The sequence below is a fragment of the Channa argus genome, chromosome 20, assembly GCF_033026475.1.
Source record: "Channa argus isolate prfri chromosome 20, Channa argus male v1.0, whole genome shotgun sequence".
NCBI lineage: Eukaryota > Metazoa > Chordata > Actinopteri > Anabantiformes > Channidae > Channa > Channa argus.
Genome location: NC_090216.1, coordinates 4,620,629 through 4,686,312, shown reverse-complemented (window position 1 = coordinate 4,686,312; position 65,684 = coordinate 4,620,629). Strand labels below are relative to the sequence as shown.

The 65,684-nt window shown below is 41.9% G+C and overlaps 5 protein-coding genes and 1 non-coding gene across 9 annotated transcripts; 2 read left to right on the top strand and 4 right to left on the bottom strand.

Annotated features, from left to right (window-relative positions):
* Positions 1–5,426: 5,426 nt before the first annotated feature.
* On the bottom strand, positions 5,427–11,057 carry fbxw10 (F-box and WD repeat domain containing 10). Its single transcript, XM_067489089.1, has 12 exons — positions 9,719–11,057; positions 9,306–9,467; positions 8,118–8,248; positions 7,910–8,017; positions 7,712–7,818; positions 7,378–7,581; positions 7,166–7,287; positions 6,932–7,086; positions 6,690–6,832; positions 6,443–6,601; positions 6,009–6,307; positions 5,427–5,932 (listed from the first exon to the last, which is right to left on the bottom strand). The coding sequence occupies exons 1-12, from the start codon at positions 10,230–10,232 to the stop codon at positions 5,427–5,429; spliced, it is 2,610 nt and encodes an 869-aa protein (XP_067345190.1). The 5' UTR covers positions 10,233–11,057.
* On the bottom strand, positions 10,833–10,903 carry trnag-ccc (transfer RNA glycine (anticodon CCC)). The gene has a single exon. It is a non-coding gene; the product is annotated as a tRNA-Gly (tRNA).
* Positions 11,058–11,083: 26 nt separating the features above from the next.
* Positions 11,084–16,272, top strand: prdm9 (PR domain containing 9). 3 transcript variants are annotated; one of them, XM_067487156.1, is made up of 7 exons: positions 11,084–11,235; positions 11,543–11,673; positions 11,781–11,873; positions 12,431–12,708; positions 12,818–12,885; positions 13,167–13,357; positions 13,483–16,272. In XM_067487156.1, exons 2-7 carry the CDS (start codon positions 11,574–11,576, stop codon positions 15,573–15,575), a joined length of 2,823 nt encoding a protein of 940 aa, XP_067343257.1. In that variant the 5' UTR covers positions 11,084–11,235; positions 11,543–11,573; the 3' UTR covers positions 15,576–16,272. The 3 variants fall into 3 exon arrangements, with proteins under 3 accessions (XP_067343257.1, XP_067343258.1, XP_067343256.1); XM_067487157.1 differs by having other exon boundaries at positions 11,084–11,678; XM_067487155.1 differs by having other exon boundaries at positions 11,085–11,673.
* On the bottom strand, positions 16,271–35,988 carry LOC137105251 (neurabin-2-like). Its single transcript, XM_067487158.1, has 11 exons — positions 35,838–35,988; positions 34,159–35,624; positions 24,567–24,699; positions 22,889–23,009; positions 22,447–22,551; positions 20,657–20,789; positions 19,791–19,943; positions 19,623–19,676; positions 19,262–19,491; positions 19,066–19,162; positions 16,271–17,717 (listed from the first exon to the last, which is right to left on the bottom strand). The coding sequence occupies exons 2-11, from the start codon at positions 35,509–35,511 to the stop codon at positions 17,667–17,669; spliced, it is 2,430 nt and encodes an 809-aa protein (XP_067343259.1). The 5' UTR covers positions 35,512–35,624; positions 35,838–35,988; the 3' UTR covers positions 16,271–17,666.
* Positions 35,989–36,074: 86 nt separating this feature from the next.
* sgca (sarcoglycan, alpha) lies at positions 36,075–43,297 on the top strand. 2 transcript variants are annotated; one of them, XM_067487159.1, is made up of 12 exons: positions 36,075–36,330; positions 37,969–38,162; positions 38,394–38,522; positions 38,640–38,791; positions 39,908–39,974; positions 40,066–40,264; positions 40,342–40,510; positions 41,551–41,759; positions 41,949–41,975; positions 42,653–42,832; positions 43,004–43,030; positions 43,127–43,297. In XM_067487159.1, exons 2-12 carry the CDS (start codon positions 38,126–38,128, stop codon positions 43,131–43,133), a joined length of 1,203 nt encoding a protein of 400 aa, XP_067343260.1. In that variant the 5' UTR covers positions 36,075–36,330; positions 37,969–38,125; the 3' UTR covers positions 43,134–43,297. The 2 variants fall into 2 exon arrangements, with proteins under 2 accessions (XP_067343260.1, XP_067343261.1); XM_067487160.1 differs by lacking the exon at positions 37,969–38,162.
* Positions 43,298–44,041: 744 nt separating this feature from the next.
* Positions 44,042–61,111, bottom strand: col1a1b (collagen, type I, alpha 1b). Its single transcript, XM_067487153.1, has 51 exons — positions 60,890–61,111; positions 59,328–59,522; positions 58,827–58,849; positions 58,684–58,710; positions 57,868–57,960; positions 57,403–57,471; positions 57,162–57,206; positions 56,940–56,993; positions 56,579–56,632; positions 56,353–56,406; positions 56,161–56,214; positions 56,019–56,072; positions 55,860–55,904; positions 55,623–55,676; positions 55,329–55,373; positions 55,087–55,140; positions 54,293–54,391; positions 54,122–54,166; positions 53,936–54,034; positions 53,770–53,823; positions 53,544–53,651; positions 53,268–53,321; positions 53,007–53,105; positions 52,870–52,923; positions 52,646–52,744; positions 52,434–52,487; positions 52,268–52,321; positions 52,038–52,091; positions 51,860–51,913; positions 51,592–51,636; positions 51,383–51,481; positions 50,219–50,326; positions 49,782–49,889; positions 49,410–49,463; positions 49,231–49,284; positions 48,963–49,070; positions 48,732–48,785; positions 48,587–48,640; positions 48,313–48,474; positions 48,115–48,222; positions 47,825–47,932; positions 47,560–47,613; positions 47,278–47,385; positions 47,114–47,167; positions 46,904–47,011; positions 46,768–46,821; positions 46,396–46,503; positions 46,016–46,298; positions 45,741–45,931; positions 45,383–45,625; positions 44,042–45,284 (listed from the first exon to the last, which is right to left on the bottom strand). Exons 1-51 carry the CDS (start codon positions 60,969–60,971, stop codon positions 45,138–45,140), a joined length of 4,341 nt encoding a protein of 1,446 aa, XP_067343254.1. The 5' UTR covers positions 60,972–61,111; the 3' UTR covers positions 44,042–45,137.
* Positions 61,112–65,684: the final 4,573 nt, after the last annotated feature.

Genomic DNA, 65,684 nt, shown 5'->3' with positions numbered 1-65,684 from the left:
AATAGTTTTCAATTCCTGACTCAACCAGCTTGGCACATTAAAATAACAGCCCACACACTGGAACAATTATGGGAATAATATGGGGTGTTTTAACAGCTGTAGGCCGGGGGAGGGACGCGTGAGAGACTACAGGACTCTGAATGAATGAATCTTGGAATGACAAGAGACACCTACCACAGCATCTCTCTCAGCATTGACATTAAAAGGTGCATTTCCAATATTGAACAAGTTGAAATGAAAGTGTGTGTGTGTGGCAGCGCTGGTTCACATATCTGGCACAGTGGCGTTAGAGTGGTTTTATTTATGATTTGTATTTTACTTATTCAAGATCTGTCTGTTTTTTCCTTCAGATTGAACTAAGTGTAGATGAGGACAGACAAGGTCCCACCTGCTACACTCTGCTTAGCTCTGCATAGCCCTTCAGGTATTAGTCACTATCAACTTACAATACATAAAAATGCTGCTAAACTTACTAATCAAGCAGAAATTATTAAAAGGGGAGCATTTTCCAAAAACTAGAACTATGGCTAACTTCATGGAGGCATCAACAGCACATTGTGGGGAATATTATCACTATAAACATTTTGATAAAAATTACAAACTGTAGTGACGCGATAAGTGACACGTTTATTTGATTTAATGCGAAGACTTGGTTGGTATTTCTGTCAAATATAAATAAAGCCTCACAGCACCTGTGGACACAGCCAGAAGCATTGAGAAAGCTGTGTGTTGGTAGCTCTGCTGGCTTATTCACAGGCACAGCAAACAAGCACTGTTCTTAAAATTGCAAAAGCTCACTAAAACAAACAGTAAAGCCGTCAATCAACATTCCACTTTTTTTTTCCACGTGCTGACAAATTAGTTCACTAGCAATAATGATTTCTAATTCACTGCTCACTTTATCCTGCTAGAAGGTTGCAGGTTCACGTCCGTGTTGCATTTTCTCCCTGTGCCTCCCTGTGTGGCTCTCCTCCGGGTACTGTGGTACCAAACCTGTCACCCATTGACAGCTAGAATAGGTTCCAGCCTCCTGTGACCATAAACAGGACAAGCGGTTACAGATATGGATGAGTCCAGGGACTTAAATTGCCTTCTTTAGTATCAAACTCACCTGCTTGTGCGACTCATGCTGCACCCCTCTGGTGGCCATAACTGATGCTGCGCTAACAACACAGGCTCCTGGGAAAAGCACATAAGACTCTCCACTCCATGACCCAAAACATCTGCTGTTAATATGGGTCAGTTTTATCCCCACGTCTTGTAATCCCTGCACTTGTATCAACATGCTAGGGAACCAGCTGAGTTGTGAAATATGTAAGCTGGGACACCCGTGGGTTCGCCTCAACTCTGAAAAAGCCTCTTCCTGGTCCAGGGTCAAGCAAGGAGAGAGTCGGAGTCCCACCGAGTATTTACTGTGCAAACAGCAGTCGAGTTATCGTGTCTGGAAAGTGATAGTTGTTGTGACTGTTATTTGGTGGGTTGTAAAAACAGTGAATCCAGTGGTATGAGAAAGGCAGTGCACAATGTGGGCCACATCCGTCAGAATGTCCATTCAATGTTATGCAGTGTCACACATTTAGAAATCAAAATCCAGCTCTAAAATGGGGGATTTCGTATGTTGTGTGTTTTCACCACAAGCCGCGAGGGCTCTTTATTTTTTTATTTTTTTTATCGGACACCCTGACCTCTCTAAGCTGCGAGGGCCCGGCTGGTATCAGCAATCAGACGAGAGCAAACATCTGTCCTTGACGTGAGCGACTGGCTAATTGTTTGTCAGACTGTGATTAAGTGCACGACTCCAACTAAAGCACTGATAAAGACGTCCATTAGCTGTCCCAAACCCTGTCTCTCTCACTGTGCCTGTGCTTTGCTGCATTTCTGAGCTTTAAATAGAAACACTTGTTATTGTACTCAGACACCATTTACTATATGTGACAGGAGTTATTGTTGATAGAAAAATGGCAATGGCACTAGTTTTAAAATAACGCCTCTTCAGTGAGCTATCCAGAGTACAATCCACCACGAGACCGCTATTCCTGCACTGCAGTGTGAGCAGAAAGCGTTTTTGTTTTTTATCTGTGCTGCACGAGGACCTTTGTGGTTCCGTGTTACAATTAATTTTCTGTTCACTTTTGTGGCAGGAAGTAGAGTCAGAGGCCGTTTGCAGTAACTTTTCCTCAGTGAATTGCCTTTTTGTTCCAGAAGTGCCACTCTCCCCGCTCAGACGATGTGCGTCTCCTGACCTCTAAATAGGGAAGTTTTATGCCGTTCACCTTTGACTTTTATGTCTCCGTATTTATGCCTGAGAAAACAGTGAAATTATGACACTTAACACTGTCGCCTACATGTGTCTGGAGCTGATCTGTGAAGAACGGGGGCCATTGAGACCACAGGTCATTCCCTGACACCCTTCTCTCTGGTTTAATAGCGACGCAGTGAAACACATTTGCACTGACATGCCATGAAAAGCTGAAAAATACCACATTCGCACTTGATTTTTAGAACGGAGACAGCAGAAGCATTAATATTTGTTGAGACATTTACATCTGAACCGGTCTATAAGTAGTGATAGTGGGCCCCCCAGAGGACAACTAGGAAAAATCTGTACTTTTATTCGAAGACCAACCCAGTGGCATCTAACTTTAAATGGAATGGAAGCTGTAGCCTCTGGTGTTAAAGCACTGGTGTGTTTAATTTTTGTTTTTGTTTGTTCTTGTGTAGCACGTGCAGATTAAGTCGTGCAGATAGAAAATAATCCCTTTGCAATTATCAAAATACGTTCCAGATGCTACGCTGTGGCATGATCTCACGGTACAATCAGTCAATTCATATAAAAGTTAAAACTTAATGAAATAAACACAAACAAAATTAAGAGTCAAGTTACACAGCAACCCTTTATATGGATTGAAGCATTTTCTTCAGGTGTCAGCTCATCAGCTCATTGGTGCTTTTTGACATGTGTTTGTGTCTGCGAGGAAAACTTCACTCAATCATCTGCTGGGTGTTTGTCATGTACAGGAGAAGCCAAAAGCCAGCAGTAGCTTCTTTGATCATCTACTTGATGTGTGGTCACAGTGGTTTTACTCCACTCTCTCTCTCTCTTTGTTTTTTTTTTTTCTGGGTTAATCAAGGCCCCTGGAACACAGCAAGGTCCAACTCCAGAAAACGAGAGCCTACCCGCTGAGTCCCAATCAATGAGCAATCAGATTCCTCCTTATCTATTTGGCTTGGCTGGACGTGGATGTTAATCAGTCCCATATCTCAGTAATGGTGTTCCTGTTAATTGCCTCTCTTCGTTGTGGCTGTATCCCCTTTCACTTATGATCTCTATCTGCAAATGAGGTCAAAAAGGCATGTGGATCTCGTTTCCAGTCTGGCTCTACTGAATCCTAACAGGGGACTGCTGGAAAGAGTGCTGGCCGTGTGGCCTGGCATTTAAATCTTGTCCTGTGACCGAGGAACTTGTCCTCGCTCCCATGCGTTGATGTCAGCGGTCCGTCAGGCCTTGAAGGTTCTCGGTAGTATCCTTCTTTCAGCCTATAGCTTCGGTTCTCTAACAGTTTCTAGGACATGGTTCTGGACGTGGCTGTCTTTCAGGACAATCTCCAGAGTGTGTGTTTTCCACAATGGCGACATACAGGCACCGTTCTTATCACGACTCAGTTCCCCATGAGGATGATTTGATTTGCATAATCATTGAGTCTTCACATCTGATGCCCATCTTGTTAGACCTGGTGACTGTGTGATATCTGAACAGCTCCGGGGCAAGTCAGCCACACGTCTGAGTGACATGCAAATACAAAAATAATGCAGATCAAAATTCGGTTAATCGCATTCCACTCCACACGTGGCCTGGACTGACCTGACTTCAAAAGATGGCACTAGTCAAGAGTGAGTTAAGAGTTCGAGCCTGATGCTGACACAGCATGACAAAATTGAAAAATGAATTTGACAAATGAACTATGATGCAAATATGCGCCTTTGGACATGGAGATCGATGTAGATTGCAGGTTCAGGGAGGTCATGCCGAATCTGCTTTTGTCGCCTTCTTCTTCCCAACCTCCAAGCCTTAAACCCCCGTTTTCACAGTGAGGGGTGTGGTTAACTGTCACTTCTTTCAAGTCTCTCTTCGTGCATAAATAAGCCTTCACCCTCCTCTTCCCAGCCAACCCTTGGGCCTGCTCCAGGGAGCAGAAGGTCTAAGAGCATCACTCTGTGAAGACTTTCCCTTTTCTAAGTTTGCTTTGATTTCACGCTCGTTATCCCCCCTGCAGCTCTGCCGGTCCTGGACAAGAGACTCCATACCTGATGAAACAATGGGGGGGGAACGGAATGGGGACTGTGCAGCTCAATGAAGCTAAGCCAAGCTTGAGGTGGCAGGAGGGGATTGCATTGTCTTGCTACGTCACACCACTGCAGGTGGAAAAAGGGGGAGACAACACTATTCAAAGTTTTTTGCAAACCAAATCAAATTAACAGCAGAGTGTTCCCGAAAGGAGATATTCTCCTAAGTGAGACGCCTTACCCGCTTAGTTGTCCTCATAACGCTTTGTTATTCAGCGGTGCACAGCTGTTTAGCTGCTGGTGTCAAAGAAGAGGGCCTTCCCCCGCCCGGAGCTTCCCTCTTAATGATGCCCTCAAGGCACCGGGTCTAGAGGGTGAGTACAGGGTGAAAGGTCTCTCTGGATGAGACAAACCCTGCTCACTCTGATGACTTCCCTCATCTGGTTTGAAGTAAGTTAAAAGTTCAAATCCACAATGATTAGTAGTTCCTTCATTGGTGATTCAATTTCATCTGAGTGCTCAAAATATCATGCGTTTAAATTTTTTGATACAATCAAAATAATTTACTGTGCTTATATTTATTGTGCAGTATTAACATGCACATTTACACTTAGTCATTTAGCCAAAGTCAACTACAAGCAGGCAAAACAATCTGAGAAGATACTGGAGCAAAGTGCTGTGAAAAGAAATGCTTCAGATAAGACAGATGGTTATAGTTTAAGTCCGAGCACAAAAGAAGCAAAAAAACACAAGCTTACCTTTAATCTTTGTGTGTAATGTTTAATCAGATTCTGAAAAATAGACTATAACATAAAAGAAATACTATATTACTGTGTAATAACCCTCGGTCCTGCTCCAGCCACCTTCAGATGATACAATATTGACCCCTAGTGGACTATTAATGAAACATCACATTTAAAAATGAAGTGTCTAGCATAAACAAACATGTCCAATACATGCATTTTGCACTGCTGTAAAAGTTCAGTTGACTCATTTTATTATCAAAAACAAAAAACTATCAGTTAATATGCCCGTGTCATTCTTTACAGCATCGTCTTTTCGCTCTTTCACACTTTTGTCTACAGCTTGGACACTTTCTTCCAGCTAAATTATCGTAAGCAGCTCTAAATCCTCTCTGCTCTCTACAGCCCCTCTTTGGCACTTGGGGGGAAGGTACCAGTGGTCCCCATTGTCCTGTGTGTGGCAACACTCTGGGACTGTGCTTTGATGGAACATAAACAAGCCGGGTGTCGCCTCATGGTGTGTGGAGCAGTGGTGACGTCTCGCTTTTTTGGTGCGTTCCGCATATTGTGAGTGGTGTCTGTCTTTAAAATTGGGATACATGTCTTGGCCCTGCTGGGTTGATTGTTGTGTGTGTGCCACTGTTGCCATGTCTGCAGAGTCTGTTTCAGGGAACGGAGGTCCGACAGCAGAGGGTCGTGAGGTGTTTGCGGACCCCAGGAATCTCGCAGCCTTGCGTTAAACTCCATGTTGATGCTGACTTCATCCATGCGTCGCGCCCTCTGGATGGCACTGACCCTGAGGAGGATGGAGTCACGTGTCAGAGGATGGTGAGGACCCCTCTTTTTAATCCGTTGACATGTTGCCTTCTTACTCTGCGTCAGTGACTTTTTATCAATCTCTGTGGCTGTAAAAGAACGTTATGTTTACAACAGATAAATCTTTAATCGTTTGAACTGTGGCATACACTCGTGCATGTTTACCTTGCGTTTGACATTTAGTAGGAGAAGACAGGAAGCTGGTGCGGTAAAGCAGCTCACTTCTCTCTGGCTTCTTGCCGTCGTAGTCGTGCATTTTTTGACTGGGTAAAGCCGACTGTGCTATGTGATCTGCCCCGACAGAGGTACAAGGAGGCTTTCTGTGTGAAGCTGCAGATTTCTCAGGAACCAAGTCGTCCTGAGCCAACCCATCAGCCTGGCCGTGCGTGGCTGAGTCTGTGTAATCCCAGAACACTTTGGCAAACTGGTACAGCTTCACAGTGGACGTCGTGTTCACTAATATACTTAAATGGGGTTAGAGAGACGAAATAGTGGTTACAACCTCACATTGATTCTAGAACGGCACCTGAACACCACACTAATACAACTAACCAAATAAAACTGCTAAAATTAAACATGCTTTCTTTAATCTGACTCACCTGTTTTCATTGAAATGCAACGACAGTAGACGGCTTGTTTCAGTCTCTGCCGTGATGTCTCTCAAACAGTCTCCTGTGAGGAAGTTAAATATGCGAATCTTCCCGTCCACACAGCCAGTCACAAGACGGAGGTAGATAAGGGTCAGAGATTTGACCTCCCTGCAGAAAAGTAGGTGTTTGAGAGACGTTTCTATTTGTTTGTACAATACAGTCAAAAAGAGGTAACAAGTGAAGAATATTTGCTGACTTTGGGTGGTCGAAGGTTTTAAGACACTCTTTAGCGTGAAGGCTGACGCTCCACGCCATGACCTGACCGTTTGAGTCTGCAGATAGAAGATGCCATTCGTCCAAGAACAGGCACTTCACCGAGCTTCTGTGGGCATTGATCACCTTTAAGAAAAGTTAGAAAAATGGATGAACAAATGCAGATAACATTCAATTTAGCCTACGACAATTTAGTAAAAGATAAATATCTAGAAATATTCTCACCCTGACAAGTGACGCGTTCTCCGTGTCCCATATTTTGATAAGGCCACGATCGCAGCTGCTGTAGACCTTTGTTGCGCTGATCTTCACACAGCGGATCGAGCGGTGGTGCTTAAAATGAAAACCCTCAAAATGCTTCCCTGTGTGTAGATTCCACACTGGTGGTGGGGTTGTTACACTTAGTTTGCTTTCATTTGGCAGTATATATACATATATAATTGTTTAAAAACTGCTTACCTTTTACTGAACAGTCTTTAGCCCCTGATACAAGTCTATCAGCGTGGACATCCAGGCAGTTGACATAGTGAGTGTGACCATACAGCACCATCTCACACATGTCTGTCTTCAAATTCCAACACCTAGCAGTATGATGAAACACCCATCATATACAGTCTTCAGTATAAATCTGAAGTATGGTGATGTGCACTAACTTCCTGTCACCTCCCCACCTGATACTCGCATCGCTGCTCGCAGTTATCACCAGGTTTCTGTCCTCGCACAGCAGCACTGCCCGGATGCTGGCTACATGGCCCTTCAACACTGACACAACTTTTGTTTCGGATGCCACGTGAAACAGCTGCAAGGCGCGGTCCCTGGAGCCCAGGGCCATCAGTAGTCTGCCCCTGTAGTCTACCACCCTGTGAGAGTCTTCTCTGTCAAATTCAAACACACAACCACATCTAACCTCAACATCAGTCGTGTAGCTTAATATATGCTTATTTCATTCATTTGGCACAAATAGGCCTCCTGCTTGTTTCAAACAAGAAAATGAAAAGCACTAACTTGTTCAGTAGCACTTTGGTAAAATATGCACCGCAATAAACATTTCGCTCTTCCATTTGAACCGTTTTGGTTCTGATTTTGGCATATGCAGTTTCAAATGGCATGATCTGTGAAACAAACAAAAGAGAAGTTGATCAACCTACTGATAATGGATTTTTGGGCTCAAAGTTTATGTAGGTAGGGCACTAATCTCTCAACTTTTTGAACAGTAGGATGAACGTCCATTTTCTCTTCATCCTTTGTAGGCACAAGGACTTCAACAATGTTGGCATAAGTAGGACTGACAATATTCAGTCCTTTAAAACTCTAGAAAAAAAACACATTACAGCATTTTAATGATAAAAATTGGATTTCATCCAAAATGCATAATGTTTGTAGTGCTAGCTCTTATAAACCAGGGCCCTACCATCTTCATTTCCTTGATTTGAACCTGGATATTTCTTCGGAACTTAATTTCTTCCATGGTTTCCTTTGCGAGGCGATGCCAGTATCGACAAACCCTCTGGCAGCATCTTAGAGTGTGCATCTCTAAGAATCCTGACAGAAGACAGGCACGTGCAGTATAATTTCTATAGGTACAGTTGTATCAAATGAATTGTCTCTGACAAATTGACACTTTCTTTAAAGGGCAACTTCACCACTTGCTCTCCATAGCTTAGTTTGGGGTGTATATGCACATTAATGTATTTAAACATACCTCTGACTTATATCACTATATCAAAATATTTCTCTGCTTCTAGCTGAAAAACTCCTTCAGATGACATCACCCGTAGAAGTTTTTTCATCAGTAAGAGTTTGGATGATGTCAGCTGAGGGGGGGGGGGGGGGGGGGACTGAAAAATCAGACTGTTGATGATTACAAACTCCATATGGTGAGCAGCAAGATGACATATTCTGAACTAAAACTTCATGATGTCATCGTGATGTCATCTGGAGGCATTTTTTCAGCTAGACGTAGAGAGATATTTTGATATGGGGACGTCAATGGGAAATTTAAGGACATTCATGCACATGTAGCACCCAAACTAAACCCAAAAGAAGCAAGTTCAAAATCAGTGAAGCCGTCCTTTAATACCAAATTTAAATCCAAAAACAAGCTGGGGCCATTTTCGTCACGTTGTTGTAACATATACGATTGCCTGGAAACCTTTTGTTTCTCATATCCTCCCTTCAAGTGATCCTTCCCCTTTCAAGCAGCAGACAGCCAGTCTGTTGCTTGGCAGATATGTGTTGCTCTTAGATCCAAGGCCTACCCACTTAAATGGGACGGATTTAACAACAGCATTCTTGAGTATTTCAGCGACATCCCCATGGTACCATTAGCTCTGCGTAGTGGCTTTAGGCTTTATACTTAGTTGCTTGGTTTAACCACTGATTGATTGGCTGCATTTGTGTCTGGATACAGCAGCTTGAAGCTGAAGAGGAGCACATCATCACATTAATCTGCTGTGTATAAGCTATGTTATGTTGCAGTGAAAGAATGACAAGACATCACCACTCCTGACTATATGATGAGCACAGCTAGAGTAGATGTCTTTCAGCCAAATGTAATAATTATTATATTAGGCAGTAGTTACTGTATGTGTCCATTTACCTAGTATCCTCTTTGACAGGTCAACAGGTAGGTAGCCTATGAAGTCTCGGTATCGGCTGACGCCAGAAACAGACTTTGAGGATCCAGGGACTACCATGAGAGCAGGATTCTCCGAGTCTTCATCGTTGTCCTGATCGTGTTGATTGGCGTTCCAGTTGCTTGCTGAAATGTACATGTGATGACCTTCTTAAATTATCATCATGCAATAAAGTTGACAATAACTTTAACGGCAACTAATGGTACTATACAGCTCAAAGTTGAAATTCAACAATTTGAAATTCACAGGACTAAGTAAACATTATAAAAAAGGGTCTGCAGCAAAGTAATTAGCAACATTTAGAAGAAGAACAAGAAGAAACCCTCTGATCATCCACTTTATTATGTTATTATATATTATTCCTCTGTGGTCTTACAATTAAATTGCAAAAATCGTCGTCTCTGTCTGACCAGCAGCACACTGATTAGGTTGGAGACCATGCGTAAAAGTTCGGGTTCACAACGGGACAATACGCGGCGCAGATAGCGCGATTGAATCCAGTCAGGACTGCTGTTGTACCACTTCCAGATGTTATTCATACTTATGCCAAGTGGTTTCACATCCAGCGGTGCATCTTTGCCGTGGCAGGGGCGGTCATGGGTCGATGTTGGCCCCTTTGACCTGGCGTAAGCGAACAGTGTCCACGATGTAACACCGAGCGCGCTCTGGATGCTTTCGAGCACTTGAGCGTTTCCACAACGTAATAGCAACTCCAACACGAATCTCCTCTTGAATTCGTCCGACACCTTCCACAAAGTCTGAGTGAAACCCAGTGGTTTGGTGGCAAAGACGCAGGATGGACACATCCCGCACATGGTGGGACATCCGTCCACCGAATTAGAGTTGAGCTCGCAGGCAGACAAGATTCTACTAAATTCAGCCGACATCATTTCGATGCTTCAAGTTATGGCGTTCTGTGTTGGCTCCGTCGTTGCCAAGCAACGGCTGTTTTTCTTTTTACAATAACAACAAAAATACACAATCAGCGAGTTGCCAAACAGGAAATGAATTGTAGTTAGGCTACCTCCACGCGAGAATGTGCGCTATAAAATCCGCCCATAATCCTTCGAAAGGTAACATGCAGGTTCACCATCAGCAGAGGAAAAAAAAGATGCGGCTTATAAGATAGCGCTAAAATAAAGTAAAATATAAAAGTGTTAGGAAGAAAAATAATTGTTCTTAGAAATATGTAAGATAAAAACACAAGTAACAATTACCTTGAAGTTATTTCTAGTTATCTTTTTTTTTTTCAAATGCTGCCCAAAGTGCTGTATTTGGTTCAACGTGTTCCAGTGTCTTAAATCTCGACTTTTGTTGTCTCAAGCTGGCCAACCTGTCTGCAAATAATAATTATATTATTTTTGTTTGCTCTGATGGCGATTGTGAGGTACAGCTTATTGTCCTGGGTATTCATGCAAACTATGTCATCTTTAAGAAGTATGGCATTATTATCGTTTAAGCGCTATGTAATTAAAAAAAATAAAAGCTCGTGCGCCGCCCGGGAATCGAACCCGGGTCGCAAGAATGGGAATCTTGCATGATACCACTACACCAGCGGCGCCGTTGTAAGTCCTGTCCGATCGTAGTCGTCAAATAGAATCGTCCAGAACTGTGTTTTACCTTTTTTCTCGGCTTCAGCATGCACAGCGCCATGTGCTTTGAGTCTCGGCGTTTTTGGTTGCACCCACTGGGCAATACGGTAAACGAGTGCGACAGAAACTCATCAAGATTTGCACTTTTATTTTGAAAAGAGCACCATGCTGTTCTGCTGAAAGAGACATTTATTCACTTCCGGGGGCGCGCCTTAGTCCATATATTTTACGACTAAAACAAACACTTTTTTAACACCGGTTAGCAAAATAGGCTGAGGGAAAATTAACCGCTGCGAATAGAGTAAGCGCAAACGTTTCTTCATGTTAATGTAGATGTTGTGAACGGGAACGGGAGTTTCATGGCTGACACCCACATAACGTTACTAATTGTAGGGAAGCTACAATGAAGCTATGCTATTAGCCACAACACAAACTGACGACAGCGGCTTTTAAGCGTATCCCCAACAGTGTTACACGTAGTTAGCCATCGTTCGCTAGCTACATTGGTGTTTAGCAAAAGTAAATATGCTAACGTTGCCCGCCTGTATGTTGTTTTAGTGTGTGTGCGCTGTCACAGATATTAGCTAACTAATAACGTTGGGTAATAGTTTCCAGCAACTCTCCACAGAGTCTGCACTCATGTCGGACAGGAGCAACGACATTGAGTGGGTCGAGACAACCGAGGAGGTTGTTATAACGGAGGAGTGTCTAGTAGCCACCGAAACCCACTCCCCTGCAGGTTCAGTATGATAAGCATCTGTGTTACGTTGTACTCTACTTTGATTGTTAATCCACTAAATGTGATTTCATAAATGTTACGGCTGTTAATTAATGTCTTTGTTCTAGTGGTTTCGGTTTTAGAACCAGCCCAAACACCCATCCAGAAGTTACTGGACACTGTGGCACAGGAAGAAAACCCTGAGGGAGAGGATGGCTTTTGTAAGCAAGACACAACGAACTAAAGGCTGAAAATTGAAAACGTATTATTGAATGTGACTTAATATGTGGCCCAGCAGCCTTGTCTTTTCTTTTTCTGAAGATTGAATCATGTCAGCTGGACTGGCAGCTTCTTCAGTCTGAATAAAGTGGCTGGGGAAGTCAGTTGTGTCCTAAGATGATGTTTGTTAGGTGTGGTCCTCTGTGGATGTGTGAAGTGGTCTTAATCTTCCTGGGATGGATGAAAGGGCAGCATGTGTTGAGAGAAGGGTTCTCCATGTGATCATACATGTGAATCTCATACCATCTATCTTCTCAGCTCCAAATGTGTACAGTCCAGTTAACATGATTCAGTCTTCAGATAACCAAATCTGGATGACTGAGAACCTTCACCGACATATTGGGTTTTCTTTATTTGACATAATAAATAGAAACAGTCTAAATTTTAAGACATGAAAAATAAGCTACAAGTTGGAACCCTGAAGTGTGATTACTTTACTTATGTAATGTTGCATAACTGGAGCACTGTATTCTTCTGTTTTTCTCTTTGTATTCACCAGATTGTGAGGAGTGTCTGACTCTCTTCCAAGATCAGAGTGATCCCACAATCATAAATGGCCCATCTTTTATTCTTGATTTTCCGACAAGCATGGGCGTCCCCCAGAGGGCTCTTCTCACTCTTCCGTATGGCCTGATGATAGGCAGATCTAGCATTCCCCATGCCGGGGTCGGGGTCATAAATCATGGAACAGTAGTGTCCCCAGGAATGCACTTTGGGCCATATGAGGGTGAAGTGACGACAAGCGAAACTGCCATGGCAAGTGGCTTCTCGTGGGAGGTGAGCTCCGATAGTTCCAATAGAAATCAATAAAGTGAGACGTGCAGCTCAGATGTTTTTTTTTTAGTTTAGTTGCATATTGTCTTGAAGATGTACTCATTTTCTGCAGATTTGCAAAGGGGAAGATCAGTACGAGTACATTGATGCTGCCACAGAATCACATTCAAATTGGATGAGGTAATGCACTGAATTCTGATATTGCAACTGTGTCTAAATCTTGTTTAATCACTGAATTCTTTAAATGTACCAAGTATAGCAAAACTGAACGCAACCTTCATTGTTTTTTCTCCTCAGCAAGGCAAAAACAATATACACAGTATACAGTTTCCATTTGTAGTCTAGAAGTGTCAATGTCAATCATTTGGACATGTTTCGTTTGTGTGTGTGGCAACTAACAGTATTTCTAAAAACTTCTTCAGTTCCATTTATTTATTTCAATCTTCTTTCTTCACACAAAGGTACATTAATCGTGCTCGGAGTAGGGACGAGGCCAATTTGCTGGCAGTACAGTACAAAGGTAGCATCCTTTTCCACTGCTGTCGCACAATACACCCTGGAGATGAGCTCATGGTGTGGCCCAGCAGCAAACTTCTTGCCAGTTGTAGTGAAGCTTGGACCCAGACGTGGTTTGTGAAGTTGAATGCAGCAGGTAATCTTACTACCCAGTAGCAGAGCTTCCTTAAAACAGCACAATATTTAGGAATATTCTTATGGACAATTTGAAATTCGTAAAATTAAACGTGGTAATATTTTCTCTCCTCTCCTTCATCACAGAGATCAGTTCAGCTGCAGCCTCTCAGATCTTCCTGTGCACCCACTGTCAGCTGTCTTTCACTACAGAGGCTTTCCTCCACCGGCATACACAGTACTTCCACACACAGCCTGCAGGGAACTATATAACATCTGCAACTGAGGAGGCTGAACCTGGACATCACACTTCCACTGAAGACTCAGGGCACTCTGTCGCAGCACCCCTAGTGGTATTATCTGTTGATCCCGTTGAGTCTAAAACTTGTGACGATTGCGGGAAGACTTTCAAGCAGATACCTCACCTCAGGAGGCACAAACTGTGTGTCCACTCAAATAAGCGCCCTTACTGCTGCTCACAGTGCAAGCGAACTTTTAGCCAGGCATCCGGCTTAATCAGGCACCAGCTAGTTCACAGAAAGCAGGCTTTGATTAAACTTCAGAATCAGGATAACGTCCTCAGTGAGAAGAAGGAGAACTTGAGACACAGATCAGAAACCGATGACACCGAATATCCAGCTGCTACTGATGAAACAAAGGAAAATAATGGAAGTGAGATGCTAGAAGAAGCTATGGATGTAACTGAAACTGGGAGTTCGTATGCAGGAGAAGCAGAAACATGCCAATGCAATTGTTTGGACTGTGGCAAGTCTTTCACAAATGAAGTGTCCCTCAAAAAACACAAGCTGACTGTCCATGAGAGGTTACGTCCATATGTCTGCACTGTGTGTCAGAAGTGCTTTGGCCAGTACAATGACCTCACCAGGCACCTGCGTTGTCACCAAAAAGAAAATAAAAGTAAAGAAAAAACGAATCCTCCAGAGGAACCAAGCACTATGCCATTTAGCTGTGCTGAGTGCTCGCTGGCTTTTTCTTCAGTGGACACACTTGAGCAGCACATCAGGGAGCATCACTCACAGGATACCACGGTGGAAAATCAAGATGAAGATCCAGTGCCTGCCGACGATCAAAGCCGTGATCCTGATTTCATTCCAGAACCCTCAGAGGCTGAAACAGTTCAGTCTGTTCAAAATCCTCCCTCTCAGAGACCTCGGCGAATTGGAGCTAGGTCTAAAATTTCTGCCATAACAAAGCTCATAGCACCAAGACGAAGGGCTGACACCTGCAAGAAGCCATTAACCACTGAGCAGAGCTGCACTGAATCGGGCACACCTGCCGTCAGAAATGCTAAGGTAATGAAGCGCAAATGGTTCAGCTGTAATCGCTGTAAACGCACATATGGAAACCCAGATGATCTCAAAGCACATAAGTGCGTTTTAAAGCAGCACAAATGTGGGCAGTGTGGGGCAACCTTTAATAAGTCTGGTTTCCTGAAAAGGCATGAGCAGACGGTGCACCAGAAGTCTAAATCTTACAGCTGCGACCGGTGTGACAAAGTCTTCTCCACATCTGGTAACCTTAAACAGCATCAGAAAAGCAACACTTGTATGAAGTATCACTGCACATCTGAGCTTTTCTCATGCTCATACTGTCAGTTCTCCTTCACTATGAAGAGCTACCTTATTAAACACATTAAGAGGCATCACCCCGTGGAGTATCTCTCACACTGCCATTCAGACAGCCTAATGGTTCCACTGGAAGAAGAAGAGGCGCCAAACGAGTATAAATGTCCCCATTGTGGGAAGAGCTGTGGGAGCGCCAAGGCTTTCAAATCTCACACGTGCTTCCAGCAGGTGAAGGTTCTGTATTTGTGCACTGATTGTGGGAAAGGCTTCACGAATCACTATGGTCTCAAGCAGCATCAGCGCATTCACACGGGCGAAAAACCATACAGCTGTCCCCATTGCACCAAAAGCTTCTCGTACACCGGCCAGCTCAACGTGCATCTCAGGACACACACCGGGGAGAAGCCATACCTGTGCACCCACTGCGGAGAGAGCTTTCGGCAGTCAGGGGACCTGAAGAGACATGAGAGGAAGCACACGGGGGTGAGGCCCTACAGCTGCCCTGAATGCTGTAAAAGCTTCAGCCGCCCCCAGAGTCTCAAGGCTCATCAAATGCTTCACCTGGGACAGAGAATGTTTAAATGCACCCAGTGTGGAAAGAGCTTTTCAAGAAATTATCACCTCAGGAGACACCATCAGAAGATGCACTTGTAATCAGAAGAAGGAGACACTGTAAAAGCGCTTAGTCTAAACTGAATTGCACTAAATGGTCATGACTGCAGTATTCTAGTTTTGGAAGAAATGTGAATGTCTTCTACAATAATATCCAGTTTCCTTCTAAAGTAAAACTTCTCGGTTTTAAAGGATAACTTTTGTTTGTTTTATTTTAAGTTGTTTTTACCAGGTCCCCACAGTTCCCCTAAAACCAACAATGAATTGCCTCCACTTACAGTTGATTTGTCTCGGTCCTACCTTATTAGACTAGCTTACTTTTGTGTGCTGCAAACCTCCGTTGTTGTCCCAAAGCAATTTGTTTCATTTGTAACATTTGTTTAAAAGTTCTTAGTGGATTTTTGGAATGAAGAAACATCTCAAGTAGTGCAGTTTCTCTGTTTTAATCGTTTTTGGAAAATGGTCTACAGTACAGATGAATAAACCGACCCACGCTGCACGCGGACGTTATGAAAGTAAAGACAATTAATTGTTGGTTTTAGTGTCTGTATGGGAAGTGTTACTTTCACAACTAATATAGAAAATGACAGAAGTTATCCTTTAACTATTTGCAATAGCTCCAAATGTTTCAGAAAGGTTTATTCAGTGGATTTTCTGCAAATCACAAAAGTAAAAGAGGACACACACAGAAATCCTTGTTTTCATGTCAACTTTTGAAATAAAAACCAATTTGACCATCGCTGTTGACCATTTATTCCACAAAAACATACAATGCAAAGCATGTGCACTGTACAAGCCTTAATATTATGAAAATATTCATAACCATGCCTGTTTTTTTTAATTACTCTTATCTTTGTTTTTGTAGTCACCCAGATCAATTTTCTTTACGACACAGTACTTGTAATATTGTTTGTCTATTGAACATTGGTTTTTGCATTGCTTTTGTCAGTTTTTGTCCTTGTTAGCTCATTTCCGACTTGACTATATTATAAATATTAAGTAAAATTAAAATATTTCAGTCTTACCTCAACTATACAAACATACTGGTATGACACAAGTTGACACAAGTAGACTCAATTGAAACTGTGCTTAGGTTGAAACAGGTGGAAACCTGGCAGTGTTTTTCCATGTGCTACACACAGCGGTGTCAAGTGCAGCTGCTGGTTAGAGACACAAGCTTCTTAAATCTAGGACCTTGCTGCTGGTTTCTTCTGATCACAGTCCAGTAATGTTTCTTATATCAGTAGTCCTAACTAATATCAGTAATAACACAAGTCTCTGACAACATCCATTTTGAGGGGAAGAAAAGATCCATTTTGTGGCACAGCAGATGTGGAGGCTTGTTTTTGTGGTCCGTTGTTTTGAAAGGAGCGAGAGGTTTGAACTTGAGGATTAATGGCTCATTAGTGAGTCCCGGTGTGTAAAAAATACACAAACACTTCTCAAAGGTAGGCAGCAGGTGGTTCTCAAGGTTAAGTGACACGACCCACAGAAGTTGGGTTACTGTTTGTACAATTTCAAAGACACCTCAAACTTAGTTCCCATTTATTCTCCCATTCCAGTGAAGCACCTTGTCAATGTCCTCAGTGCAATTGCCTTCCCATTTACACGTGTTCCTCAGATAAAATATACATCAACCTCCAATGTCATTAGTTTATATAATGTTAAATGTTATACACATTAAAAATTTTTACAAACCAAACTGATTGTTAAACCACACAGTATCACATCTGTACAAACTCAGAAAAAGGGGTCACAAAACTAGGCAAAGGAAAGAAAGGAACTTGTTTTTTGGCAAATAAAAGCAATGAACTCGTCATTCACAAAACACAAATGAAAAGATTAAAATACTGAATTCTGAAAATGAAAAAAGGAACAGTAGAACAAGAGCTCATTTGAGTCCATTTCTAATAATAAAGATGTTCCTCACATTCCCATTAAAGGTTAACAGAAAAACATGATAAAAGGGTTAAGTAGCTGAAATACAAAGCCTGAGGACACATAATACAATATGCGACCAGAAACAGGTTGGAGACGAGAAATACCCTGCAGTTCATTGCAAGTACAATAACACTATCTTCTACTTCTTCTGACGAAGTTCTGCTTTCTGAGCTACACAATGGAAAAAGGCTCTTATAAAGGTTCCGATTTCAGCTCCTCGACCCTGCACTCCAAGTCAGCCACCTAGAGAAGACAGAGGTAAATGCAAATATAACCACGTTAAATTATGCTGCAGTATGTGAACCATTCATTAGGATACAGACAGGTCCAAAAGCCGAAACATTATGTAGAACTGACACAAACAAATCTTTAAGATATACAGTTTCTGATTTTAAACTATATATTTAAGTTACTCGCATTGTAGAAACACTGTTCATTTAGATATTGTCACTGCTGCATTGTGCTGCATTTTCACATTAAGGTTAAGACGTATTAAAAGAACTTTTGTGGGAATTTATTTTCAAAAGTGCTGAAACAAAACTGCCACGGCCTGAATTTGCAGCAAAAAAAAATTGAGTTTATTTGCAACTTGTGCTAGAAGAAATTTTAAGAAGTTAATTTTATCCAAAGCAAAATCAGAAAAACACTTAAGGGACCACAACTAAATATTTAAAGATAATACATACACGGACCAATATTACTATTTCATTTTTGGATGTCTTGTTTACTTTATATATTGAGGCACAGTCTATACAAGCAAAGTGCTGCATGAAGCACAGGACAAACTAAACCAAGGACAAGTTCAGCACAGCATGGATCCTCTGGATTAAGAATGATTTTCCAGCAGATTATTGGCCCCCTAACATGCATCAAAAGAATACCAGGCCTTTTACTCCAAGTAGATGTCTTAACTGCTTTATTGATTGTCTTTGGAAATTTTTGGAGAAGACAAAAATAAGGCTGTAGCATTGCTGGCGTCTCTCTGGGACTTTTTCGAATTGCCACTGAACGAGCACAGAAAACGTGAAAAGTCAAAATCAATTCCAAACAAAAAGCAGATTGTATTTAAAACAAACTGCCAGTACTGTTTTTAAATCATCAATAAATACATCTAAAATCTAATACAGAAAATCTAATTTGATTAAAACCATTCACAATGGCTGAAATATGAGTTTTTTTAGTGGCTGCCCAAATACAGCTGTAAACTACAAAAAACGTGATTGATAATATGCAATTTCAGCTGATCATCTGATGCCAGTTTGCACGCTGCTTGAATAAATATCAGATTTACAGAAAAGGCCTTGACCATATAACAAAAAACGAGACCCAATCAGCTATGAGATGCCAAACAAAAAGCCCTTCATTTATATTTTTAACCGAAATTTACTTGAGATTTTGAAAAATGTTTTGCAAATCTACTTTCATATTGAGTGCATAAACATATACAGTGGCTCTCAAGGACCCCTGCACTGCTTCCCTACCCTCTGCTGATAGGCTGGATCGGGTTTATTCAGCCAATCAGAAGCTAGAAAATACCAGATTACTTTGTCTTGCCCCACTCAACCCATATCTAGGATGTCATCTCTGTTACCTGTTCTTGGAGTTGTCCTGACTCCTCTTTCAGAAGCGAGGCTTCAGCCCCAACTTGTGCACAGCGCTGCGTCTCCTTCTTAAGGTATTCAATCTCCCTGTTAATTGTAGCAGATCACAGCATTAACCTATTTACATCAAACGTAATCCACCAAACAACTCATTTTGCTCTCATCCGTGCAGTGAAGTCGTCTTACTTCTGCTGATATTCCTTGATCAGGCGTTTGGCTTTGCTGTACTTGCGCTCCAAAGCCTGATACTGGGCCTGTGTCTCCTTCAGGTGCTCGTCCACTGCCTGGCAAAGGCTCTGAGCCTCCATCCAGTAGCCCTCCAGCTTCTCCATACGCTCCTTGTTCTCCTGCAGGGTCTGTTCCAGCTGGGCTTTATCCATACGCCAGCGCTGCTTCTCCTGCTCTGCGTGGTGCAGCTGGAGAAGACGAGTGAAAAATTCAGTGAGGACAAAGAACACGGATCACTAAAATAATCGAGGCTTCTTTGCTTTGTCTTCCTCTAGGACTAGTATTTACTACAAGATATGAACTTGGCTGAACATCTTACCTTTCTTTTCAGCTGCTGAATCTCAGCCTGGGTCACAGCATGCTTTATCTGGAGCTTTATAGCAAAGAAAGTAGACAATTTTTCAAATGCATGTTAATATTAGCTACATCAGAGGAACTAGGCTGTGATTACACAGGAAAGGCTTCAATTAAGGAGATGACTGTAAACCTCTTTGTATTTATGGGCCAGTTTCTCAGGGTCTGTCTCCAGAGGTGACATGTCCTCATTCTCTGCCAAGTCAAACACCTCGATGGCGCTGGGATACGGTGGACTGACCTCCTCTTCGTCATCCTCTTCCTCATCTGTGCCATATTCACCCCCCTGCAGGGACGAGGTCAAAGTGAGGGGAACTTTCACATTACCATTCAAGTTGACGCTATCAAATTCAAAAGGGAAACATTCATTCCTCAATGCTGAAATAAAGATAGTATTGTGACACCAAATGGCCACTAGATGGTGCAAAACTCCAAAAGAATAGACCACACTTTCCCCTTTACAAGCAACTACTTTTCAAAAACCACCCACCATCATCACCTTTGCATGAATGGAGCAACTTCCTCTCTGTTATTATAATGAAACTACAGACAGTGTTTGACTCATGCTCTGTTTATGTAAACTTGAAAGACAAAGACCATCTGACACACAAAGATTAATCCTGGACCACAAAATTTGAGTGATCCTGTATTGTCCTCATTTTGTAGCCAAGCTTATCATTTGATCAGACTGATGCTGGATATGACAGTGAGGCTTTTTGGGCAAAACCTACAACACAACCATGGCAAAGAGAGTCACTTCTCTTCACAAGCGCTACTGGGATAAATGTCATAATCCTGAAGGAACTAGGGCCAACAAAGGATTGCAACAAAAAGCTTAATTTATTTTATTTAAAAGCAGTATATTGTTCCTAAAAACTTTAAATAAACTTAAAAGCCAATTTTGATGCCTTTATTCTCCTGTGGCAAAAAGCTCACCTTCACTTCTGCACAGTGCATTTGCAAACATTACGCCACCACTGAAGACTCATGACGACTAACCTCTTGTTCATCCATGTACTGGTTGTAGCGCTGCTCCATCATCTCCCTCTGCCATCGCTCCTGCTCCAGGGTCTGCTGGATGAGCTGAGCCACTTCGCTCTGTTCACCCGGCTTCTCTCGCCCAATCACGAATCTGTATTTTGACAAGTCAGTTCATGTTCAAAACATGTGATAGCATGTATGCATGCTTAATAACACATTGCTTTTTTCCCCTGACCACAGAGTATGAACAGTGTTTCATGACAAAAGACATGACAAATGTTTTTCATACATAATATCCAGCTTACAGTGGTGTGTTGTCATGTGTGTCCTACAGAAAGCGGCTTCCTGTTTAGAGCTGAACAAGGGCAGCCTCTATGGAATTGGCCTCATGATGAATCAAACCCTCAACCATCTCTTTTAGCTCATTTTAGAGTTCATTATAGAGGTTATAAGTTTCCTCATTGAGGTTCACAACAGTCTGTCCAATTAAAGCCACCGTGTAAACTGAACACCGAGGAAAAGCTACAGTGAATCGTGATGAAGCTCCAGATGGTTATTAAGCCACTGCAGCGTTTCAATTTCTGCTGCACTAACGGGTAATTAAATGTTCACAAACACCAATCCTGCCCTCATCTATTCATCTGCCTGACATTTTTTATGAATTGGTCTGAGCTCTAGCGCCCTTTGCCATTACTGCAATGGATCCATAATGTATGAACTATATCTGGAGGTCTCTGATCTTCACAAGTCACACAAAACTAACAATTACCACAACAGCAAAGACCACTAAACCCTGAATTATGAATGAGCTTAGATGGTGAAAGGAGCACATAGGGAACAGTCTGCTAGAACGAAATGCCAGTGGGCCAGGCTACAAATAGCCCTCTGGCATTTCAAAATGTTGCTTTTGATGCCAACTGTATTTGTTCCCGATAACTGTTTTCCGTAGCTTTACTATGGAATATTTGGATTTTATTCAAAATGTCTCCAAAAGGAACTTTTCAATACTGAAGTGTATAATAAGGACCCTATGAGAGTTAAGATATAAATCTACAGTCTGTAGCGCTGAATGGGCAGGATGTGGTAGAAGTCTTGCTTGTGAGACTGCGTGTATATATATCAAGAGGAAACCCTTTCTACCAAGCATGAATGCATAGCAAGCTGCGGGCACAGATAGCGAAACAAAGTGTCCTCGTCCTGGTCCCAGATAAGGCCAAGCTCACTAGAAAATGTTATTCAATATGTAATTGATTTTTATGTAAAACATAAATATGAATTAAAAACGTCAATAAGCATGTTCTGGAAATGAATGCAGCACTAGCATGGACTCAGAAGCACAGCTGGGCACTTTCTAACTGTGTAAGACATGATACTAGATTGAATCCTCAGTGCCAAAGAAGCACAATTATAAACTCCCAACCCCTGACATACTTGTCCTCTGATTAGAGGGGAGAGGCTTGCTAAAATCTGCAGCCAGGCAGTGAAAGTTTATATTTACTCATTATAGACACAAATCTCATGGCAGTTTGTGGCTTTTCTTAATCACTTAAGACAGTTTGTTTTTGAACAAAGGGAGAATGTCTATACATCATACATCTTTAATTAAATACCATAAAAATGCCATGAATTTGGTGCTCAATTTATTTAGGTTTTCTGACATCAACACAGGTTTGGAATTATACATAAAGTGAAGGAAAGTGAAGGATCAATAAATATGGGCCATGTCACTGTTGTGTCTCATAAATACTACACTGTTGGTTGGATGTTTTGTGTTTCCTAATTTTAAATTGGGACTGATTGTCTCTTACTTGACAGTTCCTGAGGTGTTCCTGAGTACAGAGGCGGCAAAGCTCTGGGTGACTCCCACCAAACTGGTCCCATCCACCTCCACAATCAGATCGTTCACCTGGATCCTGGAGGAGAGAAGTGAGAGGGAGGAGGTTTAGGATGTGCACTAATAGCTCAGCTGTGGACTCTGTTCATCATCTATATGCTTGAGCCCACACAAGTCAGGCTTCAGTCCTCATTCTTGGCAGCCAGACCCATCAGCAGTTGCCAGGGATCAGAATAAGCAATACGGACAATGAAGCATCCACTCAAGGAAATACAACTACAACTACTAAGCTGACCTCACGCTGACATAAAGCTTACTAAGGAAATGTCTCATCTGCTACACAGAGCATTTAAACGGGAATGTTTCGTGCTTTCACCAGATAAGGAATCAGGACAATTCAAAACGAATTAACTTGCCTGCCATCCCTGTGTGCAGCTCCTCCTTCTGTGACTGTCTTGACAAAGATGCCCAGCTTCTCCAGGCCCATGTCAGCCCCTGCACCCATCCCAATGATACTAATGCCCAGGCCATCGCCATCTGAAGGATAGAGAGAGGGAAACAGGAAAAATGACTATGAATGTCAATAGACTTGGGATTTACATATTTAGTGATCATTTTCAGCTTCGGACTATTATTTGTTTATTTGATAGTGAGCAGCAGAGGCACCGAGGAAATGTGGTTAGAAAGAGAGAGAGAAATCATAGGACATGCAACAAAGGTCCCCAGCCAAACTCAACTTAGGGACATTTAGTGGCTTACACCGCTACCAAAAAAGGACAGAACATTGAACTTGCTCACTTTTTCTGTAAACGCTGAACTAAATGTAGCATTCTGCAACTAGCATAACTTGGCTTTACTCCACCCAGTGTGCATCCCTACAGTCTGGGCCTCATCCTACCTCTCTGCCATTGTAAACTCAATGTGCCTGTTCAGGGGCCATACAGAGCAAAAGTCAGCTGCATTTTAGAAGCGCTAAAAGCCAAATGGTCTCTATCAATCACAGTTCAATCAGGAAAGTCACCACATTAATGCACAATTTAATCAACAAAATGCCCCTGGAGCCTTAATGGGGCCTTAACACTGATGGTGGTGTGGTGGTGGAGGGGTGAAGCTGTGATGCGGCATGGATGGCAATGACAGGGTAAACAGACATTAAGGTAAGGTGGTTTGAATGTTCTCGGGCTAGGATGATTGGATTAATGCTCTCTGGCTAGAGTGATGACTGGCTCAGCGATGTTCTGGTCAAAAACTCCACACAGTGCCCTTAAGACATTCTCCATTGTAACAACATACAATTTATTGAAGCAATTTCAGTTAGGTAGTAAAATATATGCTGCATTATTATGTAATGCAGGATGTCGAGATAAAATAAACTTAGTAGCTCAAAGGGCAGAGCAGGGTTTAAAGAGTTAAAGTTCTAAGCACAGAAAAAAAAAAGTCGCAAAGAAATAAAGTTAAATATTAAAAGTAGTCTGTGTATCTCTACGGGTTAAGCAGGGCCGCGTTTTTTTGTATCTTAAGGGTCTTTATATAAAGTAATCATCAAATAATAAAGTGCTTTTTAAGTTACACTATTTATATGTGACCTGATAGTTAGATGAGTGATAACGCCCAGGTTTCCTGTGTGAGCTGTTATGTGATGAGACAGGTGCAAACACTGAGCAGTTTCTCTTTTTCCTCTTTTGACGGTACATATAGCAACTCATCGTTTATCAAGAACATGGTCACAGATGGTATCATGTGGAACCTGCCCTGTACACAAATCTAAATGTAATCCTCTATAAATATATTAATGCACCATAATTTTGAAGGAATGTTGAAAGTGCAGCTTGAAATGGATGAAAGATGGAAGATAAAATTTGGATGATTAGAAGAAATCCTATTCACCTGGGATTTGGCTTCAACTACATAAAGTCAAACTGTTCAGTGGGGGGTTAATCGATATAGTAAAAAAACACCTGCATTCTGTTTCCTAATATAATGCTAATCAACCACTGAGAACCCCAAACATAAATGAATAACGTTTGTTACATTATTCATTTATGACAAATTCCAGGTCTTTTCTTTGGTGCTTTGTGCAGGCAGAATTTCCACCTTTCTCCAGCTCCACGGGGAATAGGTCCAGCCTCTCCACCCTCTTCTCCAGCTCGTACTCAGCAGATGCAGCCATGGGATCCACGTCTTCATTGCGCCTGTCATAGTCCTCATTGGGGTAAGTGGCAAACACCTGCAGGAGGAAACAGACAGTGTCTGACTGAGACTCAAACAATGATAATCTCTTTTATCCTGTAGAGGAAAAAAGTGATTTTCTTTAGTACAATGAACAACAGAAGGAAAAGTTTTACATTCTTGTGTTCTTGATGAGTAGTATTAACTAATACTCTGCACTGCCCTGAGATCAGTAAGTGTTTTCTCTGTGGCAACATGTCTTTTTGGATCTTCTGCTACAGGCAATTTGAGTTCTTTAATGTGCTCATTTCTCTTTTTTGCAACCATTGTGGGTGGTTACAGTTTAGTCCCAGTTACCCAGTCTGTTTTTTCATTTCTCTAAATATAGTAACTGCTACTGAAAACATAAAACACATCACTTCATGTGCACTCTGGTTGTGGTTATGTCAACTGGTGAAATAATTCGAGATTTACCCAAAGTTTCAAGTACATTCCTGAAATAATTCTCTTCTTAAGCTAATACAAATTAAAAAAAAAAACAAACTGGAAGTTTCTAACCTCAATCCAGCTTTCAATTTCTGTCATTGTACTTTGGCAGCAGTTCAAGGACCACCAACCACAGAAGCACAGATGTTTATTGAGTATTTATACATACTCCAAATTTTTTAGATTACAAAAAAGATTGCAGCTTCAGCTCGGCATAAACACAGCGGTTGTGGACAGCTGTGAAAGACAAGATGGATACGTGGTTTAATAATAACTGACCGCTACCGTTAACGTAGACATAAAGCAATTCAAATGTATCGACTATTCCAACTGAGACAGCCTCAGAGTTTCCTCAAGGCCCCAGAGCTGTATCGTTTCACAGTGGTAATGTGTATCAAACACACTTAGAAGGGGGGGGGGGGGGGGGGAATCAATTACAACCGCTGAAGTTGCTCCCATGAAGACAGAGGCCTCTGTTTCCAGGGCCCGACTTCCCGCATTCACTCTGGTCTAACAGCATGACAGTTTACATAACCACCTCCAGCATGCTAATGGAGGCCCTGTGCAGCTGCTCTTCACAGGCCTCTCTCACTCACACTCACACACACGCACACACACACAGGCAGAGTAAGCTGAATCTCTAAAAGCTTCACTTTCAGACTTCCAAAGTGATTATGCATGCACCACCTTGCATGGTTTACTAGCCGCTCTAATTAAGTGCTGGTCCTGAATTAAGCAAATTCTTTTCTGTATTTTATTTCATTTCTAGCCTTTTCATCCCCCAGTCTTTTGTTCCCTCTGCTGCCAAATTTAACACTTTTTTTTTTTAACTTTATTTCATGTTTCTCTCACTTCTCTCTTGGCCATTTAGTTTGTCCATCTGTGTTACAAAGTAGCATCTCATAGCTTTAGCTTCACCCTTCAGTTATCTGGGCCCCGTCTCCCTGGAAACTCCAGAGTAAAGAGCCTGTCAGTTTTGACACCATCTTTGAAATGTAACCAGCTCTTCCATACTCAGAGTTATTATCATTGTATTTTCACAAGTGACTGAACACTGCACATCTATTTTTAAGCCTTTCTTACCCAGAGAAATAGTGTAAAATGTTAAGTTAAATCCCCACAATCACTATCTCTACACTCAAGTAATGACAAGGCCCAAATTTGTATTGTACACACTGGTGTACTACGTAACAGACGCCAAATGGGTAAACCAAGGAAAACAACAACCGTTGATGACAGAAACATTGAGAGAGCTGTGAATAAAGACCCTAAAACAACTGTGACATCGGCAACAACCTTCAGAAGGCAGGACTGACAAAAGTACAGAGGCAACACCAGAAGATGCAAACCACTCATTAGCAAGAAGAATAGGGAGGCCAGGCTGGAATTTACCACAAACATACAGAGATGAATCTCATAAATTCTGGGACAAAGTTTTAAGGACTGATGAGACAAAGATGAACTTTTACTTGGGGACGAAAAGAAAGGATCTGCTCATGATCCCAAACATCCAAGCTCATCTGTGAAACATCGTGGAGGTAATGTCATGCCTCGGGCTGCATGGCCTCCTCTGGGACGTGCTCATTAATCTTCATCGATGATGTAACACGTGATGGCAGCAGCAACATGAAGTTAGAAATCTACAGAAACATTTTGTCTGCCAATTTAAAGAAAGATGCATCCAAACTGATCCCTCATCTTGCAGCAAGACAATGACTCAAAAAACACAAAAAAGTTGATCAGGGGTAAGAAGTGGAAGGTTTTAGACCAGCCAAGTCAATCTCCAGACTTCCACCCTATAGAGCATTTTACCTGCTAAAGAGGAGACTGAAGGGAGTAACCCCCCCCCCCCAAACCAAGCAACTGAAAGAGGCTGTGGTGAAAGCCTGGAAAAGCTTTACAAAAGAAGAATACAAAAGTTTTGTCAGTGGGCAGTTTGGTCAGTGGGTCGATGCAGTTTTTGCAATTACGTCTTATTCACTTTAATCTATTTTAAGTCTTTCTGTTCCAATACTTTTGCTCACATGTAAAATACGTGGGTTCAAACAATAGGTGCTAGTTGTATATCAGATCCAGATGTAAACACCTGGAAATAAAAGCTGAAATGTTGATATCTTGTCTCATAGTACCACCACACTAGAAATAGTCAGGGGAGCAAATCATTTCTCCAGTCAGCAGCTGTCCTGTATATTAGGCTCTATTGCTGAGTGTCCAAGGGAACAACATTGTTCTTGAAAATCATGAAAACAATAAAAAATAAAACCAAATGCAGCACATGGTACGCAGGTTCCTTGAAAACACTGTAATACATTAGCATATATTATGACAGATATTACACAACTAGCCATTTAACTGACAAACACTGTGATCTATGAATAGTGGCAGTATGATGACAACGCGAACATGTTACAGCTTCTCCACCATGAGTGTTTTTTGTGCGGTTTCATGTTTTCAGGCTTTCAGCTGTGGGTCTGGCAAAACAAGCAGTTTTTTTAGACTTCAACATGGATTTTGGCTTCTGTTTCATTAATCAAAAACACAACTGACAGATTCATCCATAATTATTACTTGCAGCCCTGCTGATATTATTTAAATTTTACATTAAATGTACACTATGTATTAAGTGAATCAAACTGGACCTGACCCTACTGCAGACAGATAGCACTGGACCTGCATTGAGGTCTAATGGATTTTGATTTAGGTTACCTTTGTATTTAGGGGGATTAGCAGAATGTGGATCATAGACACACACATTACACTGTTCCCATTTTAAGTAACATAGCAGAAAACAACAACAGTGCACTCAAACCCTGCGTGGCTACTATGAGGTTTTCATTGGCACCACTTCACCACTTCAGTTTAAAGATCAAAAGGCCACAGCTGGTGGGTTGTGGTGCCGTCATTTTACACCCACAATGCTGCAGAAGATCAAATAAGGACGTGGCACTGGGAAAAATCTGCTGTGTTCAAATGAGTGCCGTGACCTGCGGCATTGGCCAAGTTCAGAACCGGTGCCATGATGCAAGCGAAGCTGTGATCCTTCCTTCACTAACACAGACTTCACACGTTTGATTCTGGAAGGAATCTCTGTGTCAATAATCCCAGTCGAGGCCGACAGACTAATTGGACCCCGCATGAGGCAAACTCTCACCAGAACCTCACCTTACATGCAGAGTGGTAGGTGAACTCCTCGAACAGCGAGGCGGCTTTCTTTGGAAGACAAACATTAGGATTATAGGCAGGGTAGTGTGGAGGGGCGGGGGCTGAAGAACGCTGTTCCAGTTGTGGCAGATAGTAGGTCAGAGGAGCTAACAGATGGTCAGGGAACTCCCTTCCTCCCTCCCTCTGCTACCAGCCGCCTGGGATGGGCTACAAAAGCTCTGTGGGCAGCTAGCTACAGCCACTTACCAGCTACCACTGTGTATAATAAAGAGCCACTTGGGACTGTCAGAGCCATTAAAAACAGCCAGTAAGTGACAAATGCCATTTTACAAGGAACTTGATGGGACAAAGAGATGGCCAAATGACAGAGTAGCTCCGGAGCCCCTGTCTCTCCTACAGCATGGTTCCAATTGAATGGCCCTATAGCTACAATGTGATTGGGGAACACTGAGTTGGTTTAACTTGCTTGTCAGAACCCCCGTCATTGCCCCCAGGCTGGACCAATCTCAAATGTTGTGCTTCTTTCCTTCTTCTGTTTCCAAAAACATATCTAATTTTGGGTTAAGCCAATAGAATGTGTGTAGGTGGTGCCATAACAGAAATAGTGTTTCCACTCTGTCTCTCCACATTCTGTAACACCCAGCTTTCCATCATTTTTATGACTTATACTCACTTGTTATTATTTCTATTGATTCAGTTATGGGAGCTTCACCTCGATGCTCCATCTGACTTTAAAAGCCAAAGCTAATAAAGGTGATCATCATGCATACCTTGAAATCTGTGAAGTGGTTGCTCCTACTGTATGTGCTGCAATTACTTCACTCTTGTAATGGTCAGAACACCTGTGCGATGTCTATTCAAGATGTCAAAATGTCAAAAAAATATGTTATATATATATATATATATATATATATATATATATATATATATATATAAGCAAAAGAAAACAGTTCAATCACACCAACATGAATTGCTTTCAGAACAACCTCAGGTTGATCTAGTCCAGAAGTGGCAGGTAATTGCTTCTAAATCCTCCCGAAATTGGGGGTTAATCCAAATCCCAGATGTGCAACATGCAGACAGAAAAGAAGGATGTGGCCCTAGCTGCCCTCACATTAGACGGCTCTCTCTCCCAGCCAATAAAATGGATGGGTTTGTCATGGTAACAGTTGCATAGCACCAGAGCCCGTCTATTTTGGCAGGTCAGACTTTGGTCAGCAGTCATGTATACTGTAAGCTTAGCGATGACCGTCAGGAGACACACGACATCATGAGAATAAGGTCAGCTGCAAAATGTGGATAGATACAGCAGCTTAATAATCATATGATGTGAAGTTTGGTACATTGCACAAATTACTCTATGTGTTATTTTGATATTAAGATCTTTCACAATATAATTGTAATCTGGGGCAGCATATGCTCAGTCGGTAGAGTGGCTGTCTATCAAGCGTAGGTTCTGCAGTTCCCAGGTCAACTCCTCCTGGCCATAATATGAGGCGTCCTTTGGGAAGACAATGACTGCATTTACATGCACTTAAGTAACCGGGATACTCAGAGAAATCAGCTGTTTCTGGTACTTGGCGTTTACATGCTCTTCTGAATCCTGGTTACTGGAACTCTGCGTATACATGCAGCAAAACAGTACCTGATTTCTCCTCCACCAGACTTATTTTGGAAGCCTGGGCGCTTAATTATTAACAGATATTATTACTGTAAGAGAAAGTGCTACTTTTTAACTTTTGAGCGACAGTGCGGGGGCGGGAGAAAGGAAAAAAAGGGGAGACACACAGCTGATCCACAACAGGAACTGTCTGAAGTTTAAAAAAATCATTGGGGCAGAGTGACTTATTTAGACTTCTGTGAGGCACTTTGATCTAGTTAAATTTACAGCTAGATTTTTGGCAGACTATCTTTTACAAATGAGGGGCCATCGCCCCGTTAATGATCTCTCCCTTCATTCAGCCTTTCACACAGCTGATCAGTGGTCCATCAAAAGCAGACTGTAACCTGGATACTTAAGTCCATGTAAATGCACTGACTGAACCCCCAAACTGCTCAACCCCGATCCGAGCGCTGGACCAGAGGCTGGTAAAAATTCAGGAGGATTGTGTTAGGAAGGGCTCCTGCTGTAAAAGCCTGTGCAGACCGCAGCATCCATTGTGGTTACCCCGTGCTTACTGTCAACAAATTGAAAACGAGCAATTAACAGACAGTCAAAACATTACTTAGGTTATTCAGCTGTAGCATATAGCTCCACTGTTGTCCTAAATCTATTACCAACACAAACAAGCAGGAGCGCTCAAAAAGTCTTTAGTCGAACCGACATGTTCTTAACATATTAATGATCTCTATGTAATATTTACAATAGAAAAACATAATGAATAACTTTCATCTCTAATTAGAGAGGCGACAAAAAAACTAAACAAACAAAAAACACACCAGTAAGACAAACTATACACATCTTTGCTCCACACAGTCCATGTGCACCCTCAAAGATCACAGATCACTGTAACCAACGTCTGTTTTTTTTTTTTTTTAGCTTGACGAGATGATGGCAGGTGATTGCATAACATGTCGCAGCAACCTGAGGGAGTGGGCACATCATGTACTGTAAATGCTTGCAACCCACCACCACTGCAGGACTGAGAAGTGGGACAGTGTGACCTTGCTGATAATCTGTCTGGTCTCCCACCCCTTCTGGCTGTGAGTAATGCATGGTATGAAAAACTGCAGCCCCACTGAGTAAGTAATAGACAGTTCGAGGATACCTTGACATATGGTGATGTATTACCTCTGCTTGGGCAATCTGCTACTGGCTGATCTGAGCAGTGGCCAAGCAAATGTTGCATTTTGGACAGTTTTTGGTAGCAACCTTAAAATATGCAAATCTCCTTCGCTTTCAAAATTCAACACCCTCAGTTTATTAGAATATAAGAACAGTCTTTGTTTATGTTAATGATACAGTGCGAAAGAAAATCATAGGTGTTCTTCAAGAAGGCTGCCACGGCTGCTGTTCAGAGTTACGTAGGCAGCAGAAACCCATGAGAAAGTGTGTGCATGTGTGTTGTAATGCTGGTAGGGGGGATCAAAAGTGTAAGAGTAGGCTAGGTGAGGAGTAAGCAAAGGGATACTGCATGGAAAATAAATCTGATTATCTCTAGTTTGGAGGGAACACTGTGCAAATCTGGTGGAGATAATCTTATTTTATGCTTTTTTTTGTTTTGTTTTTTTAGATCTACTTAAGCAATCAAATAAATAATTCAAAATCATTGCATGCCACGAGACAACATCGGGTACTACAGTATACTGATCCTGAGTGGTACAGTATGAATCCAAACCAAACATGCTAAAGCAATAAATAAGACACGAGAGGCCGCTTCCTGTGTTCAACAAGGAGGCGGCCCTGAAAAGCAAGGCAAGTCTGTGACGATAACAATGCTGCTATTTTTACTAACAGTAGCAGACTGGTGACAGAGAGCAAAAGGGAGAAAAGAAAGAGCGAGAGAAAGAGAGAGAGAGAGTGTCAGGAGGAGCAAACAAAGGGGTTTAGTGTGAACTCCACCCCAAGCAGAAACGCTATTTTTGCCAGTTTGAGAGGACAGACAGTCAGACAGACAGAAAGGAGTGTTCAGTGAAAAACGGAGACAAAGAAAGACATGCGCCGAGATGTCCAACCACCCTCAATGCCACAAGACTTAATTGTGGTCAAAAGCTCAAGTGCTGCACAGAGGGGAAATATGCACTAAAAACGGGCACTTCCTGTTTGGAAGCGACCGGGCAGTTTTACAGTCGCATGACATTTGGGCTTCATATCAACGCTCCACCCACCCCCCATTTACTCTCATCCACCCCGGCATCAATCTCCATAACAAAGGCCACTCTGAACCAGTGTGAAGGGGCTCAGTAGGAGGTTATTCTCTGATGATGACTAGAGGGTCACAACCAAATTCAGCCTTCTATCAAAGCCTATGAATTATGGCTTCTTTATCAGACCGTACATGATGCTTCCTCCTGCTACCCATCTTTGATCTCATGAGGATTTATACTGACAGAAGTCTGTATTTTCCTTTGGCTTCTCTATTACACTTCACGCATGGGATTAGTGAGATATGCAACAAGATACAGACAGACTGCTTCCATGTAGCAAGTCTCAAAAATCCGTACTTATGCACCGACACTCACAGAATGTGCTGTACCTGAATGTTTCACTGGCTGGAACAAAAGTCAAAATGTATGTTTTTGTTTTTATTTGTAGGCATTATGTTGTGTGATTTTCCTTAAACTCTGTATTTCCCACCCAGTCCCTTTGTGTGTAAACTTAAGGCCTGACAAACAAATGCTAACTGCATTGTTTTCCTTTTAAAAAAAAATATCCGAAAAGCAATTTTTTACCATTTTGAAACCTGCATTGTGTACACCTGCTCTAATCTTCTCCTGAAACCTGTTAACTAGCAAACGTGCTTTTAGACCCAGAAATACAAACACAACAGGGTCTGCTCCACTTTGCCTCTAGTGGCCAAAAACTTCACAAGGGGTCTTTCATTTTTTGTGACTTTAACTTCCAATTCCATAAAAGTTAGTGATCACTAATTAAATTAACATTTCAGACATTTTTAAGGAGCTTTAAATAGATTTGCAATTACCAGCATCTTAGTAAAGATAATCAAGTTAGAGCTTTAGACGTGCTAGTTGTTTTTTGGGATTTTCTCTGTATATTTGCCATAAGGACACAAGTTTGGTATCAACCTTGTCATCTAATTCCTGGCAAGAAAAGTACTTTCTACATTATCTTGCCCAATTTCATATGTTTATCACAACTCCTTTACAGCCCAACAAGAATGAATGTTTCTAGAATTATTTTTTATTTTTATTGAATGTACAGTAAAATCCAACATTTTGAAATATCAGACTTTAACGGCTAAGGCGCTGCCAGCCGATGTGCAGCCATGAGAGGAGAGTAAGAGCTACTTTCGACTTCACTGGTCATGATATGGGACAGGAGCCCTTAGTCACTGAAATGGCTTTCTGTGTGAGGGAATGTGTGTGTGATGTACAGCATCAGTGCCCACTTTAGCTTGCAGAATCTCTGTACGCCTCAGACCTCAAGGCAGAACAGAGCAGCGAGACTGAGCTGCAGAGGATCTGATGCTCTTCTCCAGATCATTACACCACCCCCAGACACAGAAAGGCACTTTAAATCAACTCTACCTCCTCCTCCTCGTCTCTCCTCCACTCTCGTCTCACTGGTCCAATATCACCAGTGTCCTTTCTCACTTCTTTCTCACATACAAAAAAGAACAAAACACTCCATTCCTCATCTAGTTCCACACACACCATCCACACCATAACTGACAGTGTCCACTTAGCTAAAGACAGGCCTAATTATCCAGGCCTTTTTGGTCCTCTTTCCAATAGCAATTATTTACAGAAGCCGTTTCCACTACATTTCAGTTAAGTATCAACACCACAGCTCTTCAGGGGCCCATGTCAGCTGCACAGTAGGAATGTAGGTCCATCCATTAGCAGCTGGCTACTGTGGAGGGAGGGTGTTAGTAGTGTGCAAAGCCCTGTGTTGAAACAGGCTAAAATCAAAATGTCAGCATCATTGTGACACCAGCAGAAGCTGCATGGGTTCATTAAAAAAAAGCTGACAGTGGCACTGGCTATGACTGTACCACAGCTGATAAGGTTTAATGTCAACTTCAACAAAAACAAATTACTCGAATATAGACCTAACTACAAATCAGCAATCAGCCCCTCAAGGCCTCTTGGACAAGGCTCTGTGGGCGTAATCTGTAAAATATCTTCATGTTCTACCTACAGCTAATTAATATTCATTCTGTGTTTCTTGGCCTGCATATTTCCTCACCTTGATGGGCTCCATGCTGAAGCGAATCTTCCTCGAAGGGGGCGGGTCCTCCTCCACAGGCAACCCAGAAATCTCCACGCAGCTGGACTCAGGCTCATAGCGGTCATCGCTATCATCTTCGTCCTCATCCACCTGGCTGCCTCCAAAGTCTTCTCCCACTGTGCTGTAAGCACTGATATCCACAGACTCTCTGCCTGACTGGTCGTCTCTGAGAGTCCTGTCTTCGTCAGCCATCTCCCCCTGTTGCATGATTGTCTCACCTCCCGTTGGAAAGCTTTGATTCTCAACAACAGCTTCTCCATTCTCCACAGAGATGTAGATGTCACCTTGCAGTATTGTGTTGCTGGGATCCTCAGGTGTGACCTCTGCCTTGGCTTCAACGCCTGCATCTGAAACAGTCTTTTCTCTCTGGTCATTTGCCTCTCTGACAGTACTGGAAAGTTCACCTGCTGGGGCACTTTGGGCAACAGTTTGTCCCCCATTAATGCTTTCAGATGGGGGAGTTACCTTCCCCCTGGGGCCCCTTGGAGGGCCTTCTTGGCCCTTTTGTTTGCCTATGTCTTCTTCTTGGTTGCCTACTGCAAAGGAACTAACCCTCTTTGTGATTATTTTGGAGTTCAACACACCCACCTTGGTGCTGACCCCTCGGGAAGGGAGCGGTGGGGTAGAGGAAAGGCGGTGGAGGTTGTTCCGGAGCTCAGCCGCCCGTTCAAACACAGCACTAAGCTGGCTGACAGTAGGGGACACTGCCTCGCTGGTGTCCAGGCTGTCCAAGGACTCTGTGCTGCCATTGAAACGAGCCACCACGTCCAACCTTCCATCCTGGAAGCTCGAGGCCTTGTCTGTCTTCAACAGGACTCTGGTGGTGGCCAACTTCTCCTGCTGCTGTTTCTCCTGCTGCTGCTCGAAGATGCGACGGGTCTCCTGCAGCCTGGAGTAGCTGGGCGACGAGGCCCGCAGCTGTCCGTTCTCCGACTTGGTGTCGAATTTGCTGACACGCTGGGACACGGTGGATCCGAGCTTCAGCAGCGCGCTGTGGTCCACGTTTTCGTTCAGGCTCCCGGCTCTGGGGAGGGAGAGGCGCACCGTTTTCTCAGCGTTCCTAGCGCAGTCCTCTCCCTCTGCATCTGCTGGGGATGTGATCTGCATCTGCTGAAACATATTTTTGATACGGTTCACGTTGGAGCCGTACCTGCGTCCCCTTGGGCCCTCCTGCACGTCCCCATTCGCAGCATTGTCTTTGACGGGCTTCAGGGCCTGCATCCCCGCCTCGTACGCGTTCCTGTGCGGGGATGGGCTTCTGAGCGTAGAGCCAGAGCCGGTGCTCTTGGATGTGGATTCGGTCTTCATCATGGTCAGTCAAGCGACGCAGCGGATGCTCAGCGACGGCATGTCTCCTTTCTCAAGCCCCGGTGCCAAATCTGTATTACCCACCAGCAGCCGAACCAAGCGAGGAGGAGCCCAAACTAGACCGGCAGATGGGGAGAAACAAAAACAACAGATCGTATTAAAGGCCTGCTTGCATCCGCTGCATTTCTTCTCCAATGCAACAGAGAAAGTGAGCACGATGCATCTGTCATTAGCTCGACTGCAGTTACAACAATGCAACTCTAACCCTCGCACACATTTTCACTAATCTTTGCACAGAAGACAAAAACAGGAAAAAGCAGTTGACTCACCGCAGCTGACGACAGATTGCTTGCGTTTAATCCCTTTTTGCGCGCAGCATCATTTTGAGCTCTTCATTCTGTGAGCTGCAGATTTCTGGTCCTCCTCTCGCAGCGACGGAGAGCTGCTGCATGGAGGATGGAGCGACTGGGTCATAGCGCCCCTCGGGTTCCCCATAGGACCCTGTTCCGTTCCGCACCCACCCCTAACATCAGTTCTTATCCTTAATGATGCGCATTTTACCTCTGATACAAAACAACAAGCTAGTAAGAGAAAGAAAGTCGGCTAACGTTACTTAATAGTTGCAGCTGTAATTTGAAAGTATTGGAAAGGCTAACAAGTATTTAGTTATCAGTTATTTATTGTAGCCGTTGATATGTTTTTGAAACAGCTAACAAGTCAAGTTGGAGCGATTAAGTTAGCTTACATTAATAGGAAAGGCTAAGTAGCATATGAGTAGTTGAAACAGACTATTTGATGAAAACAACAATGAACCAGCTTAAAGTAAGTTTCTTTTTATTTTTATTTCTTTGTTTAGCTAAAGGATAAATGGTTCGAACTGTTTAATACTGTTTAATAGGAGTTAAATAGTGCAAATAGTTAGTTATCTTAAAATTAACAGGAAAACCCTAAAAGTAGCACATAAGTGTTTGAAGAACTGGCGAAATGTTTAGCTAAAAATGCAAAACGGTGGGTGAGCAATAAATACTTAATACACTATGTGTAACTGGGTAAAAGTGTTTAAAATTAAATAAAAATTAAATCTAAATCTGCTGCATATTTTCTTTCAAACGCCTCATCAGACAAAAAAAGTAGTGCTGCTCTGCTCTTTACTTCCTGGATACTCCACTCGCACTAGGACCCAGAGAAGGTTTGCTCATGTCAAAGCTCCTTGGCCAATAACACATCCGTTTTCTCGCAGGCCACATTGTCGCTTCCTGCATTATGCATTATCTGTGCTTATACATAGGCTACTTAAAATATTACAAGTGAAGGTAGACAAGCATTTCCCTTTTTTTTTTAGTGTGAGCTGGGTTCTTATGCTAAATGTACACATGGGGGGGGGGGGGGGGGCGGCTGTTTTGTTCACAGAGCCAGCGCAGTCAGGCAGCTGTCTCGCACGTGGGAAGGAACCATAAGAGTTTCCATTTTATTATAGCAGCCACTTTAGCACACAGCAGTTTAAGGTCTAGTCTGAACTACTGAGTGAAAAGACAAAAAAGACTAACAGGCTGACAAACAGGATGTGCATCACTTTCCAGTAAGGCAGTAGTGCCATCTAGCTTTCCTATGAAAGTGCATTATGGCTGAAAACTGTAGCACAGTCAGTGGCTGAGCTTGATTAAAATATTTGTTCTACATTCTATATATTAGGCTAACATGTGTTTACACGTTAGCCCAATATGAAATAAAAGTAAATATAATAAAGGCCAATGTGTACCCACCATTTTTCTTAGGTTTTTCTATAAAGTAGTTGTTTATTTATGATTTCTACCTGAATACACATTGTAGTTCCTATTTAAAATATATGTTATAAAAGTTTTTAGTTCATTTAAATGACAGAACACTTCAGGACACTTCTATCCCATAATATTGCATATTAAAGCTTTTTGTCAAATTAAGCCAACAAAATACTTTCTCATGAATTAAACTACCAACACTATATAGATAGATAGATATTTATATGTATAGTATATTATACCTCAAACTATTAGTGGATTAATTGATTATTTAGCCATACTGACATAACTGAATGACAATGCTTTCTGTGAAGGTTTGGGTCATTTTTTGCGTAAAGTTGCTTGAAAGTATAATATTACATGTACTGTACCTCTGATTCTTACTAAATTAAATTACTGCAGTGACTATACCTAATTACTTAGGCTGCCACCACTGGAAGAAATGTCATGTAAAGTTAATAAGTGTGATAAGGTGAAAAGTAACAGCAGATGAAAATAATGTAATATTGAATAAAAACATAAGTTTAGAGTTAGTTTTGAATCTAGTAATGCAGTAGTAGAAAATGGAAAGACTCGTGTGCAATGTCTTAAGATGTACTTAAGTAGATGGTGTTGCATACTATACAAATTTACGTATAGAAAATCCATGACTAAAAGAGATAATATGATTCTCTATCACCAGAAGAACAAATACAGCTCTTAATTTACTCCACATTCACCGACGCCGTGGCAGCCTTGTGGATGTTATTAGGTGAGTGAGGCAAAAATAGCTCGGACATGTCCCTCGCAGTGGCCAAGCCCCGCTCCGCTTGGCTCTGTCAATCACAGGCCAAAACAAGATGGCAGGCTGCGGGAGCTGGCTCTTTTTTTCAACAGGCAAGTTTAAACCTGAAATTATTCAACTCTTTTTAACATGGCAATAAATGTAGGCCCCTTCATTTGTTTTAGTGTCAGCTGTGTTATTAATGCGAAACTGACACAATGTTAGCTGTCAAGGATTGTAGGCCGAATTGTTATGCAATAAGGGGGTTGCTTGTTCTTTGGATGGTTTTGACATTTTGTTTTTGGTCACTCTTAATAACCTTTTTTTTTTTTTTTTACACACAGTTTGTGCTCTCAGTTTCTTTGGGGCCAATGCAGAGATCAAAATTTCCATTCCTGTGGGGAAGTTTTTTACATATGAGTTAATGAGAGAGACTTTCCAGAATGACTTTGAACCTTTGTCAAAACTCTATGGTAAGAGCTTTAAGCATGATAATTTACTATTTTTTTATTATTACGAATTATTCTGACATTTCTCTTCTTGACCCCCGTCCCCACCCCACCCCCTCTGCTCTCTTCTCTGCTACAAAGCTGGGCATTTGTATAATGACCCCATGATTTTTAAATGCAACAAGCAGAATTTCCCAGACCTCCCAGAATGGCTGCGCTTCACCCAAAGGCACCCCTACGATAACGGCTTCCTGTATGGCACACCAACATCTCCAGGAAAAAGTATAATTGAGGTATGAAGTCATATTTTGCACCAAAAGTGACAAAAGTATGAAACACTCAACACTAACACCTTATTGTTGCTGTTTAGCTATATTTTCTTTAAATAATGGGCTACGCATAGTTGAAGTTCATCAAAAACTATGAAACTACCTGAAACATCAGTGGGAAATGTCAGGTTTTGTTGTCAAAGAGAAAAGCATGTGTTTAACTGTAGAGCTGTTATCATAAACCAAGATTAAAAATTCAAGAAGAAAACATATTTTTGAAGATGAAGTATTACACATTTTTAAAGTGGTTGGTTTTTAAATCAAACAGAATGTATCAATGGTGAGTTACTCAGTTGTGGACATAACCACAAATTACAGCTGTACAACAAATTAATCAAACTACAGCTTGGTTTTACCATCTGTAGTCCCGATTGGTTGTTTCTATGCTTTAATTTTCCCTTTTGTTTAGTGTCTTTGGTGTCTTTTTTGCAGCCCAATTTCGTTATTTTTATTTATTTTATTAGGTTTTAAACTGCGGTCTAGAGGGAGACCAAAGAGGAGATTCATGGATGTAGTGAGAGAGGACATGACGTTAGTTGGTGTGAGAGAAGAGGATGCAGAGGACAGGGTTAGCTGGAGGCACATGATTCGCTGTGGAGACCCCTGAAAGGGAACAGCCGAAAGGAAAAGAAGGAGAGGTTTTAAACTGCAGGGACCTCGAATAGATAAAAACATGACAATGGCACCTTTACGATTATTATAATGAGTCAAATTAATATCTTAAAACATTTCATACACATGAAAATTCTATTTTTTCCACTTTTTACATTAAAAGCCTATGTATGCCTGTAAATCACTGAAAATAATCACAATTCCATTTTGTTAAGCACAACATACTCTTTTAAAATATAAACGTATACATTTGATACTGTATAACGGTCCAACAAAAAACATTTCAACTGGGTTTTTCACTTTGTCACTAAATGAAATAAACATAAAGTTAAATTACTGTAAATTAAGGAAATCAGTGAAGACTAAAGAGGGTTAAGGTATCCTTGGAACTGTGGGAAATCAATAAATGATTAAGAATTGTTTAAAAACTGCTAATTAAATCCTATCTATCTATACTTTTTCTGACAGATCTATGCCATCAACAAACGGAACTATGAAACAGTCAGGCATCTACTAGTAATTCAGATCCTTGCAGGTATGTGTGATTTCATTAACATGACGAATGCATGGCACAGTAACTTATGAAAAATTAGGAAGTGAAGTTAACATGCTGTTGTCTCTCTCAGAGAAGTTGTTGCCCTACCAAGCGGAGTTCTTCATCAAGCTGAGGGAGATTGAGAAGGTACTGCCCTCTTCTGTTCAGGATGACATAAAACAGGATTTACAGAACCTGTGGAAAACAAAGGATTTGGAAGTTGTCAATATGACTAACGCCCTCGATCGTGGCGGCAGAGTTCCTCTCCCTCTTGCTGGACATTTTGAAGGGTAAACACCGAAATGTATGCAACCATAGTGTATACTCTAATAAACAGTGTTTATTAACATGTGGTGGTTTGTGTCAGTGTGTATGTGAAGGTGGGGTCCAAGCAGTATTTCTCTGACTGTCTCCTGCGGGTGATGACATCAGAGCACCAGAGGCAGTGCACAGCAGGGGCCAAAGTCAAGGTCCCTGGAGGCTGTAACTTCTGCAGGCATCCCAGCAACTGTATCACCTGGTGCAAGACGGAGCTGGTAAGACTTGAAGGGACATATGGAAGAGCGAATGTGGATTTGTTATGAATCACATCACGGTGTGTGCTAGGTCATAAGATGCACCCAACTAAAATAAAAGGAGTTTAATGAATTAATCCTGCAGGGAGTTGATTATGTTCAGTAGCAGTCCACCTTAGGTGCAAATAAAAACAAATAGAAAAGCATGTTTGGCTTCTACAATATCACGATGACAATAAGAATCAGCAATATTTAAGTCTAAATGTGCATGGGGTCTATGGCTGCAAGGGGCCCAACTTAAAGGACCACTTTCAGCCAGCTGTAGTGAACAGTAACGTGCCTTTGTGGAAGGTTTAGGGCATTTTCTAGCTGTCACTGTGAAATATGCCACATGTGTTTGAGTGATGGTACACATCTATGCATCATACAGCAAAATGCATTGCAGTGGCTTTTTCATAATTTGTATGTCAGAGTTTAGATTATTTATTTCTTGGCATTATTCATTATCTTTAGGGATTTTAATATATAATTTTGAAAAGAAAAGCTAGTTTCATTTTTTTAGTCTAATAACAATCAGTCAAATTAAACACATTAAGGTTACAGATTAAACAAGACGTATACAGATTCACCAAAGAGCAGTTAATATTGTTACACTTGAATATTTAAAATATTGTACAATTTTTAAAAGCCGGAAGATGGAAAACTCTCCGGTATTTTCTGCAGATTGTCTTATTGGAGTGTTGTGTCAGGAAGGGCATCCGGCGTAAAAACGGTGCCTAATCAACATACATGGCAATGATCCGAGCCTGAACCCATTGCAATTGATGTAATTTCCAACCAACAGTCCAAAACTCAAATATATTCAGGTTTTCATAATGTCATAATATCCTATTTATAAGACTGGAAGTTTCAAATGTTCGGCATTTGATTTTTAAATTAGTTGCCTATTTTTATTTTTATCTATTGAAAGCACAATAAGAATTTATGCATATGTGGGTGAATCTCACAGTTACTATAAACAGGAAAGTCACTGTGGGGGTCTCCTGTGCTGTTCCCTCCAGATTGATCTGACCAAGCAGGAGCCGGCTCCACCTGCTCCAACGATGACGTCTGGGATTCTGGTGGATGGAGGTGACTTGAACCCTCCGGAGTCTCCCCCAAGTCGAGACTATTTACCAGACTACATTGTGACAGTGATTGTGCCCCTGATCCTCGCCATCATCCTGTGTCTGCTGTTGGTCTACATCATGTTTGGCAGGCGAGAGGGAGTGTATGTATCTATTCGGATATCTATTCTAAATAAAATAAATAGTAGAATAACAATAAAATATTTTTACAACAAACCAATACAGATATTTCTACTTTGGTCAGAAGACAAATATGAAATTCTGGTGTGTGAATGAAAGTACATTTTGGCTTTTCATTGACTTTAATAAACTCATCTTTATTTTTTTTATAGTGCAAAAAGAAACGCAAAGACCGACCAGTAAGTACATTGATTGTTTTTTAACATCCTGATTGACGCTGTTGTCAAACATAGAGCAATTGTCTATTACCAGTGGTGAAAGAACACTTACTCAAGTACATTGGTTAACTTCAATTTTCGCATATTTATACTTTTAATTCACATACTTCAGTATTTAAAAGCCATGTTACAAAATATATATGAAAGGTTCCCAAGAAATTTACTACAAAACCATTGGCTTAATCCTTAATATTTCCCTAATGTGTATGTCCTTATTGTAATGTGAAAGTAATCTACAGTGCTCTGCCCCACTACACTCCACCACACTCTTTAATGCCCTTTACGTATTATTGACTGTGAGATCACAATAAATTAGGGTTGAACAAAACAGACCAACCAAGTACTCAACTGCTTCCTCGGTAGACTAATGTCACAACAAATGCAACTAAGATCCAGAAACCCAAAGCACTTTGAGTCCTCAGTGACAAAATATATTTTAATACCACATATGTATTTAAACACTGTAGTTAAGTGAGATATTTGAACTGCACATAGTCACACTCCAACCAAGCAACCACCATTCTGATAATCTGAATATGTTAACGTTGAGTCTTTTAGGGTCTCCAATACAATAAAAAATAAACAAACTAATGGAAAAATCAGCAGAAAACCCATGTGCATCATATCGTTTGCTGCAGAATTCAGCTGCACCACCACCACACCATCCACGGGAACACAGATGAGCTGAGAAGCATGGCTGGAAACCGAAGCGTTCCTCCACCTCTGTCCACGCTGCCCATGTTCAACAGCCGGACTGGGGAGAGGGTTCCACCGCTGCAATCAGACAGCCCTACCCTCCCCCTCATCATGGCCCAGCAGTAAGAACCTCACCCACTGATGCTAATAGTGTTTTTACAAATGTGCTATTGACTTAACCTGACTTCAGCATTATTGTTACTCTTATGTAGCTTAAACTGATAACCCACTTTTGTTGGGAGTCCTGGCAACTCAATTATTCTTAACATTTTTATTTACACTTGTTTCCCTAGTGATCCCTACAGCGACACGCTACCCAGGTAATATCCATCCTCCTACAACATTCATTCCAGTCTATATTTAGCTTGTTTCCCATGATTACTTGATGCCGATTTATCACATTGGTTGTTTTGTAGGAAATAAGAACAACGATGGATCTTTGATGTTCCATTTCATATACAAAAACAAATGAGTCATTCGTCGTTTTGATGCCAGACTGTGTTTCTATATTTGCAGTGGGAAATTGTGTCTGTGTGTAGACTTTTTGTCTTCTTTTGGTGCCATTAAATAAATTGAATAGTGTGAAATTTCTCGATTTTACTGGAAAGACTTTGGAAGAAATCCGTTTCATTTGATTAATTCTGATTCACTGAAGCTCCCACTGAAACCTGAAAATCTCACAGTTGAGCAGTAGGTGGCAGATCCTGTCCGACTTGGTATTGCACTCTCTTTTGAAGCAGCTGTTGTTGCCCTAGAGGCCCAGAAGGGGTTGCTAATGTGTCTCCATCCAGTCCAGAAGTGTTTGGCTTTGAATCGGATTTCATATGCTGTCACCAGGGGCCCATCTAAGCACAAATTTCATTCACATGCAAATGCTGTTAACAATTCTTCAATATAAAGATGAAAAAGCGAAGTGAAATGGAAACTGCATTGGCTATATGTCCAATTAATATTTTAGCCATCAGCTGTATGTTACATTGTTTGAGGTCTAATTTCAGAGGGAGTTTAACTGCAGGGCCAATGATTTGTAGCAACTGTGTTCGTGTAGAGACCAAGAAAGAACCAATTGGAGTCTCAGTTATTGGCCTTGTTTTCACTGCTGCTTAATAGAAGATATTTAGTGCAACTGTTGTGGAACAGTTGATTTTTTTTAACACGATTTAATTACTAGAGCTAGAACATGCATGTTATCTGACAATCCAACTTCAGTGTTTGGAGTGCTTTTCCAGCTCCTAACACCTGACTACGGTTTCACAACAGTTGCTAAACAGGACAGTGAAAACCCCGCCACTGAGTAGACCACTTCACATGCTTTATTTCAGCACCCAAAATAATTAAAAACATCTTGATTTATTATACATGTACAAAATAAGTACAGAATCTCTCTTTTAAACCATGAAAGTGGGTCTGCTTCAAATTTTAAGAAACCCTTCGCGCAAAAGACATCAACAAACAACATAAACAACAGGGGGAGATGTGTGCTGTCTTTTTTCTTTTTTTAGTGAAGAGGAGTTTTCCACAGAGGCAAACAGACAGAAGGATCAACACTGAAGACATGGGCAGGGAAATGATATTGGAGCAGAGTCACTTGCTTTTCTCTACAGACATGATTGCATGCATTACATCTGCAGTGAGAACCTCTGTCATCAAACCAACACTTAAGAAGAAAACAGTTGCACTGCATAGACAACAAGACAGTGAGATAATTTAGTAGCACCAAAGGTTCGGCAGGCATCAGTGGCAATGAGTACGACAGTGAGAATTGCACCATCAATCACCAATAGCTGGACCTCATTGAATTGGTAATAGCACCTTTGAATGTTTTTAATTCCCCCAATACACTCGTGTAAAATATACCCTTTTCATTTAAGAAAAAAAATAGGGTGACTTCTTGTTGTGAGGTAGCCATCTACACATTGTAATGAAGGTAAGCTTCTTTGTCTTGCTCATTTGCTGATCACGTTTGCCTGAGCATAAAGTTCCATAAATTTATAACAAGAAGACACTTCACACTTTTTACAATTTATTTAACACCAGAAAAAGTGGTACATTTCATTTGTTGTTTTCAATGTCCTTTCCGCAGTGGTAAAAAATGGCAAAAGTCACCTGTGTTTTGTTGCATGTGTGGAACGATCTTTTTTTCTCAATCTCCAGGGAAAATTTTACACAAGTATATATTATTTTCTTGTTGCCAGTGGAAACAAAAGATTCTTTTTAAAGTGTCCTTGTGGCTGGTTTCAGTTGAAGTAGCAGTCCCAAAAACTTCTCATGATTGGAAAAAAAAAAAAAAACACACTGTCTTCAGTAGAGTGGTTTTAAGCATGTGGACCAATGGCAGCCGAATGAGTTTTGAATGCATAGAAAAAGGATTTAGAGATGACTGCTAGAAAAAAAACAACAATGTCATGTCCATATTTCTTTCAATTTTTACAAGAAGCAAACAGGGCCAACTTCAACGCCAAATTCCTGATCAGATGCACCAACATCCATAGGAGCAATGTCAATGATGGGCAGGCGGGATGTTTTTGATGTCTTGTAGTCGATGACTGTCTTGCCCCATGCGCCAGTGTGTGACTGCGGAGAGGAAGAAGATGGGGAAAGGTAAGGTATTGCTCTAGAAAATAATACTGTTTTCTCTCTCAAGCTTTGGGTCAAACTGAAACAAAACTCACCGTGCAGCCATCCTCGCTGACGCTGTATGTGAAGCGGCTGTTGCCCTCGGCTCTGATCTCAATGTCATTGGAACCCTGGAGAAGCAGGGCCTTCTTCAGGTTGCCAGTGGCGGAGTCCATGTAGGCAATGCTGTTCTTGCAGTGGTATGTGATATTCTGACTGGCCTGGTTGGACATCAGGCGCATGAAGGTCATCTGAATGTTGACATCCTCAGGATCAGCTCCATCTGTGCCATACTGGAACTGCATGGTGGAGGAGGAAAGAGAAGGATGTATGGGGTTTAGTGTTACTGGCTTAGCAGTATTTTACATAACCTGTAGTACTCAAATTGATGACATTTGAGCTTTGTCTTCTCACCTGGAATCCACCAGTCATGGACTCGCTGAACCAGAAGTGCTTCTTCTCTCTGGGGTTCTTGCTGAGGTACCAGTTCTTCATGGGGATGCTGGACTGGCTGGGGTAGACGCAAGTCTCACCAGTCTCCATGTTGCAGTGGACCTTGATGGCATCCAGACTGGAGCCCTGGTTGGGGTCAACCCAGTAGGTTCCTGTGACGGAGGAACATAGAACCGTTTAAAGTTGAATTTTTGATCATCTCATTTCGGTTTCATCCAGCAATAATCTGCACTCACCGCTCTTCCACTCAGGGTGGCACATCCTCAGGTCACGGCACATGCGTGCAGGACTCTTCTGGGTACCATCGGGGCTGCGGATGTTCTCAACCTTCTGAGTCAAGGTCTTGAGGGTGGTGTCAACCTCCATGTCACGATCACGCATCACGTTGGGGTCATCGGCACGGTAGTAGCCTCCGCGCAGGGGATCAGGGGCCTTCTCCTGGGCTGGCTGGCTGATGAAGTCGAATCCACTGCCAGGAGGTCCAGGGGGTCCAGCAGGTCCAGGAGGTCCGGGAGGACCCTATTGGGAGGCGCCAGTGGTTTACAAACTACAGCCATACTTGAAGTGTCTGAATGTGCAACTATGTTGAAAAACTCAAGACAGTATTGCAACTTACAGCAGGTCCCATCTCTCCGTTGCGACCACGAGGACCAGGAGGTCCAATGGGTCCAGGCAGACCATTCACGCCATCCTTACCAGGGGAGCCAGAGGATCCAGAAGGTCCCTATAGATCAAAAGCCAGGTGTTCACTTAATGATAGAAAACATCCAATTATGTCAGTTCAGTTTGTCCAGTTTCTTTTATACTTTCTCAAATCACCTTATTTTCATGGGTCAATGAAAAATCCCAAGATAAACTATTTAAATAATCACTAATGCAAGAGATCTTTTTATGTATCCATTGAGTATCTTATCGAAAGAAGGTCACATTTTTTATATATATAAATAATAAAAAGAATGTGACAAAGTTTACAAACAGCTGTACTTACTCTAGGTCCAGCAGGTCCAGAGGCACCAGCAGGTCCTCTTTCTCCAGGAGATCCCTAGAGGCAGATGAAGATGTTACAGTTGAAGCACTTGATGCTGCGATGTGCTATCACATATCACATTGAAACTGTTACTTACAGCAGGTCCGGGCAGACCCTGCATGCCAGTGAAGCCTCTGTGTCCCTTGTGGCCTCTCTCTCCAGCCTCACCAGCCTCTCCTCTATCTCCCTTGGCTCCAGCAGGGCCCTGAATAAAAGCAAGGTTCACTCAATCATCAGTCCTCAGAAAGCCTGTATATTATGTTTATTATGTTGCTGGTGCATAATATAATGCAGTGAACAAACATACATTAGAGCCACGGACACCAGCAGGCCCAGCAGGACCAGCAGGACCGGCAGGGCCCTAAAGGAAACAGATAATGGGAAGATCAGAGCACAAAATATTGCAGTGATTTACCAGATTGGCAAAGGTTTTTTTTTAACAAACTCAAGATAAGCATAAAGGTGGCTTACAGTCTCTCCACGGTCACCACTCTTGCCAGATGGGCCAACACCACCAGGGGCTCCAGGTGCACCAGGAGGTCCAGGGGCTCCAGGCATTCCAGCCTCACCACGGTCTCCCTGCAGAAGAAAATCTCCAGTTGGAAAGTGCTCTACACTTAAAGGCTAATGTCATGTATCTATAGGGAGACATTGTTGGACCAGCTAAAATGGGTAAGCAAAACATAGCAGAAGGTTTGATAATTAAATTAACATTTGAGAATTATGAAGATTAGTCCAAAAGAGGAACAATACCTTGGGACCAGAAGCTCCATCACGACCAGGAGCACCATCATGACCAGCAGATCCCTGTGGAGGAGAAGCAAGGACAGTCAATTGTACAGTTGAGTTGTTAGTTACAATTTCCCAGCCATGGTGTGGCGAAATAAACTGTATGCCATCACTAATACTGTGCTTAATTTCTATATATACATGAGTGTTTTTTTTTTTTCAGTGTGCAAGACCCTGCTGATCATTTACATCTGAGAGCAAAATGTCTCTGAAAACTGAGGTTGCATACCTCACGACCGGCCTCTCCAGGAGCACCAGATGCTCCAGGGGGTCCAGCAGGTCCGGGGGGTCCACGCTCACCAACAGGTCCAACAGATCCTTGCTTTCCAGGCTCACCCTGAAATTAAAACCAGAGAAATCAGTTCTCTGCACCTAATAGCTCGCTTGAAAAGTTGAGTTCTACTTTTCCTTATGCAAAAAAAACAAAAAACATTAAAGATTCCTCTTCTTTGTTTTTTAATTCTAACAATATTCAGCAAACTGAATACTGTCCAACCATGATGCACTCAGAATACTCACAGCTGGTCCAGGCAGGCCAGAGAAACCACGCTCACCACGCTGTCCAGGGAGACCTACAATACCACGCTGTCCAGCAATACCTTGGGGTCCAGGGATACCAGGAGAACCCTTAACAGAAGGACACAAAGGTCAGTGAACAGGAATATAATATATTTTCAGCTGTCAAAGGCCAATGGCAGAATTATAGCTGGCACTCACAGGGGCTCCATCAGAACCAGGAGATCCCTTCTCTCCACTGGGTCCTTGAGGTCCAGCACCACCAGCCTCACCAGGGCGACCAGCAGGGCCAGTCTCACCACGAGCTCCTCTTTGTCCATCTTTGCCAACGGGTCCAGCAGGTCCAGGGGCTCCAGCAGCTCCCTGGAAAAGTCATTGAAAAAAACACTGCTGAAGGCTGTGACAGTTAACAGACTAATGACAAGAAACTGTATTAGTTATTTCAGCTAGGTAAAATGCACATGATGGTAATTACTTGAGGGCCAGGGGGTCCAACTCTTCCGGCAGGTCCAGGGAAACCAGTAGCACCCTACAAAAACAAAAAAGGAACACATCCTCACTGATTTGACAATTTTTATCAGCTGTTACAGTGACACCTAACATATTGAAGGGGAACTTACAGGAGGACCAGCACCACCACGAGCACCTTTGGCTCCAGTAGGACCTGCAGGTCCCTGTGGATAGATACATTTATAAGTCCTACAACAACTATCATCAAGCATAAAGGATTAAAAAAAAATGGGGAAAGTATAATTATATCAAAGATTCTCAACAATTAATGGTATCAATAATGAAAAAATACTGAAATCAGCTCCTTTACGATATTTTTCAAAGGTGACATGTGGGCCTACCTGAGGACCAGCAGCTCCAACGGGTCCAGCAGGTCCAGGAAGACCAGCATCTCCCTTGGGTCCAGTGTCACCAGTCTCTCCCTTGGAACCAGGCTGACCATCAGCACCCTGAGGTTGGAGGGCAAAAGGAAAAAGAAAAAAAAATTTAATACATGTTTTCTGGTTCAAGCTTTAATGATGAGGGAATGTGCTATGTTTTTACACAGAATCTGAATCTGTAGAGAAAAAAAATCAGCGTTGGGATAAACTGTTAAAATTAGGGGCTTACGGGAGGTCCAGCGAATCCAGCAGGTCCTGAAGGTCCAGTCTCTCCACGCTCACCCTGTTGGAGAAATTATGAAAGACATTTTAGCATTATTCAGCTACGTTGAGAATAAAATTTCAACATGGTTTAGGATGGTGCACTGATTGTTAGTCAGTCTTGTGGGAATCTGGAGAAGAACTTACAGGGGAACCACGAGGGCCAGTGGGTCCAGCAACTCCAACGGCACCGCCCTCACCCTAAAACCAAAGGGAAAGAAGAGGGACAGGAGATCAGAAATCCTATTTGACCCAGCTATGAAAGTGAGCTTGCGAATAATATCTTTTTCAGTATTACTAAACATATTTTATTATATTAGAGTATAATGATGGATATTTTTGCTTGTTTTCCAATTGCATAATTTAAGAACTATGTAGAGGATAAGTTTAATGTATACTGTAATGTATATATAATGTGTGAATAGATTTTTACTTTAATCCAAACATGAGAGGAAAAAACTTATTGAACCTGTATTTGTGTTATTTGTAGGCAAAAGCTAAAGCTGTATCTGGACCCACCTTCTCACCCTGAGCACCGGGAGGTCCAGGGACTCCAATAGCACCAGTCAGACCACGCATACCATCCTTGCCAGGAGCACCATCAGCTCCCTTGCCACCAGGGTCACCCTGAGAAGAGAAAAGGGTTATCAAGGTCGCTTGATTTTTTTGTAGGTTTATTTAGTTAAATATTAATATTGTGGTAAACAGGGATCAGCATAGGCATCCCCCCCCCACACACACACACTTTCCTAATGTGACAAATCAATTAAATATCAGAAAATATATGATTACGTGAAAGATTTAACATCCCAAATTTCAGGCATTACAACAAAATGAGTGCGTGAGCCTGTTAACCCAGGACGTTAAGCTCTGAACCACGAAATCAAACCGTTTCCTCCTTTAGCTTATGTTGTAATGAAACAGGAATAAAAGTGTTTTGGTGGTGTGATAATTACTCTCTCTCCCTTGGCTCCTGGGATACCAGCAGCTCCACGCTCACCAGGCATTCCCTGCATACCTGCAGATCCCTGAGCACCAGGTCCACCAGCTGCACCAGGCTCACCCTAGACACACACAAAGACACAAGTTGCTCATCACATTAAATCCGCTGCAACTGAGCCACCCGCTGAACCGGTGGCCAGCAATGATATGTGATATGTGCATTAGGTCTAAATACTGTGTGTAACAAATGAATAAATGTTAACAGAGATTTCTGAAGGACAATGTGCTCTGCTATTTTTTTTTTCATGCTGTTTTTCTAGTTAATCAAAAAGAAATTTAAACAATGTAAAAAAGCAGTTTAAAAAAACGGGAACATTAGTGAAATCTATTATCAGTAGGTTTAGTTTTGAGCAGCTGCTCCTTATTTGCCTCCAAAAAACTAACCTTTTTTTTTTTTCTTAGCTACATCCATGATGGAAAGGTAAAATAAAGAATGGGAAGAATGGTTGGTCCTATTGTCATGTCAACCCCATGTCTAGTCTAGACATTTACGGTGTTTAAAACATTTCAGCTTTATAATGGATTTTAATTCTTATTCTAATTTAATAATATCACTCATCATGTAACAGTGCAGAAAACAGGATAAGCAAGAATGGCTCACTGAAATGTTACACGATTGAATTTACATAACTACTTGAGAAATACATGTTCAAAAGTTGAGTGTTGACTGCTGCTAATGTGTTAATTTCATTAATCTAGTATATTTCACTTTACTATGTGAATGAGGAGGTCACATATCTTTGATTTAGTGGAATTACACCGATTTGTATTACAGTAGAATATTGTAATTCATTTTTTTGTATTATTGCTGTATGAACACATGAGGGTGTGTTTTGTTTAATATATTAGTCTGTTCTTACTTTATGGGTCTGAATTAAGCATTTTTGTGTTTATTGTGGAAGACTACCATGAGGATCATTGACCACTTTTACAATATTCAATTTTAACTGAATGATGACAAGGCATTATAGCATTTCATCACGGTTTGTGGTCAAGTCGTATATAAAGGGTTAATGGACCAATATGTGATTGTTGTTATTTGAATGTCAGTAAACTGCTTACTTTGTCTAATATATTAAATATCAACTATTTCTCCATTGTTTTTTCATATGACAAACCTTAGGTCCATCGTTACCAGAAGGACCAGGAGAACCACGGGGTCCAACTGGGCCAGCAACGCCAGGAGCACCACGCTCACCAGGGAAACCTCTCTCGCCCTGAGGCATAGAAGGAACATGTCAGACATGACCAATGTAGCAAAAGACCACAGGAACAATGTTTACAAAGGATGATGATGCTCTCTTCCTAATATGCAAGAGATACTCACTCTTGGGCCAGATGGGCCATGGGGTCCAGCCTCACCAGGAGCACCCTAAACGAGAGAGGGAAAGGAGAGAACATTGTCATTAAATCTGACTTGATTTCATACTGTAAATCACATTCCCACAAAAAAAAGAACAACAGTGTAATTGTCACAGTATTCGGAAGTGGTGGCCATATTTTTTTATGTGCTTTGAATTTAACTATGATCAATTAGGGACAAGTTAGGCTGTGAAACAAAGGTTTTTGCTTTTACAATCCCCTGTAACTCTTACCTGCTCACCGGGCTTGCCAGTCTCACCAGTAGCACCTTGGGGTCCGGGAAGACCCTGCACATAAAACAAAAGAAGAGAAAACCCTTAGAGGCATTACATGGAACTGCGCCACAGCTCAGGATTATAGCAGGAAAACAAATGGCAGAGGTCGGGTTTCTACGAAGCTCTTAAAACCTACCTGGAATCCAGGAGCACCAGCAGGTCCCTGTTCACCCTTCTCTCCAGCAGGTCCCTGAACAGAAATGAGGAAATTAAATTATAAAAAACCTTTCATAAGACAATGTCAATTGTAATACTCTTGTTTTATATCAGTTAACCCCATAAATACATAACTATGCAATTAATAATTGATGGTAATATCAGTCATTTCATGGTTGTTATTGTAAAAGAGGCAGATGAGATACATACAGCGGGGCCAGAGGGGCCAGGAGCACCAACATCACCATCTTTGCCAGGAGCACCCTGTTATCGAAAACATTATGCAAAATAATTATCCACTTATATACTGTAGAAATATTTTCTACAGTTGCAACCTGCGATTTGTGTAGTAAAATGTAAATATGCAAGTACTTACAACAGGGCCAGTAACACCAGCGGGACCTCTCTCACCAGGCTTACCAGAATCACCCTGGTGAAAAGAAATAAAATCTGTTGGATATGACTTTTCAGTACAAAATCTAAAAGTAAAGTAGATTTTACAGATTCCAAGTTTTCCCTTAGATTTATCATCGTATTTGTGTTATATGTGACTGGAAATCTAGGAATGGAGATGTTGTATTAACTCACAGCGGCTCCCTTTGGTCCGGGGAATCCCATAACTCCGGGCTGTCCTCTGGATCCAGCTGGGCCAGGAGGTCCAGGGCGGCCATCTTGTCCAGGAGCACCCTAAACATCATTGAAAGACAAGAAAGTACAGAAAGTGTTGAAATGTCTCCAATTAAATGTCCAACCCTGCAGATTAAAATCCTCTCCTTTACTAAACATAAACAAACAAATGGTTCAGTACTTACAGCAGGTCCAGTTTTGCCGTCAGGGCCAGGGCTTCCAGGGCTACCGGTCATACCCTTTGGAGAAGAGTTCGTGTTAGTGAGAGAGACAAAAGACTTAAGGTTTTAAGGTTAAAGTAAGTTTCAATAATAGAACTCACCTTGGAACCGGGTGCACCAGGACCACCAGGGATTCCAGACTCACCAGTGGCTCCCTGAGGTCCCAATGGGCCAGGGGAACCACGCTCACCAGGGGCTCCCTGTCACATAAGTGGAGAAGATTTAGGAACAGTGTGACTGTCTCAGGACAAAAAGTGTCTCTACTGTTTTGCTTTAATGATGTTTGGAGTGAGGATGGTGGTGTAGCCGGTTTTGAAAACAATTGTTTTCCTGACCTTGACTTACAGGATAAAGGGACTCACCTTGCCACCAGCACCTCCATCAGCACCAGGGAAACCACGAGCACCAGGCATACCCTAAAGAAACGAACACACACACCAACAATGTCATTAAGTACAATATTAATGCTTCACTCAAATAACACAGGCAAATCCCCCTGGGAATTTAGTGTATTGTAAATGTCTATATTACAGAGTTTAAGAATATAGGTCTAACTGCTATTTCATTAACAGCTAGCAAGTGGGGCTACAAGTATCTGATAGAAATGTCAAGTTGAAGAGAAAGAAGAGGTAACATACACGCTCTCCAGGGGGTCCACGAGGTCCAGCACCACCAGGCTCTCCACGGGGTCCTCTCTTTCCCTCCTCACCAGATGGTCCAGGCAGTCCCTGAACTCCAGCGGGGCCCTGGAAAAGAAAGCAAAGTCAGCCAAACTGGTCATATTAAGGTTTTCTACACAGACAGTGGCAAATAAATGTGGGACACTATTTCAATCTGTTGAGGATGATCTATTTTGACACTTACAGGCTCTCCCTTGGCACCAGGCTCTCCTTTGGGACCAGAGGGACCGTGATCTCCCTATTGACAGAAACACACATTTTATTTAAGCTGTCAAATGATAATGGGTCTCTATAACAGTTACAACTAGTGTGTGTTAACACAAAAACTCATTCACACAAGCAGTACTCACATTGTTACCCTTGGGACCAGGAGCACCAACACCTCCCTGAGCTCCAGCAGGACCACGAGCACCAGGGAAACCAGGGGCTCCAGCAATACCAGCAGCACCCTGTGGGATAAGAATAAGAGGGTAAGAATACCATATCAAGGATTCAAGTGGAATAAAAAAAATGTGATTAGCGTGTATGATACTTACAGGTGCACCCTTAGCACCAGGAGAGCCATCAGATCCAGGGTTACCCTGTTCAGAGAGGAACGAAATATAATGTGTTTAACATTTTAATGGCACCAAGATTTTTTTCTTGCCAAACTATATGAAAATATGTGACAGTGTGTAAAAGTGCAGGCAAGTCTAGTATCTACTCACAGCAGGTCCAGCGGGTCCAGCAGGTCCTGGGTTACCAGGCTCACCACGGGCTCCCTGGGGTCCCTCAGGTCCACGGCCTCCCTGAGCACCAGTTTCTCCCTGTGAAGGTAAGCAACAATATCTCAGGGGCCTGCAACTTTAATATTGTGAGTGTCCACTGATAAATGAAAAACAAGTTGCATATTAAATCCTAAAGACATTAAATATACGTGTAATTTGCATTAAAGGGACAAGTCATTAGTATAGTCTAATATGTACCTGCTGAATATGACTCAGGTATATATTATTGGGAAAATGCAAAGTTTGTTTGCTTCCTAATGGAATTCCTTGTGTGTGTGTGACCTAATAATAGATAGGAGTCACAGGATATTAAAATAGATCCCTCACTAAGCTTTAGAAGTCAGGTCTGGTGATGCCATCTGGTGGTTGCAGTGTTTACCTGGGCTGTAAAGCATTGTGCCAAACCTTTAGTTTTACAGTTTGATAACAGTTTGGCTTATGGGAGGCAGTGGGGTGTGACGAGCATAATTCATATGTAAAATCTGTATTTGGAAGTTGATATCCAGTCCCCAGTGTTTTTAATAGGGAGCAGGATTAAGGAGATGATTAAAAAGTTTGTCAGATGTCTTACAAACGGAGTGAGAGGGGAGGTAGATGAAAGAGTTCCTCCTAATTTTGAGCCTTATTTCTTGGATTTATAATCTACACCATTACAATAGTGCACAATAATAATCAGTTAAACACGAAACAGTCTATTTTGACATGATGTGTGTCTCTAGTATTAGGTGACGTACCTTAGCGCCGGCACCACCAGGGAATCCAGGGGGACCAGCAGATCCAGTGGGGCCCTGACAAATAGAGACACGAGTTTAGCAGACAATCTTGAGCCACAAGATATCAAAAGTTTCATGAAAAGCTACCAACAACTTTTCATGTATAAATGAAAAGTGCATTGAATGTTTTACTACAGTATTTAGTGGTAATATCAGTGAACATGTGAAAAATGGAAATGAACTGTGCCAAAAGGTCTACTCACAGGAGGTCCAGCAGGACCAGTGTTGCCATCGTTACCACGAGCACCCTGCAGAGGAGGACGAGATTGGATCACAGTGACAAAACATAGTCTTTATGTGAAGTGCTTTGAGATGACTTGGTTGTGAAGTGGCACTATATAAATAAAGTTCAATTGAAATCGTGTCAAACATTAGCAGATCTGAACATGGTACTAAATTTCAGAAATAGAAAGAACCAGTAGCTTTTCACTATCAGTCACAGGTGTTTCAGTAAACAGGTAAGAGTAGAAACAGTAAGAGTAGATGGCAGTTCTTACAGCGGGGCCAGGAGGTCCAGGGCGGCCTCTCTCACCGGGAAGACCACGAGCACCCTGGTAAAGACAAAAAAAAAAAAACAGAACAACATCAGGTTGACGGTGCTGCAACATGTTACATACCCAACTTTTTGTAGACTTGATTAAGACTAGACTTAAAGCATTGTATCTCATTTTGATTTACTATTATTACAAGAACTGTTACTATTAGCAAATTGACTGAGGGGGGAACAAACATACCATAGCACCAGGGACACCATTCTCACCAGGGGCACCGGGCTCTCCCTGTGGACGAACACAAAAGGAAAAAGAGATTTGAGGAGGAATGACATAGCAAAGTGGTTTAAAATGAAACACTGTTGCAAGTTATGATGGGCCAAGTCCATCCTGCTGTCTTACCTTAGGGCCAGCAGGTCCAGAGTCTCCCTTAGCACCATCCAGACCGCTGAAACCCTGTGGACAAAACAAATGAGCACCACTCCCAGCAACAACACAGAAGCTAAAAACGACCGGCTTGGTACTGAATGCTATTCAGACTCACTCTGTGTCCCTTGATGCCGGGGAGTCCAGGGGTTCCTGGGAATCCACGAGCACCCTGCATGAGGAAAAAAGATATGTGTCAACAACAAACAAAAAAAATGCCTTCTGCACAATGCAACACATTTAATGAAAATGTGCTCATTCATCAGCTTTCACATAAATGTCAGGGTGGAGTTAACCCTTCGTCACTCACCTGAGGGCCAGCAGGTCCACGCTCACCGGGGCGACCAGCTTTGCCAGGCTCACCCTGTTAAAGCCACAAATAGGCCAGGTTATGTGACTATGTATCTTTTAGACAATAAATAAATGACAACACATCAAACATTAACAAGATGGACCCATGTTCTATACAAGTATAATTGTGCAGGATCTTGTAAAAAAGAATTAAAGAGAAGACCAATGATCAATGAAGCACTTACATCATCACCATTCTTTCCAGGGGGGCCAGAAGGACCACGAGGACCCATGGAACCCTAAAAAGACCAATAAATGGCTTGAGTAAAGAACAGGACAAAAACAGGCATGTGCAAATGTGTGTCAGCATGGCAGTGTTTAGAACAGGAAGCAGAGCAGAGAAAGCAGTAGGCAACATGTGGGGCATACTCTAAAATAATTTGGATGGAAGCAGAATAAACATCATCTTATCAATTGTGAACAATAAGATGGGGGAGGGGGAGTGAGGTTTGTGGCTAATAGTCAGGATAAAGCTGATCATTTCCCCAAAAAGGCAACATTTGATCACAGAAATGGTTATTTAGTGTGACAATTTCGTATACTCACAGAAGCTCCGGGCTCACCAGGCTCTCCAGGGGGACCAGTGAAACCCTGAGGACCCTGAAGGACACCAAGAAAGACACATTAGTGCTTGCAATGCAATATATTTTTACATTTATCTCAATGTATTTTGTAAGACAACTATTCGGAGTGATGAGCATTACCCATTACATAGGGACTATTCTGAACATATTCTCAATCTCACATAATTAATAGGAGAATACTTACAGAAGAGCCAGAGGGTCCAGGAGGACCACGAGGACCCATAGGACCCTGTTGATGTAAAGATGCAAAAAACAGCATTCAGATTGTGTTTATATGTGGCAATAGGTGGAGTTACATATGCATGTGAGTAGTAATATGATTGACCTGTAGCCAGCATTGCAAATATTTCCTACAGACAATCATGCAAACATCTGAAATAGGGTTTTACTGTTCAATATTTATCAATATAGCACAGCCTTAATACCATTGGTCCTGGAACAGGTGGGCCACTGGATTTGGAGGGATCAGAATAGCTCATTTGAGGAGAGTAGTTCTGTAAGGGGAGAGTATAAAGAATTAGTCACTGAACGTTAAGAAACAAGACTGACATTTTCGTACTTACTAGTATTGTTCTGTACTGTTCTGTTCCTAGTTGTAACTCTAAACCCAAGCAAATGTGAAGACGTCATAAGAGGTGTACGTTTTCTAAAGGCACCTGATGTTAGGTTTCTTAGCAGATATACTTTGTTAAAGTTTAACGTGTTTAAATGTTTTTTCATGTCTCCTTTCAAAGTCTGTATAAAATCAATGCTGACGTTCAGACTTATGAAAAAAGTCTTTGGGAGATTAAATTCCCCACTGTAGTTTTTTAGGGCCATCTCATGTGACTCAAGCCATACAGAAAACTTCGCCCTAGATTGTGTGGATGCTCTGACTTGGTGGCACTTACTCCGCCAAGGCCAGGGGGGCCAGGGGGGCCAGGGGGACCAGGGGGGCCAGGCAGTCCGTCGAGTCCATCATTGCCGTTGGGACCAGGAGGACCCTGTAGACAAAGTCAAGTAGACACCGCTTGTGAGTAAGTATTCTTTACTAATTATTTCAGTTATTTAATTTGGAGGATGAATTACAAATCATAGCACAATCAGTGTACAATAGACCAGATCATGTCTCACACAACACATTTTTATTTTTTCACATGTGGAATCTTAAAAACAACAATGCAAACGTTGTTGTGCAAAAAGAGTCAAGTTACTTAATGTGTTTCTTGCTATTGTTGCTTGATAGACATTACTCTGTTTAGAGCGTTATGTGACCTTTGAACTTTGAATGACCTATCATTATAGATTATTACCAACAGTTAATCAGAGCATCTTTGTCAGCATTTGAAACCTGTAGGAGCCACTCAACTGTGCGCATTTTTACATTTTAAATCAAAACTACCCTAAGATAAATAAGCATAATCAAGCATATGTCTTGAAGCATAGACGTGTTTGTATAATAAAGATGTGTTATAATAATAAAACAACATTGAAACATCAATGGGTGATTATTGACCAAAATGATATTACCTTATGATATGATATAATAATAACAAGACAACGTAGAATAATTATTATCATGATTATCATTATTATTAGCAGTAGTAATAGTAGTAGTGTTATTTAAAAAACAACATATATAGGTGTCATTTGCTTTGTTGGGCAGAAAAATATCTTATTATAAATACTTTAAATGAAACTGAGAATTAAAATGAACAGGAACCTACCACATCTCCCTTCATACCGACATGTGTCTATGGATAAGCAGAAAGAAAGGAGTTAGACCACCCTGCAAAACTTAATCCAGACAGATTAAAAATACACACAGAATTTTTGGTATAACTTAAAGTTAAGCAAAGGGGAAGAATACCTCTTCATCTGGATTCATGGGTCCTACAGAACCAGTAGAGAAAAAGAAAATGTTAACACCACCATATTCACGAGACACACGTTCATTATTTTTGGACATCAACAAAATATTGTAAACATGAAAGCCCTAAATGGCAAAGAATGAGACAGACGTGTTACTGTATCTAAAGTACTGATTTCTGTAGTGAATAAAATGGTAACTATTTGTGAGAAATGTTGTTTGGAGGAGATGCAATGTGTGTAGGCCTTGCTGCACCCTGCAGTGTCACTGCACAGGTGGGCATGTTGGCAGGTTATATATTCATGGCAGACTTCGCCAAAGGCCAGGTGTAATCCGGTTTTTTTTTTTAAATTGTGCAATGGTTAATCCAAAGAATGAAAATCCTCAGGCAAAGTAGGTACAGGTTTAGAGCCTCAAATCCAATAGTGGCCAGAGATGAGGTGAGAGGCACTAGGTGGCGCCAAAAAGCTAATTAACCAGATTGGGATCAAGGTGGAGTACCATTACTGTCGGGGCAGATGGGACAGCACTCTCCCTCTGGGATGATGGGGTCGGCGCAGTCGGACGTGTCCTCGCACATCACGTCGTCGCACAGGACGGTTCCGCTGTCACAGACGCAGATCTGGCAGGGCTCAGGTTTCCAAACATCCTTGTCGTTGTATGACTGCCCGTCTAATAGACAGCTGCCGAATGATCCTGAGAGAAGAAACGCAAGGTGAGTCAGGTGGCAGTGAGGATTCAAACATTTAGGAAGAAAAGCAGCTTTGCTATCACTTAACTCTTTCAGTGGCATGATGTCTACGTAAGCGTTACGTTATTGCGCAAGACGTATGTATCTCCAATTATTCTGGCACAGGTGTGCGTCATATGTGCCCGGGGGATCAGATAAGACTTTGCGTGCAGGACAAACTAATGTCGGTAAAACAGAGGAAAGAAGTGCTGCCTGGTTCTGACTGCGCAAATGTTGGTGCAAGTTCAAGATAAAGAGAGTTTCTGGCTCTGGCATTTGGCTCAGATTGTGCTTTTTCACAGCAGCTTTTGGGCAGTCTGCTTTTTTAACTGTAGTCATTTAGGCTCCAGAATTTGCCATATTCTTGGATGCAGACTGTCGCCACGCTCTTACAAAATCAGATGTTGGATGATTTTAATGCATCAGTCTAAGGGAGTTAAATTATGATGTAAAATCCAGCACATTTGTACTGTATGGTTTTCTCCTCAGACTATAAGTGGAAAATTGCACTGAGCTTGATCACATTTCAAGATTTTTGGCTTGTGTGGTAGGACCGCTTAAAGGTGGGAGGTGGGGACTTTAGCTGATGGATGCACATTGCAAGTGGCGGCCACAGAGGGGCGCTGTGCGCCTAAAGAAAACACATCTTCCGCGCCCTCTTCAGTGTGATGATTAATTGATGTCTAGACCTTTTTTCACTGTCGACGTCAGGTTTAAAACTTTTCCACTGTCGAGGTTTTACACAGACTTGATGACAATTGTGAATCAACGGAGTGGCAGCAACTTCTTGAGCCTTGCTGTGAAAGTGTAACCTGACAGTTTCAGCCTTTCACCATGTTGTTCCCCCAACAAACTCCCGTTCGCTCGCTTCTGATGCGTTCACAGCAAATCCATGAGTTAGAACCTGCACACTCTGCCTATCTAAACCTGGTTACAGCTAAACATAATCAACATTCAGTCCACTTTGCTATTTTCACATTTCTGCCTCATCTCTCTATGAATCCAATAGCTACAGCTTCACCCTTCTGCTTCGCGCTGCACCAGGAGGACGCGCACTGACCGCGCACACATCTGGACGCCAGTGAGAGCAGCAAACAATAAAGAAGATCCATTTTATGAAGTCCTATTCGCTTCAGGCGCTCCCCATTAAAAAAAAACACATCAAAACGCCTGACTGCGCAACATCTGTCCCCATCGCTGCCCACTGGAGTCAGGCATCCTGCAGAGGACGATCAGTTCCAGCAAACTGCTCAGCATCCTTGTGGGCTATCCACATCCTCAGGGTGCCACAGTCCCAAAACAACTCATATCAGTGTTTGAAAGTGATACTTACTGTCATCCTCGCCTTGACCTCTCGCCAAAAGCACTGCTGCGCTGAGCAACAGCGCTAACCGGATATCCACAAAGCTGAACATGTCTAAATATTAGACATGTAGATTCTTTGCGGCAGGGGGGGATCCTTTTTCTCTCCTCAAACACCACTCATACACGGCAGGGTCCGGTCTGTGTGTAACTCCAATCCAGACCCTAGCAGAAACTCCCTACTGCTTAAATAAATGACTTAGCTTGGCTTTTATATGCCAAAACTTTTGGGGAGGTCCCGTGCGCACCAGAGAGCTTGTACATGTTCAAGTCGTGGAGTCCCTCCTTCATCAGAAACAGGGGCCGCCTTAAAACATGTCAAACAAGTTCATGTTTCAGCTCAAACGTGGAGGATGAGGACACGCATCAGTTTCTCACCGGCTCTCCACTGTGCAGACGTGTTTTCTCATCCTCTGTGCTTCGTGGATTTGATGAATTGACGCTTCTGTCGGTGGTGTTTTGAGACACTGCTGGGTTGACTTTTTGATTGTTTGGACACTGGATTTTCTTTAATAGGGCAGATCATTGCAGCCTCATTAGGTCCCTGTTCATTTATTCTTTTGGAATTTGGAATCTTTTTGGAATAGTTTTTCTAAGGGTTCAAATTGATCTCTGATGGTTCCATAGGGAAGTGTGCAGCTTTTATGCACAGAGAGCAAACAAGATGCAGATTAAAATATTGAAAGTGTCATTTGAAGCACTTGTTTTTCTCTAAGTCAATAATAAATGCAGAAGCAAACTTCTCACTAAAGGATTCACCACTACATCTTCTGATTATCAAGTATTTACAGTCATCCACACCTTCTGTGTGTCTGCACAGAAAGAATCAGTTATTAAACACAATGTAAAAACTGCATGTCTGTAAAGGAAGCGTGATTGCAAACTGGTAGTTATGAAATATAGATAAATTCAATATAATCTGTTGTGTATGCCGCCCCCTCCTCTATCATCATTAATAGTGCTTTTGTAAAAGTGCAGGAATCCATTTAAAGGAGACAGTAATCCACGAGCACACTGAACAAAAGACCAAGTGCATGTATAACAACCCATGTTCGAAATCCACCTTTTCCAAAAGAGGCGTTCCCATCTCATGATGCTAGAGACATAGAGCAAGGGAGGGAGGAAGAGGGAAATCTGGCAGGTCCACAAAGCAGTCTGGTTACACTGTGGACACGTTGCAGCTTCTACAACTACAGGATGGCCCAGTTTGACCTTCCATTTACACTGCAGTTGTCTTCTCTCATTTTTTGGACATGCATCCCAAAGAGCCTGTCCTGTCTTCAGAAGCAGGAATCAGTGAAGAATATGAATACTTATGAGACATTTACGAACATAAAGACATATATTAGACTGCTGATTCTTTGTTTGTTTATTGCACTGTAAGGAAGCACAATGTTTCAGGGGATGTTCACATAAGTGAACTAGAAGTGAACAGAGTGATCATGACTTAGGATTGAAAAGCCACACAAAATATCCAAAACACCAACCTAACTAAATCCTAACTATTACATCCTAACTATTAGTATAAAATCATCATTTCAAATATGTGGAAATGTTTTCCAAATGCTCAAACGTGCATCAGCAGAGGAATTGATGCCTATTCAAGCATTCAATCCCAGATTAAGATATTTCCATGTCCACATGCACACAGGAGTGTCCTACAGTATTACTACCTCAGGTGAGTTTGCTAAGATGCATATTTATTTTATGGCATAACTTCCGTAATCTTTTATTCTGTGCCTATCAAGCTGTCATAGGGCAAGAGGTGGGGTACACCCTAGACAGGTCTCCGGGGCCAGCACCGAGAGACATACACAGACAGACAACCATTCACACTCACTTTTACACCTACATGCAGTTTAGAGACAACAGTTAACCTAACACGAGCACGGGGAGAACATGAAAACTGGATACAGAAAGTCTGCAGACAGCCAGGGATGCAAACCTGCAACCTTGTGTGAGGCGGCAGCACTAACCACTCCACCAACATGCTGCTGGTATAGCTTCAGCTGCATGGTAAATGAGTAGTTTTTGCAGACCCGTGTGTGGTCAGTGAGTTTGTTTGCACTAATCTAATGAAAGTGGGATGTGTGCTCACACACCTGCCAAACACTCAGACAGGTGTCAGGGTCCATCCCTTACATTATTTTCTCCTCCCTTCGCATTTAATTATGTGTGCAAAGGTAGTTTGGAGCCACGGCTTGAAGAATATGCACCATGCATCAATTTAGTGATTTAAATTGTAGTAAGAGAAGAAAATGAGCCCAAGCCCCCCAAAGTGCACAGCAGAAAAGTTTTAATCCATTTATGTTGGTTGTTGTCTCTTTCTGGTTGTTTGTTGTGTCTTTTGGATTATTTTGTGCATTTTGTAGTCATTGTGCATTCATTTGTGTTAGTTGTGTAATTCCTTTCTCTATGTGTTTATAGTGCATACATTTTTAAATCATTGTGTGTGTGTGTGTGTGTGTATGTGTGTGTTTGATCATTTTCTGGTATTTTATTTTGTGTGTTTTTTGTGTCTTTGGGATTTTGTTCGTCTCTTTTTGGTCATCATGTGCCTTTTAACTGAAGCCTGTGATTTCCCAACAAGACCTATTAACCCTCACTTCACTCACTTCAATGCTGTGATTATTGAGTGTTTCAAATGAAATGAACATAGGGAAGCCCTCTTCTTTGTCTAAGAGGAAGCTCATTTGATAAGACCTGTGCCTGTGTGCTGTCACTGTCTTTGGAACTCAGCCATTTCCCCAGCAGTTTGAGGAGACTGTTGGTTTAAGTCTCATTCTTTCATCCATGCTCTCAGATTTCAGTATAAAGGAAATTTTGATTTATGGAGTAATAAATACAATCAGCCTTTTAGGCAGTAACTTTCAGATTCATGGTGACTTTCCATGAGTGAAATGAAGCTGAAGCTCACAGGACAGTGTTTAAATAGAACTGGTAATTTGCTGGTGTTTGCCTTGGACTCCACTTGCTGTAATCTGTAATATATTTTTTTGTGGCGAGTCTCTCAGAGTTCAGACTGGTGGTTTGGGTGGAAGCGCTCAGAGTGAGTTTATGGCATTGTAGCTGCCTTCATGTATCCTTTTGCTGTGCTCGAAGCTGCATGTTTTCTCACTGGTGGATAAGATATTTCAGCACACAAACACCCATTCGCTGGCAGGAATAGTCTCCAGCCAAGAGAATCTAAAATAATCCTGTGTCTCCTTATTGCCAGGAAAGGTAATCGGCAGAAATTCACCCTTGTCACACAGTCAAGAAGAAAAATAATAGAATCCCAGCCACTGTGAGTTGTTGAGTTGGGGGAGGAAATTCCTGTGTAGTCACTGGCAGCTTGTGGATGTACATCAGCCCAAGATGTAACAGGGTGTGGGAAAAGGTGTCTTCCCCACCACTGCTTCAGCTTCATCATTACTTCTCTTCCTGTTAACAAGAATTTTGTAACTTCACGTGCCTCTTGTGGAGAAGTATTATTGAAGAGAAGCCGATACTAATGCTGCCGACCCTCAGGACAGGTCAACATATGCAGCTATGATTTGAAACATCTATGCAACTAGAATGGCTTTGTCTTCAACTTGACCACTTCCCTACACAACCCCCTTTTTTTTCAAGCAGCACTTTGAAAGTAACTTAAAAGGTCTAAACTCTGCATTCCCCAGCAACTCTGAGCCACAGCCAGCAACACGTAGCATCTGCCTGGCCTTGTCCACGTGTTCCTACTTGTACGTTTCTGAGCTTCTGCTTCTCCAAACTATAACAAAGGCACAATTTCTCTGTCTCCGTTTCTCTCGCTATCACTTAGAGCCTGTGGGCCGGGTTTCTTTCACTTAAGGTGCTAAAGGGCCCTTATTTGTTTTTCTTTTTTAAATCATAATGTCTCTTTTGAGTCATTGTCTCACTGGGAATATTGCTATATGACCACTATTACTTGCTGTTAAACCACTATCCTGGGTCATTAAGATGTTTGTTAATTATTTTCAATTACAGGTTTTTGCAGACGCATTTCATGCTTTGTTTAGGTGGAACACATTGTAGTCCCACCTTCTTCAGAAAAATTACAGGGTGTGATGAGGAAAATTGTACACTATCACAAATAAAACCAGTCCCTGTACAGCATATCTTTAAATTCTAAATGGCTGTTATCAAATGTACTCGCCAACTGTAATAGTGTTTATCTTTACAGCTTTCTGAAACTACATGTTCTCATTTAGTAAATAATCATGAGGAAAATTGAATTTCTACTTCTGGTTTTGATGCAACACCTTCACCAAAGCAACGGATAAAAATTAATGAAAGGTACAACACACACATTGCTTTTATTTAATTCATAGGATTTTATAAAGCATATCACTTTGAAGCACCAGGTGTCATTTTTTTAACCGGTGGGGGTAGATAGTCAATACAAGTTTGTGTATTAGTATTTTACTACTAGCCTGAGCAGGACCAATAGTAACACTTGATTTGTCACATTCCACTCAGGACACATACATAGTACTATATATGTTGTGATATCTCCTCTGATACAGTAAAGCAAATATGTATTTATGGAATCAAGCCAGTGACACAAGACTTGAAATTAGTGCACTCCGCTCTGGCCTGCACTCTCTCACCTTACTCTGCTTTGCTCTACCCAGCCCTTTGGTTTTAAATAGTTTTGGACTATACATAGGAATACTACAGATCTGACAATTCAGGTAGAAAATGGATTTTATTTTATTTTGGTTAGAAGGATGAGTCTGGGGGCATGACAAGCTTCCAGCACACCT

Bases quoted from the DNA above. Each gene is read 5' to 3' on its own strand.
- fbxw10 (XM_067489089.1), bottom strand. From the start codon at position 10,232: ATGATGTCGGCTGAATTTAGTAGAATCTTGTCTGCCTGCGAGCTCAAC. The intron at 7,819-7,909 runs GTTGAGAGATTA...TTTGTTTCACAG, and splicing joins TTCATCCTACTGTTCAAAAA to ATCATGCCATTTGAAACTGC. The intron at 7,087-7,165 runs GTAAGCAGTTTT...CCCCACCACCAG, and splicing joins TAAAGACTGTTCAGTAAAAG to TGTGGAATCTACACACAGGG.
- prdm9 (XM_067487156.1), top strand. From the start codon at position 11,574: ATGTCGGACAGGAGCAACGACATTGAGTGGGTCGAGACAACCGAGGAG. The intron at 11,874-12,430 runs GTAAGCAAGACA...TGTATTCACCAG, and splicing joins TGAGGGAGAGGATGGCTTTT to ATTGTGAGGAGTGTCTGACT. The intron at 12,886-13,166 runs GTAATGCACTGA...CTTCACACAAAG, and splicing joins TCACATTCAAATTGGATGAG to GTACATTAATCGTGCTCGGA.
- LOC137105251 (XM_067487158.1), bottom strand. From the start codon at position 35,511: ATGATGAAGACCGAATCCACATCCAAGAGCACCGGCTCTGGCTCTACG. The intron at 24,700-34,158 runs GTGAGGAAATAT...TTCCTCCTGCAG, and splicing joins TCAGCATGGAGCCCATCAAG to GTGTTTGCCACTTACCCCAA. The intron at 20,790-22,446 runs GTAAGAGACAAT...GTCAAAATACAG, and splicing joins AACACCTCAGGAACTGTCAA to ATTCGTGATTGGGCGAGAGA.
- sgca (XM_067487159.1), top strand. From the start codon at position 38,126: ATGGCAGGCTGCGGGAGCTGGCTCTTTTTTTCAACAG. The intron at 38,163-38,393 runs GCAAGTTTAAAC...TTTTACACACAG, and splicing joins CTGGCTCTTTTTTTCAACAG to TTTGTGCTCTCAGTTTCTTT. The intron at 38,523-38,639 runs GTAAGAGCTTTA...TCTGCTACAAAG, and splicing joins ACCTTTGTCAAAACTCTATG to CTGGGCATTTGTATAATGAC.
- col1a1b (XM_067487153.1), bottom strand. From the start codon at position 60,971: ATGTTCAGCTTTGTGGATATCCGGTTAGCGCTGTTGCTCAGCGCAGCA. The intron at 57,472-57,867 runs GTAAGTGCCACC...CTCCCCTTACAG, and splicing joins GCCCCCCTGGCCTTGGCGGA to AACTACTCTCCTCAAATGAG. The intron at 47,168-47,277 runs GTAAGCCACCTT...TGTTTCCTTTAG, and splicing joins GTGGTGACCGTGGAGAGACT to GGCCCTGCCGGTCCTGCTGG.